Source organism: Anarhichas minor, unplaced genomic scaffold (genome assembly GCF_050575085.1).
Source record: "Anarhichas minor isolate MPS153535 unplaced genomic scaffold, ASM5057508v1 ptg000021l, whole genome shotgun sequence".
NCBI classification, from domain to species: Eukaryota; Metazoa; Chordata; class Actinopteri; order Perciformes; family Anarhichadidae; genus Anarhichas; species Anarhichas minor.
Window position 1 is genome coordinate 7,433,095 of NW_027466467.1, and position 52,617 is coordinate 7,485,711.

Below are 52,617 nucleotides of genomic sequence, written 5' to 3' on the forward strand. Positions count from 1 at the left end.
TATATCCAGCGGGTCATAAGAAGGGTTCCTCAAAAGCAGAGGAACCAAGATGCCTGTTCTCATTAACCTTCATCGCGGCTCCGAATCGATGACCAAGTCCTGTTTTAATGCGCAAAGCCTGCCCATGTCCAAAATGGAGCACTTGAGTGGAAGAGAAGACGTTCAGAAACGCATCGGATCACCAAACCCACCTTTCGATTTCAAGTGTAGCTTAACGCGTGAAGAAAACAAGTCTTCAGTGCAAAATCATCTCCTCTGTGTGTGTGTGTGTGTGTGTGTGTGTGTGTGTGTGTGTGTGTGTGTGTGTGGTCACCGTGCGCACAGTATAACCTTGCTTCATTGGCCGCCAGGGCGCAGCGTATACGTGCGCTGGTGAAATTACTTGGCGGTGTCGCACAGGCAGACTTCTCTATGAACGGGCCCCACATGCGCTGCCTCAGGCCGCTGGAAGTTTACCTCCCACAGTTCCACAACAGCCTTGTCTCGGGTGGCCTCGTTTAGTCGTGTCGTGGGTAATCGTGTGCTGTCCTCCATAAATGTTGAGTTGCTTTATCTCTGTCGCCCTTAAAATGTAGACCCTGTGCAGAGAAGAAGCGGCCTGTCGACGCGTCAGGACAGGAGAGCTGATTGCGAGAAAGGGCCGAGGTTTAATCACTGAGGTGGAAGCTGTGAGTAAAGTCATTATCACGTCTGAGCCGCGATTCACACTTTAGAATTAGGAGTTGTGCGAGTTTGCTTTTCGCGTGAGATATCTCACTAGCTTGGCGACTGTTTATTGCCCTATTTTAGTCTGAGCCGCATCTGCAGTTACATTCTGAACTTTCTGTTCCGTCCACACCAGCTTTGTTGTTTTTTATTTATTTCATTCTTAAAGATCATGGATCTTCGCTTTGTATAACGTGACCATGAGCATAATTTAATTGATCTCAAAAGACAAACATTTCTCACCGCTGAACTCGGACAAATCAATCACAACCCGATCATTTTACCGCGGCCACCTTTCCAGGCGTCCCCTCGCACCAGGAAAACAGCGTCTCTCAGAGGGATGAATGCAGGAACATCGATTGAGGAGGAAGAAATATGCCTCAAGTTGTGAGCAGATATTTCCTTAATGTTTTTTTTTTCTCCCCTGTGGCGATGGTTATTGGGGGAACAATCCCAGAGGATATCCTATAACCCCGCTCCTCTGATACGTGACACGCCAAGAAGACTTCAGTTTATACTTTGACCCTTTCCACCACCTGTAAGGATGAAGATGCAACCTTTAACTTCTCATTCCGGCTTCAGAATGAAACGCTGAAACGGATACATGCTGAGAAACATGTTAAGTGAACAGATGGCTCTGTAACACTTACAAATGTGACGGGAATAAGGGAAGTAAATTAGATTTCACCCCGCTCAATCTTGCACTTTCAAGTCCGTGTTTACGTCACATGGTGTGGTTTCCTCTGAGACCACCTGGCCCCTCAGAGGATGGATAGATGAGATAAGTGCTGTGAGCTGTTGTATCCATTAGCGGCCTCACTTTAAGATAAAAGGCCTCAGATCCCCATTGTGACACACAGGTTTAGACACAACTTGCCGGTGCAAACTTGATATGTTGTGTTTTATCAAGTTTCTGGTGTTTTTTTTTTCTTTCCCTTTTAATACGCACACTCGACACAGTTCATCTACTTTTGTTTATTTTGTCTGCAAAGCGGATTAGCCACTTGACAGCAAAGTAAGCTAAAAGAAAAGCACAGTGACAGGACAGTCTGGAGCTGTCCAGCGTCCTGAATTTATATGCAGCGCGTCTGGCCCTGTCCATGGTGCTAAAACTAGGATCTTTACTTCAGTTTAATGTTTGTTTTTTATTCTGCATCCTGCAACTAAAGGGCTGCTTGTAGCTCAGTCCTGGCAAACATATACGTCAGTGACTAATGGTCTCAGTTCAAAGTCATGCACAGGTAGCAAAATGGTCATAAGGGAAGGACAGTGCCAGACAAGATTGGTGTTAGATAAATGCCAGCGCTCCATGTTTCAGTCTTGAAATTCGTTACATTTCATGTTTTTTGCTACTGTAAATTAAAAGTCACGTATCTTTAAACAACTCCCAACAAAAAGATACTTCCACTGACACAGGGCTCGCCGTACGGCCCAGCAATGCTCGCAACAAAAAAACAAGGAAGACATCAGAACGTATCGGATACTCCTCACCTTGGGTCGTTAGCAGACATCGACCTCCTCTAAGTCTTAACGACTGCAAATACAGCGCAAAGCAATCAATCGCCGTCAACACACTAGAATATTCTAGGGATGGAATAATTGATAGGCTGTCTCCTGGTGCGTAACGGAGAGGCGGCGGTGATTAAATTCTGTTTAACATCGCAGTGGGAGGGGGGGTTAGATTTACACCATCCGCGCGTATTAGCCGAGTACAGACCCAAGTATTGATATCCAGACACCATCTGTAACATGATCGAAGTGTGGAGACGAGGTGGACTATTATGTGATGAGCAGGGGTCATCGACTCGCGCACATCGCGCAGCTGTCAGTCACCAGACCCCTCCTCAACTCAACACACATAAGTTATACACAAGTAATGGAGTGGTGACGTGTTAACACTTTCACAATGGGACAAACTCTTACCAATTTGATCAAAAATCAATGATACTCTTCAATTAGGAAGACAATATCCCATGTAAAATGTATGACAATGTTAAACGGTGCATGACCAGGTGTGCACCCAAAATACTCCCTCTGCATTTCCCCCCCCCCCGATCTGTTGTACCTGGTACGTTTTAAGATGAATTGATACAAACCATAAAGCATAATAACAAAACAATAAAAAATGGACAAGTCAAGTATTCCACAATGTCGATACATGACTTGTTAAGGTGACCCCCCCACCCCCCGACAGTCCATGCTACTTGTAAACTACATGACATCAGTGAGGAAGAGGGGGTGTACTTGGGAGCTGGTGAACTGGGCGGGCGCTGCTGCACGTGTTCTGAATGAGGAAGACGGGCTCGCATCGCATTTCTCATGTCCAATCGATCCCAGCTCGGGAGGAGCGACGGGAGCGCAACTATCACTCTTGCATCGCTATAGCATTGCTCTCATCAGTAGCTCTCTGGCGACTTTAACGCCTCCCTGTGACATTCGCGCGCAGGGGGATTGAACTTGTGTGGAGTGGTCGCAAGAGACATCAGCCCGGTTTCTCCTTGGGGGAATTACGCACTTTTGATGACTTCCTCCTCAGTGTGCTTTTAAGATGGGACGCGGCACGATCATGGCACATTGGAGCACATCGCTATTGCGCGAGCTCTATTTTCTCACCCGGCTCCGGAGGGCTGGTACTCTGGCGTTGCAGTAGCCCTCCTCACCCCTGCTTCAGTGTGTTTGTGCGCGGGCTCCGGGAGCTGGGCAGGAGGCTCAAAAGGATTGCCCCGTTTAGTGGAAAACAAAACCAGTGGAGTTGAAGCAGAAAGTGGCAAACCGCTCTACTGTCTCACTTGGATCCTTTACAATTCTCTGTGATCATGCCATCGAGTTTATAGATTTGGGTAAGGTGGTGTTTTTTATTCAAATTCAATAAGTATATATTCACATTTTAATTCCATGTGCCTTTTCATGGCGCACGGTCAGTAGGCTAATGCAACGAGGATGGGGTCAGAGGGGGACTTTGGCTGTAGAGATGTGGAACATTTTTTTCCATGGGCAGCAGAGAGAGAAGGGGTGCTGATTGTCTGACTTGCGAGCTGGAAGCAACTTTGATGTTATTTGCTCAGAGCGCAGCAAACATTTTTGCTGAGGAACGATTTCTGAAAAAAAGCATCAGGATTTTCCCAACAAAAACCTTCCGCGATCTCCAATTGACTCCGCTCCCACGGCGCGTGATTGCCATGCGTAAAAATGGACCACATGATGAGCCGATTCCAACGTCCGTCAATTCCCGCTGACCGTGTCTAGTGCGTTCTGTCGGTTAGGGCAAGTGGTGTGAGATTGATGCGGTGTTTTTACCGCTATAAGGTTAAATAATCGATCGGTCGAAGCTCCGCGCTGCTTCTATTGAGTGATCTGCGAGGCTGATCCGCTGACCGGGCTCTTTTCACGCGCCTTTATAATCGCTTTGCATGGATCGTGATCGGCTGGGAATAGAGAGGAGAGCGCGCGGAGCTCAGACATATGGGAGAGAAATGAGGTGCCGCCGGGCTCTCCGGGCAGATTGCGCACGGAGGCAGAGAGGTGTGTTGCAGAACCTAATGGAAACACTATTGGGCGCACACACTGGCACACACTCACTCTCTCTCTCTCTCTCTCTCTCTCTCTTTCTCTCACTCTCTCTCATGCGCACACACACAAACTGATGGGGGAAAATGACTTGGTGCATGTTAATAGGCGCAGTAATGAGACCCAACCCCTATCGTGTTGTAATTGTTAGTCATCCTTGTCTCATCCCCTCCCTCTCCCATCCCCTCATCCCCTCCCTCTCCCCGTTGCTTATATCTCTCGTTGCAATTTGTACTGTACTGAAAGAGTGTAATTATTTCCCCATTGTTTTTAGCGTGCAGCGTTGGCACTCCACAGAAAGTGGTGTCATTAGTGTGACAGGGCGGACAGGACAGGGGAGAGAGAGGGGGAGAGGAGAGCAGGGTGGAGAGGATCGGTCCAGGGACTTAATTCTCATTGACAGTCACATTAACACAGGAGCAGCACTCTTAATCCTGGGGAGATTACTCTCTCCAACCTGACCCTGTCACCCAGCCTTACACACACACACACACACACACACACACACACACACACACACACACACACACACACACACACACACACACACACCCGTATGAGAGTGGCACCCTGATGTCTGGCTTTGCCGCTTTTCCTGTCCGCAGTGGATGACTATACTTCTCTGTCTTTGTCACCCTTTTCCATCTCCTCACACCCAACCACCATCCCACTCCCCCCCCCCCCCCCCCCCCCCCCACACACACACACACAGAAATTCACACACTTGGCAATTACTCCTCTCTCCAGACTCACTCTCATCTGAACCCTTCCTCCACCCTCCCACCCCCCTCTTCCTATAGCTCCCAGCAGTGGGACAGCCGGTATCCTCAGAGGGCCGTTTCGGCTCTACATGTCTCAACAGCCTCCTATCTACTTACCCCACAGAGGGCTGTTCAGGATGACTGGCTGGGGATGAGGGGGAATGGATTGTGTGCATTTGTGATTGTGCATGAGGACACGGCCAAGCAGAGAGGCGATGGACGGCAGCGAGGAGACGGGAGAGCAAGGGAGGCGAGAGAAATGAGCTGGAGAGACAGAAAAAATATTTGTGAGAGATGAGGCGGAGGAAGGAGATAGCGTGTGTGTGTGTGTAACTTGGAGGAACTCTGCACAAAGGCGTCTTGTGAATCTGTGTGTGCTTGTTCATGTGTGAGGGAGAGAAAACACTGTGAGATGATGATGATGATGTGTGTGTGTGTGTGAGTGAGTGTGAAAGCCGTTCTGGATGATATGCCAGATGAATAAACCGGGATCAGGCATGTAGCACTGGTGAGGTGACAGCAGAGCGACAGATTGGAGATCACCTCCACACACACACTGGCATTAACAGATTGACTGTGATGAATGGATACTTCCCGACTGAGAGGAGGAAAGAGGGGAGGCCTTCTTTCATGTCATGGGCAGAAAGATGGAGAAAGGCCTCCCATGTGTAAATGACAGTGTCCTGGACAGCTTTTCATCTCGGGCAGCCTCTGGGTGTATAGAGTCAGAGAACATGAATAGGCTTCATGCAGAGGCAGTGGACAATAACGTCTTCCCTCATCCTCATGATATCAGGTTCAGAGAAAATACACCCAGGGTGCAATGTCTTTTCTCAAAAAGGAGATCCATGACTCTATAGGAGGAACGAGTGATATTAGATTAATTGATTGTGAGTGTGGCGTGTCTCTGTTTCTTATCTCAACCACAAAAACCACAGTTGGATAGAGGTCACGACCCATGGTAAAAGGTTAAAGGTCAGATGTTGCTGACAGGCCAGAGTGGTAACATGAGAGACCTTGTAACAGCGTGTGGTGATACACCAAGTTTAGGCCTCCACGAATAAAGGAAATCACTTTCCACCTCTTCAGCTACGTTGGTATTGTTGCATGTCAGCCAATAATTGACAACCTGCAGTGAGTGCAGAAACAGCCTTACCATTACCATTGTGTACAAGGTGAAGGTGTTTTCAGCTGTAAAATGTTCCACTAAATATATTCACAGTTCTTTAAAGAGACAAATCTAAGCGATCAAAAACAAATAATTTAACACCTATCTATCGATATTTTACATAGAATTGCCGTCATCCTTTTTTCTTTATCACCACTACTGCAGCACAGACCGGCATCATGCACCAAAAAATATGAGCGCAATTGAGTAACTATAAGGTCACAGTTTACCCACATCACTGCACATATCAATACACATTCACTAACAGTTGATCCAATCCTAAAAGCGTTCTATGGTGTCCTTTCAGCAAAGGTGTGATGATGACTTTGGCCTTTACTTTCACTCAGCAATCATTTTGTAAGAGCACCGGAGGTCTCATGTTGGAGCTCCACAGCTGTGTGTGTTCCTTGTCTTCCATTCTCCCCTCTGTCAGTCTGTCAATCAGTGACAGCAAGGCCTCGGTCTCCTGTGTGGCGCCATCTCACCGTCCAGACCCTCTCTAATTCCATCTAATAGGTCCCGCTTTGACTGACAGCCTGCAGTGCCACATGGCTTCCCCCTGTCCAGCCCAGAGGCGACAGTGAAAGGCACAGCCAACCACATTTAAATGTTCTGCTCTTCTGCTTGAAAGCAGGTGGCAGTTTTTACGGGTTCGTGGATTACTGTTCTGTAGGTGCCAAGTACTTTTAAGGAGTCAGTCATTTTCAACCGGGAGAGAGTCTTGAGGACCTCGTGGCCCTTTCATGAAAAACAAAAATAACAGCACTTTACTGGGCTCAAGGTGATTCCTCCACAGCTCCAACTCACTTTAACCATGACAAATCTCCCAAAGTGGTAGTAATGATTGTAATTGAACGGGCACAGTTCCTTCCCACAGTGCTCTATCTATCACCTTGGATGCAATCTGCTCCTTCCACTCGTGTGTGTGTGTGTGTGTGTGTGTACGTATTCATGTGTGTCAGTCTGTGTGCGTCTCTGCGAGATAGCGCGTCCCTGTTCGCGCCCCTCTGGCAGCTGGCAGATGCGCTGGTAACCGTGAGCGACAGCGTTAGTGTGTTTGTGGGATTATGAAGAGCTCCCAGCATGCTCTGCAGCGTGGGTCCACTGTGAAGTTGTGGAGAGGAAGCGGTGCTGTGGTGGCGGAGCCTGGGGCGGTCATCACAGCAGCCCTCAAACAACACTGCGCCTCATGGGGGGGGGGGGGAGGGTTCAACCCTGTGGGCCATGAAAGGAGGGGGAGGGGGGGGGGGGGAGATAGAAAGCAACAGAGAGGGAAATACAGGAAGTCAGGAAGTCAGGGCCCAATGTGGGTGTTAGCTGAGTTGGATTGAATGGGTAGTCAGGACTGAGAGGGAATCTGTCAGAGGAGTGAGTGAGTGTGTGTCATTGTGTATGGCAGTGCACACAGTTTATGTGTCTGTGTGTGTGTGTGTGTGTGTGTGTCTCTGTGTGTGTGTGTGTGCTAGAGGTGATGGCTCTGTAATGAAAACAGCTGGCAGCCAGTGGTCGAGGGTCCCTCTTGGTGGCTGACTGATGTCAGTCACCAGCGGACAATTGCCTCCCTTGGGGATGGCTGCTCGGATGAGGATGAATTACTATTTTGTGTGTGTGTGTGTGTGTGTGTGGATGTGCGTGTGTGTGTGTGTGTGTGTGTGTGTGTGTTTGTATTGCTATCAAGTAATATATTTCAATTGGATTTTAATTCATGTAGTTGAAGGTGAATAGATGCCTAAATTCATATATGTTCTAGTATTAATCACAGTGCGGGGATAAAAATCTCTTCATATAGTCACGTTACGGAGAGACTCACCTCCACTTTGGAAACAAAAACGCTGGTCCCCACAAGGAAAATCCACACGTTTGGGTTCAGACTTTTTATTCTTTCGGGTTATCTTAGGTTTAGGCATGCCGTGGTTATGAATAAGGGCCGGCAAGTCTCCAGGAAATGAATGTAAGCCACTGCAATATTCTTCCAAATGATAAAAAAAGGTTGTGCGTGGGGTGAAAATATGCATCTACAAGCATGGGAACATTTGTATGAGAATGGTTTTGTGTCAGCTGTTCCTGATATCCATATATGATCCTTGTATGGAATTGTTCTGTGTGTGTGTGTGTGTGTGTGTGTGTGTGTGTGTGTGTGTGTGTGTGTGTGTGTGTGTGTGTGTGTGTGTGTGTGTGTGTGCGTGTGTGTGGGTGACAGAGGCCCTGCTTGTCTCAGGGGAGCAGAGTGATATGGTGTCATGCTCCGGAGACCCACAGACAAATTAATTCACTTATTGACACTGCTGACACGTCTCAGTGACTTTGTAAAATGAACAATTGATCAGGCTTCCTCTCTCTCCCCGCTGTCTATCTTTACCTCTCTCTCGCACTCTCCGCACTCTATTCTCCCGACCTCTCTCTCCCTCCTTTCCTCCCTCCTTCTCTGCCGTTTGCCACTCTGACCACTCTCCAACTCCTTTCGTCTGTAGCTTTGTTCCTTTCCCTTCTTTTTACTTTCTACTCGTATCAAGCTCTCCCTTTTCTTTGGCTGGCCGATTGACAGCCGTGGCACGTACAGTAATTAATATAATTACGCGCAAGCTGGTCATTAGCGGCAGAGGGGACTGATATCATCAAGATGTTGGTTTGTGTGCATACATGAGTTTCTGAGCGTGTGTGCAGAGATGATGCGCGAGAGAGTTTGTGTGAGAGGAGGGGAGGTTGTGAAAGTAGCTTCTTTGTCTGTGTGTCCAATAATTTCAAGCTGTTGTGTGAAAGCACCGTGAGGCCGAGAGTTGAGTGTTTGTCCAGTGCTGTTCTCTTGGCCAGAGGAGTAGCTACAACTACAGCGCTGCCGGGGCTCATAGAAAATCAAAGCAGGCTTCACATCAAGGTTGTTTATTTTCCATTAATCATAATTTGGGCACAAAGCACAATGAATGGCTGCTGCTCTCGGGACACTCACTATCAGGGCCTCGGACGGCTTTTGTTTGGCTCCGAGCCGCCCTCCGATACCAGCAGCCACAGAGGAAGTGTCCAGTCGGGGTTGGGAATACACTGCCACAGAGACACACACACTTATCTTTTTCTTATTCTTTGTACAAACAGGAGCAAGGAGCATTGGCTGGGTGTGTTGAAACCATGTTTTATTACTTGGCTAAGTTGTGCTTTGTGCCTCCTGCCCTTCTGGGGTTCACAACTTCTCTCCTCTATACCGCTCCTCCTTTTGATTCCTGTACAGGTTGCGAAGGGAAGAAAAACTTGGGGACAGTGTGAGAACTATTGAAAAGAACAGAGTCTCGTAGTGAAAGAATGACAAGAGGGAAAATAAAGAGAGAACGGAAAGAAGCACAAAAGAGTTTCCCATGACTGGAAAATTGTCCTTCCTGTTACAAACATTTAGATTATGCAAATGCTTAATTTTGCATTATTTGTTCCAGTAAATAATTACAATCACAGTCCCAAGAATGTCTGATATTGCTTCTTTGCTAAAGGTAAAATAAATAAATAGGTAAGCCAGGATGTGAGAGGCAACTTCACATTTGCATTTGTGCATGATAGCGTGTATAAAATGTGGACTGGTATGAAATCACTGTAGAGGGAAACGTTGCAGTAGACCTTGCAGGGAGGAAGGCAGATCAGTGGTGTAAACAGAGAGCTTACTGAGTGAACAGAGAAGTACATAGAGATTGCACTTCACTTTTCTCAATCACAGTGTTTACTTTTCTTCTTCTTCTTTTTTTTTCTTTTTTTTTTTTTTTTATCGCAAAAGCGAGCTGCAGCCAGCACGGATAAAAGAGGAGTAACAACAGGAGAAAGGCATCAATATTGCAGATACCTAGTTTGTCTGAGCGGAGAAGGGAAGAAAACCTGCCAAAGTGTGTGTGGGTGTGTTCAGCCGTCTGAAAGTGTCTCCTTTACGTTCCACCTTCCAGTGCTGAGGGACACTGACTTTTAATGGCCTTTTATTGCTTTATTAGAGTGCGCCGGATTTACAGTGCAGGGCCTTCCTCTGTCTGTCAGCGGCTCTGATGAGGGTTGCTCTGATCTATGCCACCCAATGCTGGCTGTCTGGGTTTTTAAACGACTGACTTGTAAAGAGGAAACCAGGGACTGGGCCATGGCCGCAGACTTGTTGTATTAGCGAGCTAATGTTTATAAGCCTGTTAGCGTCTGTGCTTTTCTCCCCTTCCATAAAACAACTAACAGCCTACATCTGCCTCTCCCCCTCGTCTGCTTTAGTGGAAGAGGATGTTAAAAGACTTTAATAAGACTTGCTAGCAAATATGTGAATGCGACGGGTACATTCAGCGAAACTATGAAACAAATACTCCAGGGGAAGGGGGGAGAGAGTGAATGAATAAGAGAGAGAGAGAGAGAGGAAGTGAGTTCTGAGAAAAATATGAAATTAAGTTGGGAGAGAGAGAGAGAGAAAGGGGGGCAAAGAGCAACCTCTGAAAAACAACAACATCTTCTGAGCACTTTTGCAAACACGCACACAAACACGCATATATTCCGTGGTCACCGGATCCTCATCGGACGGCTTGTGCAACAAGGTGGGATTTGGATTTAAGTGCAGGCCGATCAATTGAGCTGTAATGGTACCTTAGTGCCAAGGCCGTTCTCTGAACTCTGCAGTCAATACCAGACTCAGGTAATGGCCCTGAAGTCCGACTTTCACTCACAACTTTCTCTCCTCTCTGTCTCCCCACCTGACCATTTCACCAAACAGAGGATCCTCCACTTTATTGCTTGTTGGTTTATTGGAGGAAACAATACGGGGGGGGGGGGGGGGGGGGGGGGGGGGGGTCAGTACGGATGGATGGCAATAAACTGGTGCAATGTTATTATGTGTCCCTCCGATGACTTCTGACCTTTTCCTATCTAAAAAAAAATTACATATAATAAATATGGCGAACCTAAATATTTGTTCATGCTAGTTTTAAAGTGCATATGTGTGGCACGTATGTCAGAAACAAAAACTATGATAATGCAAAATATTGTCGTGTGTTAGACGTATTATTAATACATGAGTGGTGAGAAGTATTAGTATAATCTCTTTATGTACTATTTAAATATATACAGTGTGTATCAGAATACATGTTGTACATTTCCCAACTAATTTGTTCTACTTCCACGTTGATGTAACTGTGGTTAGTTGTGTCTTTCATGTGTCTGACTCACAACATGTCCAAGATTTCTACTTCACTTGTCACACACAAACATGCCTGGTGATGCGTGAAGAAGAAACAAATGTTGGATGATTAGAAATTACAGTTGGGGGTTATTGACCTGGTGTCCTCCAGAAAACCGTGTGCAAGGAAAAAGCAGACACTCTCATCTGCACACTGATAGAAGGGAGAAATAGAGAGAGAGAGAGAGAGACAGAGACACACCCGCATGTACGGAGGCATGGATGCCAGAGCCATAGCGAGAGACATAAGGAGAACAAGTACCAGGAAAATAGCAGGTTGTGGTGGTTAAACGTAAGGGTATACAGAGAAATGGGGCTCTGGCTTCTGAAAACATATACTGGTGTGTTAATTCAAGTTTTTCTGTGCCTCTGTATGTGAGAGTGTTTTGCGTGTGGGCACACACCCGTTCTATCTGCCCAGCGACTCAGAGGGAAAGGCGAGGTGAAGCATGCTGTACTGGTTGAAAGTCGGAGGCAGACAATTATATAGCAGCAGAACATTACACGTCCCTAACTGAATGTTAATACTCAGCATATCGGCAGAAATCTGAAACGCTTCACGTAAGATTCCATGGGGCTTTGTGCTTTCGCCCGTTTCATTTTCAATATCACTCTGCCTTAGGGAGATGCACTTTGTTTTACACTGATATGCTTTTTGCCTGTCCGGGCATAGAAAAATCCGCAGACTGAGATACTGATGTGATGCTTGTGTGATCTCCAATCTCAATGCCTTTCTATTTTTCACACATGCAAACTGGAGCTCAACCAAAGCCCATGTGACACAAAAAGAAAAAGAAATGATTTTCCTTGTTTCTGATTTTAGGATCCATACATTTATTTAGCTTTATTTCATTTTGTATTTAATGCAAATAGTTATGTAATATTTAGCACTTAAAACTAATCTTGTCTGTGTACAAAAATGCCTCCAAATCAGCATTTACAGCGTCATGGCACATCAAACGTTGCGCAAAACACAGACTAACTGATTTTGTCAGAGTTAACTGCTGTTATCTATCTTGTGGTAGTAGAATACATTCCAGGTAATGTAAAGTATTACTGAACTGAATTGCTAAAAATACATTCAATTTACAAAGGAAATTAAATTGCCGGTTTTCAGACGTTTTTCTTGGAAGTCTCCCTCAGAACATGACCCAGCAGGCCCCCATTGGTTCATTGAATAAACCAGCCAATATATCAGTACTTGAAAGCTCATTCACAAAATGAGAGTGTGAGAGAGACTAAATAAATAACCAAGACTAAAGCACTACGGTGTCGATTACATCCCACAGTGACAGACAGTATAATAATGAGGCACAAGAGGAAGAGGACAACAGAGTCATTAGAAATGTAAAACAGTCACCAAAACGTTTTTTGTCGGGTACAGTATCACCCAAAGTTTCATACATTTTCAGGCAGTAGTCTTCCTTTTTTTTCTTTTCAACCTCGAGTAGACAAAATATCAAAGGTCACCAAAGTCCTCGTTGACCCTAAGACATATGTTGATTTGGCGAGTAGTTGTTGAGAAACCTTGTTCTGGCCCAAAGTGTTAAATGGATCGACCCAATGACCAACATCATCATCCTGAGGTGGCTAGTGAGGCTAAATCAATCGTAGATTGATGACGAGACCATCTGAAACATAATACATTTATCATTCCTGTTATTTATTTCAATAACAAAGTCTGATAAACAGCACTTAAGGAAATGCAATTATTCCAATTAGAGATAAGGTATCGATTTAAGAAAGATAAACCAGGGATATTAACAAAAGCCCGAAGACGGACGCTGCTACACGCTAAACAGGTGGCACAGAGGTTATCAAGTAATATTGCTGTTTCTATTCTTCGCAGAAGCTCAGTCCTATTGAACTGAACTTCCTGTACCGTCCTGACAAATGATGTACTCTGACAAACAGCAGAGTCGTAACGTCCCCCGTCATGCAGAAAGTGTCTCACCGTTTTATTTTTGATGCAGAGCATACACATGTTTCCCGATGTGACGGATAAGGTCACAGAGCTTTTATGAACAAGTATCATTTTGCGAATTCACGTTTTGTGCGCGCATGTTTGTGACCGTGCATGTGCACTCGGAGAGTGCTGGCAGATGATGCTGTTTGGATGCAGGGCACACGGATATATTTGTGGCCGAGGTGGGATTGTCTCATTGCATGTCAATGAGCGCCCGTGTCACTCCTGTGTGATTACTCCAAGGAATGACACAAATCAGCCCTTCAGCCCACAGAGAGAGAGAGAGAGAGAGAGAGAGAGAGAGAGAGAGAGAGAGAGAGAGGGAGAGAGAGAGAGAGAGAGAGAGAGAGAGAGGGAGAGAGGGAGAGAGAGAGAGAGATGAGGTGGCGACTGGGTTATATAGCAGGAGGGATCATTTTAGAAAGAGCGGGACTTGATGTTCTCAGATAATCTTGAGCATGTCTGTGATCTGTTTGTTAATGTTTGTGCGTGTGTGTGTGCGCCTGTCCCTACTGCTGCCAAATCCAACGACTCCTCACAGCAGTGATGACCAGCTGAGCCCCCCCCACACACACACACACCTCTGCTTCCTTCAACAGAATGCTCCCAGGGACACTTCTTGGTAACATGAATGTTTTGTGTGAGATTGTGTTTGATATTCATGTGCATCGGCATGATTGTTTTGTTGTTGTTTGTCTTTTTAAACCTATTTATCACTATGTTTGTATGTGTGAGACCCAGTAGAGGTGACAGCGCCGCTGTGACTGATGAGACGTTTTGTCCCTCAAGTCCCGACAAGACTGAGCTGCATCTGGAGACCGCACATACACACACGCAGACACACACACACATGCACTATTGTGCTCTTTTAATGAGTGCATCACAGAACAAAGCTGATAAAAATGCGTGCCATGGTCCATCCTTTAAAAAGAGAATAAGAAATTCGCTACAGTGATGCCATGCAGCATGCCTAATCATACTGCACACACAGCACATGCACCTTGCATACTTTCACATACTGTACTGGAACACACACACACACACACACACACACACACACACACACACACACACGCACGGGTATACATTATGCATATGCATTCTATATGCACAAATTATACAAATATTATTCCTTCCTCTGCAGGATTCCATAACACAAGAATACACTCAGAATACACAAACAAACACATCCCTTTACTTTTTGCTGTGTGTCTGTGCAACACAACATAATATATGATGCATATGTTTAAACAGTTATTTTTTAATTTCCCCACTGCTCCTAAAATTCTTGCTTATTTATTTTCCAGTCTTTCCTTTCGTCCACTCTTTATTTTCTGCCCTCTCATTATCTCACCTTCTCAAGATCCTATTTCTTTGTCTCTGACCTGTGTCACTCCTTGATGTAGTTTTTAAAAGGTTACTTATCTTTCTTAATAGACACAAACAATACTCATTAACTTAATCTCACCTACATTGCCCTGCTAGGTTCTCACTTATGTAGAAAGGTTTGCTTGTTCCTGATGTTTCTCATCTCGATCTTTGACTCTTTCGTGGCAGTTGCTGTTAGTTTTTTGCCCACCAGGGGGCAGTGGCACTACACTGATGGCTCAGCGGAGGTATCAGGCTTGGATGAAGCTGACACATTCCCAGGACGTTTCTGAGCATTGCAGCGGACTGAGCTACATATCAATGAGTCATGATGAATAATGAAGGTTCCAAGAGAACATTTTGTTATTAATGTGAATCTGTTGTCTTTCATTTAGTTTGCGGAGTTAGTCCTTTTGTAAAGAGAGGTTGACATACTCGGCGGTGGCATGGTAATTTACTCTGTATGTGTGTGTGTGTGTGTGTGTGTGTGTGTGCATGAAAGAGAGTGAGAAGAAGTGCACACGCATCAGAAGCTGTCACTCAGCTGTAATTAGGGAGAGTCTCTCCTGCTGTCCTCCGACACTGTTTTAATTTACCTGGCAAACACTGTGCAAATGTACTCACTCTGTGTGTGTGTGTGTGTGTGTGTGTGTGTGTGTGTGTGTGTGTGTGTGTGTGTGTGTGTGTGTGTGTGTGCGTGTGTGTGTGTGTGTAGAACATCCACTTGTGTATACGGCTTGTTTAATCATCTGATTTGCTGCCAGTTAAGGTTTCAACTATGAAGCTTTTCTGCAAGTTTTTCCCTCATGTACACCCATTTTGGAATCAATTTAAGTTTTATTGTGTTATAAACATTGTTTTAGTGTGTCCATCCGTGTGTGTGTGCTCATGACAGAGAACGAGGGAGTGTGTGTATGAGTGCGAGTGATCTAGAGTGGGGATCACATTCAGCCTGAGGGTAGGTGAAGCTATTGTAAACAATGGATCTAACAGAATCTAGGCCTTCACATCTCTACCCTGTGTGTGTGTGCGTGTGTGTGTGTGTGTGTGTGTGTGTGTGTGTGTGTGTGTGTGTGTGTGTGTGTGTATAGACCTTCATACAAGGCCATTGGAGGCCACTGAGGAACCCCAGGGCAGACTGGCCTCTCTGACCGAGTGTCTTTGTACCTCCTCTCTCCAGGGGCTTCTTCTGTTTGAGGTGAAGAAGAGGAGAAGCAGGAGGAAGAGGAGGAGGGGGGCTAAGGTGCGAGTGAATGCAGCCATGGCCTGTGCACCCTGTCCATAGAGGATCTACTGAGTGGAAGACAGATCAGAGAAGACAGAGACAACCAACAGGTGAGACGGCATCCTGCGCAGATGCACACAAGAACAAACATCTACTGCTGCAACTTGTTATTTTAAGTCTTTCTTTTTCTGAAACTGTTCATTGTTTCGTTTATGAAATGTCAGAAAATTATTTAAAAAAAATGCTCGCCTCAAGTTCCCAAAAGTCAAGTTGACATCTTCAAATTGCTTGTTTTGTCCAACCAACAGTTTAAAAACCTAAATATAGAGAATCTGTATGGATATAAATAAATATAAATATTCACATTTTAGGACCCAGAACCAGCAATTCTGCTTGAAAAATAACTTAAATGATTGATTACAACTTCCAAAACGCAATAGAGCTGAAACAATTAGTTGATCAACAGAAAATGTATTAGCAGCTATTTGATAATTGATCGTTTCAGTTATATGTAACTGTTCACTCGTTCCAGCTGATATCATAAAAGGTAACAGAGTATCATTTAGTTTTTGAAGGTAGGTCGAACAAAGCAATTTACGGACGACTTTGGGGAAAGTCATGTGATTTTCACAATTTTTTGACATTTTATATGCAAACGAATTAAGAAAATACTTAACAGAATGATCAATGATGAAAATATTGATTAGTCGCAGCCCTAACCCACAAATGATCGTTTCTGAGCTGAGCCTCATGTTTCTTTGTGACCCGTCATGACTCATAAAGTCGACTTCTTTGTAATTGTCTGCTGCCAGAGGGAAATTGGAGGAGTTAATCCTAATGTGATACTAATAGGCATAAAAGGATGCTGGTAGCATACTGCCGTGGTGCCGCGGGTGAGTTAGCTCTACCCACATAATGTGTGTCTGTGCTGGCTGGAAAAATACTCAAGTCAATTCTGTTCTCCAGGTTGTCATTTTTTCCTTTGACCTTTGCCTGCTCGACTTTTACATTGTTTCTGGTTGTTTGAAAAGCAATATGTTTTGTTTGCTGTGCTCTTCTGCATCCTGTCTTTTTTTTTTTTTTTAGGTGTGTGTGTGTGTGTGGGGGGGGGGGGGGGGGGGGATCTGACCTCTTCTCATGCCCTCTTCCTCCTCCTCTCCCCCCCTTGGCTTCCTCTTTGGCCCTCTCTCTCCTCTTTCCCTCTCTCAGGATGAAACTGTTGGGGAGGTCAGCTTGGCCTGTGCAGGTGGCCTTCCTCGTTGCCTTGGTGATGCTCTGCGTTGACCCGGTGTCCGCTGGCAGCCGTAACCATCGGGGACCGACAGGTACACCAGGTCTTACTCTGAACCCCCCTTCCAACACCACAATAGGTTAATTACACTGTCACTGCAAAGGTACAACACATGTTCCCCGAGCCCGATGCTGACTGAGTCATCCCGATCCTGGAGGAGGGGGCTGAGCGGGGAACAATCTGCTCCGTCCCTCAGTGTGACATAATGTAATCTAGACGAGACCTCGTTTTGGGCTTGGATGCAAACACACCCCTGTTTGAATGATCGAGCCCTTCCAGATACAAATGGCACTTAAGCTGTCAGGAGCTGTCAACACAAATAGATCAGAGTGAGTGTGATCTGATCTCTGCAGAGCGGTTGCAGACGACCAGCAGTTCAGGGCTGATGGTATTGTTCTCAAGCGGCTTAATTCTTAGTGATTTAGGGTTGCTATAAAATAGGGTGTGTGTCTCGTGTAGGAGAGGCCATGTAGGCCCGTGACTTCTAATCCTCAGGCTCCAAATTGCCAGTGCCGACATTAATATGCATAGCTCTGCAGGGCCACCGTTAACCAAAGCACGACTTTACTTATTCCCTGAGAAATCCATGAAAAAAAAAGATAGAAACCACAGTTGATTTAATTTAATCCCACAAGCTAAATCTATTCTCTGTCCTTAATTTCCATAAATCATAGAGACACACCGCCACCCAACCAAAAAATGACCAACACGGTCTTATTAATATTTTATCGGGGCTGGCTGCAGGGACAGTTGTGCTGAGTCACAGCATCTTGCGCTTCGACTTCGACTCCCAAGTCACCTCCTCCCATTCGCATTTAATTATGACAATTTCCTTAATTATCTCTTGGTCTCTACAGTCTCACTGCTGGTGCTCTGAAAGGTGACCTTTATGTGCCACAGAAATGCTACCAGCATCCAGTCTGTGCAGTGAGTGATGGTATTAGTTTCCTTTTGACGGAGAGGAGGCAGCCTGCTTACGGCAGGGACACTACTAATTGCTGGCCCTGTGTATCGTGAAGGTCAGCATGGGCTCTGCCCCTTTCTTATTTCACTCTCGCTGTGAAACAAAATGACTCGCTCCCAAATCGTCTGGTGCTTTTTATTCGAGGGTTTTACTCTAATTGGTGGAAGTTAAGGACTTGTGAATACCAACATAGCACACACACACACACACACACACACACACACACACACACACACACACACACACACACACACACACACACGGTTTGAGGCGGAGAAATAATTGGCAGTTCATTATGACTGCTAGATATGTTTTCTGTGTTTGTATTTGTACTGCTGGTGTGTTGGCAGGTCAGTGAGGCATTTGTTTCTGGAGATGTACCATTTACTGCCACATGGTGGCTCTAGAGGTCAAACAATCCTCCTCTGTAAATATGTATTTTTTTCCTTAATCTCAGTCTCATTGGTCCAATGTCATTCTCAGAGCTCTGTCATTTTACAGAAACTCACCTGAAAAACAAATCTATAATGGGACCAGATGGAATGAATGGCAACTAACGAAGCAGACATGATATGACTGACAGCTGTCACTTTAAATAGACGTGGAAAGAATAGCATCTGCTTTCTTTTTTTATGTTCTGGCAGCACTCTCATGGGAATAAAATATACAAAATGAGCCAAGTATCAGATCCATCTTAAAAACATATATAAATAAAAACAATCTCACAGGATATAGCTTATCTTACTTATTATAGCACTGAAACATTCAGCACATCAAAATCATCAACTCATTTTCACACTTGTACCTCTCACAAATAGTGCAAGGCTGTGTAGAATAATATGAAACATACTGCCAAACATGCAGTACCAAATACTTTAGCACACAATGAGATCTCTATTGCTATTCATATATTATTTTATTGTATTTCATAACTGTTACACATCAGCAGGTCACACAGTAAATTGCCTTCCAGGAGCTGTGAATGTAGCGCAACACAAACAATTATGTACTCCAACCCTGTGTGCCGTTTCTTGAATAAACATCAGACTTAAATGGATTTATTTTACTCTTACAGCTCTGCGCAATATTCTCCTGTATTTTGACAATGAAATGTTCTCATATGCCCTTTTTGTTTTCTTGTTTGAATGCCTGAAATTTGATAATCTGAGACCAGCCGTTCAGTCACTAGCTTGCAGAACTAGTGCGTAGCGAACCAAACAATTTTTCAGCTTCTAGAATCAATTGCTCATCCTTGTTTCAACGTACCGTTGATCACAAATGATATCGTAAATTCCCATAAAGACACATTTCTTCAAGTGTTATTGGGCCCTCCTTGGCTCATGTGAGGAACAACATGCCTGTCTCTTTCTGCATGAAAAGGCATACTGTCACACTCATGTGCTTTTTGAATATCAGCAAGCTTTAATGTGCGTCCATGCAGGTGGATTTTTGAGCATTCTGTACACCAGTCTGTCTGTCATATAAGATGTCTCCTTAGTGAGCAGGTTTTATTGGGGATAGATTTGTTGCGCAGGAGTACTCAGCCGTACCAGCGACCTGTTGTGATAATTAGCATGAAGCCCGTGGGCCTGTTAAACACTGATAATGTCAGGAGGATTGATGGGCTGCGTATAGGACCAGGGTGAGGAGGAGATGGAGCAAGTTAGGAAAGTGGAGGTCAAAGAGGGCAAATGGAGAAAGAAAGTAAGAAAGGTTGGAATTTCAAACAAAAAAAAAAGGAGTTTCAGCAAGTACGGTTTCCAACTCTGTTCCACACAGCTGATCTCTGTAATCTTGCTCTCTTGAGACCCACCTGTAAGTTCCTACAGAGACGTACAGTATGTCCCCTTCACATTGACTTTGCCGCCTCCGACAGATTTTCTAGGTATCTGGCCTTTCACAGCCGTGGACATTCTTGTCGGGTATTGAACGGGGAAAGACACAGCTTTTTGATAAATTGCACGATGCTCCTGCTTGCCTGTGTCTGTCAGAATACATCAATCGCCTGGCTAACCCATCAGTTCAAGGTAGCTTGGTTTGTTGGCTGCCCGGCTTCTGTTGCCACCCCCCGCCACCTTGCCCCCCCCCCCCCCCCCCCCCCCTTTGCCTGCTGCGGGAATAAAAGCATTTAGCCATGCTTGAGAAGTCTTTTCATCTCAGTGTGTGCTGGGCTCCATTACGTTGAGATGGCCATAACAGAATGGTTTAAAGGCAACATTGAGACATTAGATACACTGTTATTGTGTGCATATAGCTGGAGGCTGACTGTTCAACACATGAATCTTAAGCAGATGAGTTGTGAGAGGCTGCAGCGTTCTCTGAACAGAGTGCAGACTGAGAGTGCTCACAGTAAAGCTGCAGTATTTCAGTCTGCACTCTAGACCACTTTTCTGATGTTTGGGACTTGTCCTGGTTTTGTACGACTATTTCAAATCTTGGTCCAACTTTATGCTGTTCACTCCTGGAGCATCTTCTGAAAAATCACTTCTCAGAGACATTTCTTTTTTGTTGTATGATTTTGCTTTTTTACAGGTTAGGATGGCTGCACTGAAACATGGACAGTTTGTTCTAAGTAAAACATGAAAATCTAATTTGTACATTCATTTTGAAAACAATTTTGACAACTTCCATTTTTGGCCACGGTAGCAGTGTGAGGAATAGCAACACCGATCTTTCTGTCTGTCTGTCTGTTGACCCACCACTTTGGTCCAGCTCAACATCAGCATGTTAGCATTGTCAGCGTTGGCATGCTGTGCCTACGCACAGACCTGCTGCCGTGGCTTTAGGCTCCTATAGTCTTTGTTGAATTGAATATGAAATGCTCCAGCCACATCTGTGCATAATAATACACCACAAACAATACATGGAAATATGTTTATTGTGCACTAAAATCTAGTCAATTGCACATGTTATTTACCAGTTACTGCCAGGGTTTATTATGGCCAATACCTTGGGGGAAAAGCAATCGATGTAGTACTATGAATTGGATGAGACCATGTCTTATGCAAAAAGGGGTGGTATGTCAACTTTTTAAACTTCAGACTCTCATCCGAGTGTATAATTCAAGTCCTCCTCCCATGCCAGTTTGACAGAATGAGGGGGAGTTGACGTCCTGTATTGTTTTATAGATTTTTGACACACTCCCTTTCCCATTTCTAGAACAGCATTTTTAGGTGGTAAATAAGGAAATGGTAAGTATTTTTAGAAAAACTACATACCTGTAAGTATCCTTAAAAATGTATCTTCGGAACATTGTGAGAATGTGCCTTCAGGAATGAGTGGTCTTGAGTTCATTTCTCCCACATTGCATAGATTTTGGCTGCAAACTCTGTACGGCTCTAACCTCTATGGATCGGTTGCATATCGTGGATGCTCAAGTGTGTAATTTATAGCAATGTTGCTCCTTCAAAGATTTACATTTCTGCTTCGAAACAAGCCCACACTCATAACATTTAGACTACTGAGGTTAATTCCTTCACTAGATTGTCTGACTAATGTATTCATCGTCCATCATGTGTGAAGTGATGGGATGACGTTTCAGAAATATTTGGTCAAATGCAAAAAGCCACATCCGTGTCATATTTTACTCATGATTTTATTTCAATTAATGGTATTTCTTTAAAGCAACGGATCATCAAAGAATGTGTGCCTGCATGCAGTGTTGTGTTGCTCCCTGATTAAGGCCACATGGGCCACATCTGAAACACACTGAAGTAGTTTTGAGTGTCCTTTTAAAATGGCCATGAAAGAAAGGCTTTTTGAACATTTGCTTGAAAAGCACCTTCAGCTCTCTATTTTTCATTAATCTGCGACTGTAAACCACAGGAAAAACCCAACGGAGGCCCTCCAACCTGGTCACCTCTTATACGTTACACCTGGTTGAATTTAAACCATAAATTAGTAAGTTTTTAGTAAGTTAAATTAGCATATGAAGCTGGCCAGACACAAAATAGGAACATAAATGAAGTTCAGATGGGTTTATCTTCCACTGCTCACACACATCTTCACAGCTTTACAGTTTTAAAATACAAACAGGCCCGGCCCAGGTTTGATGTAAGCAATAAAGAGAGGAGACCTGCGAACCCTCTGACCTCATTATGCTGTCGGAGGCGAGCCGCTCTTTCTTCTCTCTGCTGCCTGCGACACTACCTCTCCTCCTCCTCTTCCTTTCTCTCCTTCTTTCTCACTAACAAGCTGCCTATTTGTGAGATGGGGGCAGACAAAGGGCCAGTCTTACCCAGTCACCGCTCTGCACTAACAGTGATTTTCAATACAGATAAATAATAATGAGGGCACGAGTCGGAGTGTTTAAATTTGACGTTCTTTTTAAAAAATTGTTATTGTTACTCTGTGCTCTAATTGTGATCATTACGGTTATAATTACCACAACGCTGATAGTTCTTGTCCCATTGAGTTTGGTTCAATTTTATTAAAGTCTAGGTTTTGATCAGCAGGCTATATATTTGTGTGTGCGCGGTGGTAATCCGGCAGCTGCTCCAGCCTCAGGAGAGCCTGAGACAGAGGAGTGAGGGAAATGAAAGTGGAGGGATGATAGCGGAGGGGCGCCCTCAGAGAGCCTGGGATCATTGATGGGGCTCTCTGGAGAAGAGAACAAACAAACTTTAAATCAGAAAGGATGAGAGGGGCCATGGCCTGCAGAAATGGAACCCTCGACAGAGTGTGTGCGTGCGCTGCGTGTGCGCTGTGTTGGTCTGCCTGCAAAGCTCATTCAGCTGAGCATGAAAAGTTTGGGAGTCTGGGTAAAGTCACGTACATAAATGAAATCTGGGCTTATGGTACAGTATAACCAAGGTTTTTCCAGAGCTGTAAAGAGGCTTATAGGTAGTAATGTCGCCAGCAGGGTTTGCTGTGCTCGGGAAACGGTACCAGAGACTCTCAGGAGTGCACAACAAGCGTTGAGAGGGAAGATAAGGCAGCTGGAATCTGTTCAGAAGCCATAAGCAAAGATTAGATTTAGTAAATATTTCCCCCAACATTTGTGGTCGGCACGTTTTCCTTCAGGAGGCCACAAAGCCCTCTTCCTATGAGATTTATGTGTTTAATGTGCTTAGGGAAATGTAACATTAGCATAAACCTTATGAAGTGGACACTTCTAAACATGAACATAAGCCTATTCACACATTATGCTCCTAGCATCCTTAACATGTTGTACTGAATGTCAACAGACATACATGTGGCAGATGTATCGATGATAAAACATAAACTGCTACACACACGACTGTCCCTGTAAGAAAGCATATCATTTCAGGAACATTACAAATGTTACAATGTTACAAATTACACATTAGTTTTCTTTCTGGACAGACAGCTTTGGGTAAAAATTTACTTTAAGTTAAGCGTGCACTTCTGTCCCATTACTGTCAAGAGAATATTATAACGAACCAGACCAGGGTCCCCAGGGAAGTGTGGAGATAATCATGGGAGATTAGACGCTGTTTGTGTGTTGGCGGTGTCAGGTGAAAAGCAATTATCCTCATATAAATGATGGCTTCGAGGATCACACACACAGACACACAAATGCAGAAAATAAAACTCACACACACACGTACAGAAACATAACATATAGAGATGTGTGAAGCAGATGCACACGTGCAATACACACACACACACACACACACACACACACACACACACACACACACACACACACACACACACAGACAGACATACTGTATATGTACATACAAGCCCATACATAAACATACGCAGTGATGGCTAAATGCCAAAAAGCTACCACATAGCTCATAATATGTGCATGTCTGTTCTTTGCTGAGATCAAGTGGTTTATCATGTCTGAAAGGAGTCAAAAGAAACTATTATTTTCTTAACGTTTCTTTCCCCCTGCACAAAAGGACAACATCTGTGTATGAGTTAATGAGGGCACTGTGCTGAGAATAAAAGCAAATCATCACTAAAGAGTATTTACTTATGAATCAAAGAGTATGAGACTGGAATACATTGAGGAGTTTATACAAAAGTAAATAATTCATCACATTTGTTTAATCCTCAGATAAACTGCTGTGGTGTATATTTGATTGTTATTTGCAGCACACATTTATTTGAATTTAATGCCAATTCTTTTGCTGCAACAAACCGTCAAAACACCAATAAGCCATCTTTAAAGTCTATGAATTTCTAGCAAATAATCCCCCTCACCACATCTTTTTCTATCTCTCTCTTTCTCTCTCTCTTTCTCTCTCTCAGTCTCATACCAGGTGAAGCAGGGGACATGTGAGGTGGTGGCCATCCATCGCTGCTGTAATAAGAATAAGATTGAGGAGCGCTCTCAAACCGTCAAGTGTTCCTGTTTCCCTGGGCAGGTCGCTGGCACCACCAGAACCAGACCCTCCTGTGTGGAAGGTAAAAAAAAAATAAAAATTCATACTGTATATATTCCAGTGATGCACTGTAATAGCAGCCCCACAATCCAGACATCTCCCAAAGGTGCAAATGTATCCACACAATAAGACATCAACAGTATCGGGTGCCAACATGCGCGTTCCTCATATCAATTTGTTTATATGTGTGTGTGAGTGAGAAAAATAATTCTCAGAAGTTGTCAACATATTTTGAAAGTATTATGAAAACCAGCACTATGGTATTTTGAAGGAGAACCTTTCCCTTCGACAAATCACCTACAATGACTCTATCAGCCAACAGTCTACTGTAAGTCTGGTTGGTCAGCTGCAGATGCACCAAATACAAAAACTGCAGCGCTTGAACCCTTAGTTATTCATTAAATGTACCCTTAAGTAGCAATATTAAAGCTCCACACTGTATGAAAACATACCGTGTATTCTGTTCCAACCCTTCATTAAAGCAATACAGTCAGCACATATTCAAACCCAAACACTGTGTTTTTCTAGATTAAATGCATTAAATCAAAGAGAAATGATCGAGATGTCTAGTGCATCATTCTATGCACATTTCCCCCACAATTCTCTAGCTGGATAATTCCGCTGGAAATGTTTGGTATCCAATTGATCATGACTAGAATTCTGAATTAGGTTTTTGTATGTTTGGACATTGCTGCACCACATCTTTTTGTAATGATCGACGCACTGCCGAATCTCACCGGGTCAAAAAGGCTAATTTTTGTTTTTCATCATCTTGCATCATTAAATTTGCTACATGAATCATCTCACCTGAAACAAATCATTACCCGATTCAGTACGACATAAATAAGTGAGTCCACTGCAGGAAAGATTAATAGGCTGCACTTTATTTTGAATTGCTGCCAGGTTAGATTCCTGTGTGGAAATTGATTTTCTTATGGCACAAAACAGGACACTGCTCTTCTTCTTGCACAAACAGAGCTAAACCTTTTAAAGGTGGTCGAAAACATGAAACGCTGATGGAAAAATTACACCTTTCTGTCCTTCTTAGCAAAGCCACACAGTAAAGAAGCCCACACGGGGTGAGACAGGGAGAAGATGAACAAATATCAGAAGGAAGAAACAACAAAATATTGTCTAAACACTGAGGGCGAAGAAAATCAGCGGTTTGAAATTGAGACAATGAATACATATCCACCATTCTGATACAAATATGCACTTTTTAAAAGGAGTTAAATAGGCATGTTTTACAGTGGATGATGTAAAATTGTATATCACTTCCCTCCTGGTCCAACAGTTAGTGGTTTATCATGTCCCAAGGAGATCATGTAACATCAAAGGTTAAAGTCACTAATGCAGGTAATTCTGCACAGCCACCAGTGTCTCCTTGCCTCCTTATTCCCCCATGCTGTATGAAAGGAGAAGCAAATATACGACAGCTGTCGACCAAGGCTGCCTCGGCCTCATGACTGGAAATTTAAACTGCAGTTTAAAAGCTCTGATTTTATTTGGGACAGCGTTCCATTTCATATCTAGACGGGCCACTTGAGTACACGACAGATGGGGAGACAGTATTTTCTTCTGATCTCTTTTATACGTCAAGACATAACAAGACATTGAGCACAGGAAGACCAGATGCCTGCTTTGTGGAGACTAATGGGATCCAAATAAAGAATAATATAATGATAACCCAAGCCTGGGCGGGAGCAATGTTATATGGGTCAAATGAAAAGAAAAAGTATGTTGTTTACGATGTTGAGTCAATAATTAAAAAGCACATGTCTTTTTTGAGGAAATACATCATCCAAGGAATTCTGCTCACACATACACAATAAGCATATGTATTAGTGTGTTTGTGTCAGTTATGTGTGTGTGTGTGTGTTTGTAGTGATGATAGACAGAGGGAAGCTGCGGGTCGTTTTCATAGACCTTTGTTCCACCCATCTGTCCGCTCCGCGAGCTCCTGCCCAGCAAGAAACAAGCAGTGTCAGTGACCCCTATCATCCGCAGACGCTCCGCTGAGATCACGAACACACACACAGTGTCGGCCAACCCGATCCTATCACGCTGTATTAGCCCCCTACCAGAGCAAAATACATAGTTGTCTCATACGTGAGGAGAGCCAGTGCATCTCCGAAGCACCGGGGTTATTCAAACTGTTAAGGTCAGCCGGGGGGTGGACACTGAATCCACACTCGCACAGAGCTGAATGACTGACAAACCAATACAAATAGAGACTTGGATGAGTTGTGTGGACAGAGATGAAGTGATGCTTGTTCTCGGACTTGATCAGAATTGCAGTTTTTGGTTAGTTTATTTTTGATTAAAATACAGTTTCAGCACAATATCATGCTAATGCTGTAGATGAATGATATGGTAATTATCAAGACGGAACAACAAAACTAAACAAAAAAACTCATTCACCCTGCCCCAGCTTCAGTTTGTTCACTTCTATTGGCAGATTCAATATAGCACGGTAATGAGAAGAAACTACATTTATATAGCTTGATAAATAATCACAAAAGGGTTATTTTATTTGAGAAATTGTTTGGGTAATGATTTACCTGTTTTGTTTTGTTGAAAGCGGTGTTCCATCATTGTTTGCGGTCCCACAGACCCTCCTGCTGTAAAATAATAATTACTGCGAGATTGTTTTGCATTAATTCTTTGTTTTTTTTCTTCTGGCCTCATTAAACCCAATATGTTGAGAAGTATTTAGTGGTAACATTTCTCTTAACCACAACCTGGGCCTACATGTTTATTAAAGGTGACAAAACAGCCATAACGTATTGTAATTACACATTTAAATTATGATATCTACATTTGAGGTTTAACTCCCTGTTAGACCTCTTATGCACTAACTGTTATAAAACTCTAATAGAAATCCAAATAGACTTATTTGGGATTTGGGAGAAGTAGTGCTGAATAAAAAGTACTGTCAACGCCGATCGCAGATATAGATAATGTAAAAAACTATTTTCTTACAGCTCGGGTCCCCAAACAAGGGTAATCTATCATGTCATTAATTATAAATCATGTTTATAAGAAATTCTCATAAATTAAGTTAAAGTCAGGAAGTATCAAGCTGATAAAACAATATTAAATATGTTTTTCTGTTGTTAACAAGGGCCTGGGTCTCCGGGACCCAAAGCACAACAATTGGGCTGATTCATTTTCATTCATTCTTGTTTTTCATTTTCATTCTAAATGGCCACTTTTGCTTCTTAGTTGTACTAGTGAGTCATTTAATTCCTTTCAAATGAAACTAGCACGTGTTTAAATTTCAGTGTGAATCACTTCTGACGTCCTGTGATGCAGGCATGTCCTCTAAGTGTCCAAGCAACTTCCATATTTACTCACAACTATCCACATAGCCGCCCCCATCCAGTGTGTTGCCATTCTTGCCTGTGGCCAGTAGACGGTGCTTTTCCCATTCAAATGACTCGGTCACAAACCTAAGTCTATAGCTGCTAGATCATTTCAGCACTATTCTCACCCGATAAAGAAGTAGATTTGTTGTTTAACCTCGTTGATGAGTTCCTAGATGAGAACAATTGCTTGATAATGATAAAATCGGGCAACCATAGCAAAGATGATTGGCTCTGTAATGAAACTTGGGATAAATAAGGAATCATGTGAAGCTTTGCTAACCTCTCAGAAAAGGCTTTGCCTTGGTGCTTTGCTTTTGTTTGCTTAAAGACTTGATATAGTTTGCTAAGAGGATGGAAGGACACTGATGAGAAGCTAGTACACTTATTACTACGTTATTGCTGTGTTAATGAAAGTCGTTCAACGATAGACTATTTCTTATGGTCTCAGTCACGTTTCCTTCTTTCACCCCTCACATTATCTCACAAGCAAAACAGCTTCGTTCTTCCATCACACTAGTCGTGAGGTTTTTCTAATTTCCTATTTGGATCTCCCCTCCGAGTCACACCGCCTCTCACTTCCAAAATCCAGTGCTCAGCAGCACTTATCTCATGAGTCATGCTTGACCTCTGAGTTCACAGTTACACAAATTCTCACCTCATCCAACACTGTGCACACACACACACACACACACACACACACACACACACACACACACACACACACACACGTCCACGCATGCTACTCTCACCTTGTAGGCTTGAGCGCTGTTGGAATGAGACAAACCTCTCTGAGTAGTCACCTTTGTAGAAACGCTACCGTGTAAATGGAGTTACATTATTGATGCCGGCTGAAAGAGGAGTAAATGGCAGCAGGTCCCATTACTGGCTGCCTCACGGTGGGGCCCATTACTGTGAGACTAACTTTTTCAAGCGAACTTTATTCCTCACAATATTCTTTTCTCATGATTTTTAATCATGCCCATAAACAACATTTTAAATTTTCTATTAGAATCAGTGGAAGGCGGGAAAAGTTAGTGTTGTCAATCGTGAGGTGATTTGGAAAAGTCTTAATCGGAGTGTAATGAGTTTTTAGAGGAAGAATTGATAATAGATAAATGTGAAGAGGTTGATCTATTTTAGGACTATTCTACAAGAGAAAGGCATTGTGTCCGCTTGTGTGTCTAAGTCTCATAGATTTCCCATTAGGAGAAACAGCTTGTCCGAGTGCAGACAAAATGTGTGTCCACTGTTTGTCTTTGTTTTTTGCTGCAGTAGCATTCAGGATAAAGAAAATGTTTTTGTCTCAATTGGGTTTCTGCCAAATTGAGTTAAGCTCACACTGCTGGTTAGGACTGTGTTGGTTGGGGCTTGTGTGCACATCTAGGGAATGAATGTAAGTCTGTGCCAAGTCCAAAAAGAAAACTATCCTCATATAAAGTATGCAGGTTGTTACCCCTTGCTCAGTTGCTGCACAATATTGTGCACTGGCTGAGAAAGAAATACTCATATTCTGTACTAAATGTCATTAATAACAGTACAACAATGTATAAAATGATCTATAAGGAGACCTACATTCAAATGTAATGCTACTCATGTAACGCTACTTATTATTATCAACGCATTTACGTGTAAGTGTTGTAGCTGATACATGCGGGGCTAAATGGAAGCCCTTTATATACTGCTTGGTACTTTAACCTTTAACAATGCGTCACATTAAATGAACAGCTATACTTTTGTCTGCAAAGTAGTAACTGCAATAATATGCTCCGAATGTTGAGTAAAAGAGGAAAGTTGCACTTAATTGATATACTCAAGTCAACTACCGTACAGTCCTTGACTAAGAACAACATGCATTTATGTGTGTCTGAGAGTTTTCTGAGCATCAGTTGAAAGAGGACTTTAAATCATTTAAATGTGTTGGTGGAGAAAGATGGAGCACAGCGACCTGATAAAAACAATGGATGAGTGGATTTACTCATGTGCTGAGCTCTGCGACAGACAAACTAGGTTTCAATAACTGGCAAAGAAATCTAGTTTAGTGCTTTAGCACACATCAACCTGCTGTTGTTCACTGTAATATCTGCTCTATAATATCACGCTTTGTCATTTTGCCAGTCTGTTCGGGCGGTCTGTAACTGTTCCCTGTGCATCCTTTTCTGACAGTTTTCCCACACCATTTTTTTCCGCTTGTGTTTTCTCGTCATGCATACCTGGGTGTGCTGGCATGGCTGTGTGAGCAACAGAGATACAGTGTGTTAGTAAATCATTTTAGAAAGAGATGGATGCCTCTCTCCAACTGCTTTTTCACTCCAGGATCACTGAGTGGAACAGTTACAATGCCTGAGGGTATCCATACCTCCGGGTCCATCCCCAACTTCTTGTGTGTGTGTGTGTGTACATCATATTCCCTTTAAATAGTAATGACCTGGGAGCAAGGGCACGGGGCTGCTTGTGATTGTGCTTTTACGCCTGCCACTTACTGCCCAGTGGGGACTACATACATGTACACACACAAAACACACAAAGGCGTTCCATATGTGCACAACAGGCACGTGCGCACATGCAAAGTAAAAGTAAACTCCCTGTTGCAGCTTGTGTTGCTCCATAGAGTGAGTTCAGGCTTCGGTGCCTTCGTGAAGTATTAATGGGCACTCTAAAAGACACAAGCCTGAGTGCAGTTATTGTATTAGTATGGCCTGCCTTACATCAAACAATGGGATATGTAGCCAGTGAATTCGTATTCTTCTTAGGCTAATCTATTCTTCTTCATCATCTGACTTTACATGAAGGGGTTCCAGGTGAAGAAGGTCTCTTTGAACATGAACTCATAGTTGGTGGAGTAATCAATTACATCACATGAGATGGCAGAGTAAGTGAGCTGATCTAATGCCACAGTTCTTGCCTTAGTGTGTTGACTATGCATATTCACGGATGAAATGTTACAAGTGTTAGATATAACGGATTGATTTGTTTTGCACCTTTTTTTTTCCACCCAAAGAGACGTTATTTATCATGTTTAACGTTTTTGTCATGGGGGGGGGGGACACCTCAGGCATTCTCAAGGTGTTGATTGGTAAGTAACAAGGCATTGCATACACACAAGTGTCACAATAGTTTAGCAGGCAGGCTTATCTTTGGTCACAGTGGTCTTAACATTACGCCATTTATGTGTTTTATATTTGACAAAGTCGAAGACTAAACATGTGGCTGCGGAGACCTGCAATTTCAACTTTGTCCACTTGATGTCACAAACATTACAATGACAATTCAGGCGGCATGCAGGGAGACATGAACAACAGAGGCTGTGTTTGGATGAATGCTCATCCCGGCCAACGAAAATGAAAAGCTGTAACCACGACGGTCAGAAGGTATGAGTGACGTTCATCGGATGTTGCGGGAGATTGACGTGATCAGCAGGAGGAGAGGCAGAGCCCTCGGCATCCTCGTAGCATGAAACCTTATTTAGAGAACCCCAGAGACTAGGCGGGAACCTGGGGAATAGATTAGCCTCAGTCCCTGGTGTTGCCTAATCACCTGCACCTTAAGCAAAGCTCCGTCTAGAGGTTTGCTCTCAGATGATCCCGCTCTGAAAGTTTGAGAGAGAACTTAAAAGAGAGCCGTTTTGAGAGCAGATTCCGTTGTAATGAGCCGATAGCAACTGTGATGAAATGTATGCCTGAGCTGTAAACCTGTTTAATTAGCATATGCACCTTTTGTGAATTTAAATGTAGATTCTTAATGAGAATGAGGCAATTAGAGCAGATAGGCTGTGAGGTAGTTACACACATTTCTATCTGGAGAATATGCGTCCTCTTTCGAGAACTTAAAGCAACGATTCATTTTCACACATACTTGCTGAGTATTTTAGTGTAAAGCCATCAATGACAATCATTTTAAAGCAATTGAGTTAATAATGCTTTTCAAGTATTTATCTGCTCTTCAAGAGTCGGCCAGTGTGACTGTGGATAATTAACAACTTGTGCGTATGAGTCGTGACAGTGTTGGTGAGACGAAGCAGTAAATTGATGAATTAATATTCTTGAGAGTTGGATTAGAAGAAGATCTAAGAACAGTCATGACTGTAAAATAAATATAAAGCAAGCGTAGATTAGCATAAAGAGTGGAAGCACTGGGAAACTGCTTTGTTCAAATGTAACAAAACTCCCCTAACTGCACCTCTAAGCCGCACCATTTAACACATTATGTCTAGTTTCTTCATTTGCACAAAGACTGAAGTGTGACAACGAGACGTTGTGGTTTCATACATAACTACCCCCCCCCCCCCCGTAAACCACGTTATATCAATTTTACACTTCGTTTTTGTGTGAATTATTCAAACTAGATGTAACGTCTTGATTGGTGAGCTTTAGAGGTGCTGGTGGGTGGACTTTGTTATCCTTTGTCAACCGGCTGCTGGTGGTAGCTTTATATTTACCGTACAGAGTGGAATTGATCTTCTCATCTTAACGTTGGCAAGGAAGCAAATAAGCGTATTTTTTCCAAAATGTTGAACTTTTCCTTTAAAGTAGAATTCAAGATACCAAATGCTTTGCTCTCAGAAACAATCGTGCAAAAAAAAGAGACTTTTGCAGTCCATCTGTACAGTAGCTAACCTTGAAGGCACCACAGGGGTGAATCCAACTAGCCCCCACCACCAGTCTCTGCACAGCTACTCAGAGAAAAACATGATCCTCAGAATTAACCACAGCACACTCTAAGCACCTCTGTAATCTTTTTATCATTGACCTGTTGAGAACCTGTCTGTGAGTGCTGCCCAAACATCTGAACTATCCATGACATCACAGGCCTTGAACCGGCACATGTTCATTTTCTGACTTGACAGGCAGGTGCTTATGTGTCGTGCTCGCCCAGCACCCCCACCCCCCCCCCCCCCCAGTGTAGCATGAGATAAGCTGCAGGGAACGCTAACTCCATAATAGCACTCACAGGCCATGCCCATTAACGCTCTTGCAGTGCAAAGCACCGTCGTCAACACCATAATGGCCACATTAACGAGCATTACACAGCCATTGGTTTTTAGAACCGTTTACTGCCACTGAGCTCATGCATCATAAGAGTGTGTTCAACATTACGCCCCGTGATAGCTGTGAGTTCTTTTGTGTTGACTTCCTGCTTCTCCCTACATGTCTTCCTGTCTCTGCTGTTGCATTTGTGCCGCCTATTTTCCACTCTGCTTCAGTTCGTTACTCTCCTTCCCTCTGTTCTGTTTGTTTAATCGGCCCCTTTCTCTGTTGAACTCGGTGATGGTCGTCCTCAAACAGCCTTTTTCCCCTCCACCCTTCACTCTCCGCCTCTCGCAGTTCCTCGCGCTGCTCATCTCCACAAGACAAAGATGTGTTTTCTTGGTGAACACCTATTCTTTAGCCTTGTCTTCCTCCCTCTCTTTCTCACAGTCACAGTGTTTTTCTTCTTACCTGAGGCTTGAGAGGATTTGTCCATGTTCTTTGGCGTTATGCAATTGAAAGCCCATTTTCCTGCCAATATCACCTCAAATTCTCCCTTTGTCGGAAACAATAGTTACTAGAGATCACAATATCAATCCACCAGTTTAATGAAGTTGGGGAAACGTGTGCACTCTTTTATCCCACCCTGCATTCACATTTGAGACAGGAGGATGGATGGATGATGAGTTAGGAGAGAGGGACTTATTCTCAGCTGTCGGGCTGTCTTCTGTCTAGACAGTGGGTCAGATGATCTGGAAGATATGAGTGTCAGCTGTGAAGACATGAGAAAACTTTGGGTTTTACCACTGGATTAACTGTAGATCTCGCTCTGAAGCTGTGTTGTATTATGTACACCAAATCATCACTTCATTTTAGAAAATAGATAGAAATAGGGAAATTTGTTTTAAATCAATAAAAAGAAAGAATCAAACTCTAGAAGGTCCTTTCCATATTTTTTTTGTATTTTGCAAGAGAGATGAGTTTCCGAGAGGGCTTTTATGCCTGCAAAAATGATACAATAGATCTCAAACATTAGTCTCTTTTGCTTCAAACACTCAAGAGAAGGCTGTTTTATAATTGGTAGCATTGCTTCATCATAATCCTGTTCTTGCTCTCTGCATTACACAATTGGAATATTGGCTCATTGTCTAAATGTGCCTTGTGTTTAGCTGATTATGCTAGAAACAAAAGGGAAGTTCGGCAATAAGCAGTCATTTCATTTAAATTATAGATTATACATCTGCACAAATGACAAAATACAGAGAAATTCACCTTTGAATCGTATTGAAAGACCTCTGAATGCTCTGTTAAAACATCAGCAGCACAACAGACTGGCCACATCTGATTGGATTTCTCCAGGATAGTTTAAGGACTTGTATTAGTCATTGCAGCCTAGTATGACATATGTATCATATTTCCCCTCTTCTACCTTCTTTCATTTTTGTCTCCTGCGGGTGCCAGACTCACCCATTCCGCACAGGCTTTAAGATCCCATGTTGAGGGATTACATTAATCTGATTAAAATGAAAAAAAAGGTAACTGCTATACAGTTTAGCTCCTCACACTAATCATATTACAGATGATAAAGCGCACGACTGCTCAGAGATACTGGTGGTTTGAACACAACCACAGTGTTTTGTCACAAGTGCTATCCATGGTGCTGATCCTGCTGCAGTCCCAGCAGTAGGATCAGCACCACGGACAGCGCTCGTGGCATTTACATTGTAAAAATATGCTGTATGCTCTACCCTTATTATGGACAATAACAGTACATGTTGGCTGTAGATACCAACTAAATCATTACTGTACAGTATTACTGAGTTATTGTGTAGGTAATGGCTTGTGTGTTTGTGTTGTAAATACCACCTTATTCTTGCTTTTGTTTGCCATTAACGCAGTGCTCTTCATCATATCATATGATCTATTCAGTAACCTGCTGTCTTTCTTTGCATCTGAACCTCCATTTACTGCTCCAGCCTCCATCGTAGTCCAGAAGTGGTGGTGCCAGATGCATCCGTGCATGGACGGAGAGGAGTGTAAGGTCCTGCCTGACCTGACTGGCTGGTCCTGCAGCACTGGCAACAAAGTCAAAACCACCAAGGTGAGAAGAATGACTGTGTGGGTTTGTATAGTTGTGTAATTTCTGACACTGATCCATTATATGTGCATTTGATGCACATGTCATCTCACACATGCTGCTCCTTTCCTTTCATTTTTGCCCGTTCTGTTTTATGTGCTAGCGCAGTGTCACCTACATGTTTATCTAGCCGACTCTAATCGCTTCAGAGTCTTTGACAACTTCTAATTTGTAAGCAACAATAAAGCATATAACCTGTGTTCACATCAAGCGTTCACATCAAAAAGCTTCTTGAGAAACATAATGATGTTCAGAAAGAATTAATAAATATATGACTGAGCATCTTCCATCTTGACTAATATTTCATGTAGCAAGAATTGACCCTTGATCTTCAATCAAATAGATTTTTTTACCTGTGAAACATCTCGCATCAATTAGTGTTTGGTGAACAAACCTTAGACTAGATGACTCTTATTGGTGTTTTTAATTCTGTATCTAACTGTATAGGAAAAGAAAGAACTCAGAAGTGCTTACCAAGCAAATTAGAGATCATCTTCAAGATGCCCACAAATGAGTGTAATCCAATTTAAGCACTAATTTCACACATCAATAAAAAATGACGAAAAAACAGATACTGAGCTAATCAACAAGCAAGCCCCCCAGTGAGCCTTATTTGCTAATCTGCTGTAACTGTATCTCCTCTGGCGAGGGTGACAATAAACTGATGGAGAAAACACAGGACCTGTTTACACTCTGTACCCCAGACAACCACTGTGTGATGCCATGTAAACTGACGCTATTCAGATGAGATAAATTGATTTAAATGAGAGTCCTTCATGGCCCTTTGTAAGCTGTTGAAGTGTGAAAGTTAATTTGCGGGACTGACTGCTGGGGTGTGTGCATGTACGTGCCAGAGTGCTTGTCGTGGGATGGAGCAGGTGCAGTTTATTTACAGGTGAAATATTAAAAAAAAGAAACATTTGTGAGGGAAGGGGCGCAGGCGCCATAAGAGTAATTGCTCGGGAGGTGGCATAACAGCACAACATCTGTCGCATTCATTAGAATGCATTATGGCTGGTGCCTTCCACAGAGGCTTTACAATTAAGAGTCATAATTAAATTGGTGAGTGGGATAGACTGAGGAACAGAGGCACTGCTGGGCTCAGTCGCAGGCAGTGGAATTAATGACCCTGGGCCTAACACCAACTCTGGGACTGGTAGGTGCAATTATCCTCATTCTGTTGCATGGTGCCATCTCTCTTCTTCTTCTTCTTCTTCTTCTTCTTCTTCTTCTTCTTCTTCTTCTCTCCCTTGTTTTGTCTCCCACCCTTTCTGACTAGCCGCTCAGCTGAGAGAGGAATGAGGAGCCAATGGCTGACTGCATCAGTGGACATTAATTGTGCATTTGCAAGGTGCTTTGGGACCGGGGAGCAGTTACTTGGAGACTTGGCGGCAGATGTCACTGAAGATGGTTGCAATGAGACAATGATTCCCTGGCAACTACACGCACGGCCCTGCTCTCCTGCCCCCTCTGAGTCTCTCTTCTTTATCCTGCATCTCTCTTTCTACCCATGACCTCCTTTCACCTTCTCAGCATCCCATTCACCATGATGATCTCTATCTGTCCTTCTCTTTAACTCCCACGCAGCGTAGGTGTGCTGTAGAAAGATGCCTGACAGAGGAACCAGAACACTGTAAAACAAGGAACAGCAAAGATATCCGAAACATACTGTATCCTCACAAGTCCCATTTCATATCTGTGGCTTTGTGGTTTAAGGGGTTCTCAGGACTAAAACAGGATTTTTGCAATATATGAGCACATCTCCTTTTTATAAATGCACATTGGACAGGGTTTGTTGAGGGAAAACAACCTCTGTACAGCACATCTCCAATTATATGCCTTTCCACACTAAAACCATTACAGCTCCGAGACATGTGAAATCCAGCTTTAGCAGTCGAGACACTGTTGGTCCCTGCAAACAGTCAGCCGGCCAGACTGCAAACAAACATTTTCAACCGAATAGAGAGGAAATGGTTTGATTTGGAATATTCTCCCCTGACCTCTGATTGACTCTTTCAAATGGGAACATTCATTCAGCGACAGTGAAGCGGGAAAACTCTGTGTAATTACATGTCTCTGTGACACTGATCCTCTTGTCTTATCTGTGATATTGTTTCTTTTTTAGGTCACACGATAGCAAGAGAGACAGTGAGCCACGAGGAAACCTGAAACTCTCCATGTGGAAAGGATGGATGACTCACACATATTTACTGTACGATGGGGGGAATTATCAAAGAAAGGACCACTGTCAGGCCATCCATCACAAACCAATGGGACAAAATGTACTCATCACAAACTACGTACACTTGGCTACATGGAGCCCCACATACAGCATACACAGTATGCTGGTTGTTGAGACCAATGGACTACAATCATGGAAACCCAGGGTAAATCTGGACACGAATGGACTCTTGTTTTCCGATAATGGACAAAATGCGGACTGATGAAAAGTAATGGTTGATTTCAAAGAGGGATTACGCATTTCAAAGTATATATTTCAACAAAGCATTCGTGGATGAGTGTGAGATGTGAACTAAAAGCTGTGCTTTGAATGCTTCTAGTTGTCCATATGTAGAGCTTGGAGACAGTGGAGATGATTTGGGAGAAATGAAAGCGATAGCAGCTCATAACTAGCAAATAGCAAATTAGCATCAAATTGCTCTTGTGGGTCAAGTCACTATCATCAAGACTGTTTTGCGGGGGTCATTTTGCAGTTCTAATTAGGAATTTCAGTGTAGGATCATAACAACATATTAAAAATTCATGTAAGATATTTGCACTAGTTGAAACCGTTTGGGAATGTTTTTGTTTTTCTAGATATCTCCCATCTTTTGCCGTGGATGTCACATGAAATTGGAGGTGAGCATTTTGTAAAATGTCAAACACTTGAAGTAGATGAATATATATAAATATATATCACGCCCCATTATTCCTGAGTAGTAATTAATTAAAAATGGCTCTGACTATTGAGCCTCACTTACGTACAGCTTGGCACAATATGAACTAGCAAAGTGTGATTCATTTGTCTCATTTTTGCCCAGAAACATTTTCAAGCTCAGCCTTCAAAGTTATATATCTTTGATCTATTATATTCAATCTCTTATGTTAACTGTTAAAAGGAGGCCCATAAAATGTTCAAACAAGGACTAGTTGTCTTTATGTTGTTATTTCGTTTTATTGGGAATACTCTCCGCTTTCTCTCTCTTCATTTTCAGATTTGTAATTTTCAAAGGCACTGTAAACACAAAACAATTCTATGAATAGGCTTCGCACATTGCCCATTGATTGCCTCCAGAACCTCCCCTCCACCTCAATGCTTCAGTGAGATATACTGAAATAATTGCCTTCGATAATGACAGTTCAACCTTCCCTTTGCAAACATGTTTTTTTCCCCACAGGGCTCGATCATTACTGCGCTGAGTACAATAGCGTAGCGCCCCAAACAACCACCTTAAATCTCTCAATTATCTCTGTCCGTTCTCCCTCTCACACTCGCCTCTTCTTTGAACCTTTCTGTCCCTCTCTTGTGCCCATCTCTCTGTTTTCTGCCACATCGCATACAATACAATAGATGGCACAATTAAAGTAGTTTTCACACACCACATTATCTTTATCCCTCAGCCGTTTGTACCAATGTGCTGCCTTTTTGCTCTCATGCTATCCAAATCCATTTTTTTCCTCTTGTAGACACAGATCGAAGTGCAAGTCTTTCTCGAACTGCATCTGTCTGCCTCTCTGATATGTGAATGTGTTGGGTCAGTGTGCCCAGGGGTTAGCCCGCCGGGGGCTGCTCCTCTGCGAATGAGAGCCTCTGCTTTCAGACATGCTGCTTTGTGAGCTATGATAAATCTGTGGGAGCTGAGCTGCTGCCTCTCCAGCACCAGTGCTGAGCTCTGAGCCAGAGGCAGCTGGGGGACAGCAGGGCTACCAGTGGCAGGCAGCTCCACTCTCTCGTTACTGAGAGGCCTGGATAGCACTGGGCTTCTCTCGGGACCACTGACATGGAATATTTTTAGGCCTACGGTGCAGCACTGCAGTTAGGCCAGTCACACCACAATGCCCTCTTTCCTTCAGCAGCATCTCAGCAACAATGGTCCATTTAGAGCAGGGATACGATGACGTTCTGCAGACGCATGCGCGCACAAGCAAATACACCTACATTCAAACACAAACATTGCAAGCCTCCCACCCACAAACATACTAATGTGGGACAACAGGAATCAGCAGAGAATGTGAATGTAAGGGCTTTGTTTGCTTTCCTGCCCCTCTCTCCTCCCCTCTTTTTCCATCTCTCTCTGTCTCTCCCCTAGAGGTTTCGTGTTCTGTAGATGAGCCTGGCGCCTTGCTCCCTCCGTCCTACATTGCTCTCTGCAGCAGAATCAATATTTGAGGACAATTTGCACTGCGATGCTCCCTGGTGGCTGGGGTTTGACGCTGCAGCTCCACCCTCAGTTCCAACAAGGCTTAGACAGACAGACAATTCCTGCCAGGGACAGATTCACAGCTCGTCTCAGGTCACCGCTATTTAACAAGAGAATCTGCAAAGTGCACCATCGTACGTGTATTTGCGAGTGCTGTGCGGGCTGGCCAGCCCTGCAGCAAAGCAGACACACACTCCTCCGCCTTTGCCAATTTATTATGAGAAGATGGCTGAACTTGCTGAGAGGCCTCAAGGTATCTTGGAGGGATTTCGTATTACCATATTCACCTTTAATGAGATGTTACATAGCATGCAGATTTAGCAAGCATCAGTGCATATCCACAGGTCTACACATTGTCTGTTCTTTGTGTAAAAACACTTCTAACATCCTTGTTACCAGCTGCCTTCAAATATAATAGAATACACTGTGTGACTTGTGCTTAGAGACACATTCTCTGGTGTTAAAAAAATAAATCTTGATATGGGATGTGTCTGTAATGTGTCACTGGGAGTCTAACCTCCCAAACGTCCCATGGAGACTGGTTGCATTCATCTCCACGGATTAACAACTGGTGGAACCCAGAGGGCAAGACCTACAGAGACAAACACACAGCATGGAGGACATGCCTGCAGAAGAAAATGCTAATGAGAGACGATAGGCAGTTTGAGAGAGAATGGAAAACAGAGGAACGATGAGCTGCCTTAAAAGAAAAAAACAGAGATAGAGAGATATAGCTGTGGTGTTTGAGAGAGGGGGGGTGCGTGTGAAGAGTATTTTATGTACGTCTTTGTTTATGCGCTAAGCCTGGGTGGCTCCCGAGAGGCCACTTGCATCGTCAAACCAAACGCCTCCAATAGTCCATCATCACACTTGTCGGCAATTCACACAATCGGTATCTAGAGAGGGAGAAATAAAGGGATGAAACACCGTTGTCTTGGCTTATGCATCATCTTTTGTCAAGTCCAATTTGTATTAGCCTCCAGCCATATCCAGGAAATATGGGTTCAGAATTCATGTTGAGTGAGAATGGTAATCTTCAGATAAAGTGAGTCAGTCAGAGGTACAGAGATGTGTGACAACTTGAGTCAGCTCTAGGAAAAGAGAGCTTTTTGCCATTGTAGGGGAAACGGGCACCACCTCCTGCTGTCTGAAACTGACATTGATTTAATATAAGTCAGAGGCAGATTAGCTGATGAGGAAGATCAGTGTAATCAGTGCCGGATGGCATGTCACTGGTCTTGTCACTGTCACTTCAGAGGGAACAAATCAACTCAAGCCAAAATGTTTCCTTCAATTGATCAAATCTTTTTAGCGCGGTACCCGTGACATGTAATTACTCAAATGTGTGCACAAAAGCTCTAAAAGCTAAAAAACAAATACATTATTAAACCTCCATCTAAGCATTAAGACATGTTATCATGCAGTCAGTCCCGTTCACTCAGTATTCTGGTGCAGCGCGTTAGATTAGTGCAACACGGTCACGTGTATTTATTGGCTACCATAGCTGGTTAGCCGTCAGGTGATGGTGTGGGGATTAATTGCATTAGCTCCACTCTCTTACCCAGCATAGCATATGTGACAAAAACACCACAACACAGCCCATTTAAATTCAATGAAATCAAGCAAACAAACAAAAAAAACAGCAGACAATCAAAACTGTGTTTAATATTCAGTTTGCGGCAGGCCTGCGACGGGCCGATATTGACGGTGGAGTGAACGGGGGGGGATTCATTAACATCTCCTCCTCCCTCACTTTTTCCTCTCGCTCAGCCGTTCCTTGCTGCGTCGTCAAACTCACTTATCTCTCTGAAGCAATTAGCCACTGGAGGCTCCGTTGACCTGAGCCTTTGTTAGACTAACAGGCTGCATTACCATGGCCGTAGCCTGGCAGTCTTGGCAATGCATGTGTCTCTGCCAATGTGAGCAGCCCTGATAACAGAGGAGCCCGGCGGTGTGCACGTGCATGTGTGTTTGGAACAGTGCAGGCGCTACATACATGAATATTGACTGTCAGCGACCATTGTGTCGTTTGTATTGAGCACTTGCAGTATATATACTCTTTATGTATTTGTGTATGATACAGTATGTATGTGTGTGTGTGTGTGTGTTTGCTGTAGTAATGTTCGCACAAGAGGGTGTGAAGAACTAAATGGCCGATGTCAGCAATTCATATCTGGGAAATTTTGTCGACCTTTATGCTACAACATGCAAAAAAAAAAATCAAGAACTGAATGTACAGTAACACTGATAATGCAGACGGCAGACACCAGCCACATACATTTCAATACACAATCCCTCCATTGTATTATAAGGTATGTGCTGCACACGCCGACATAAGTGACAGATGTAATTTTGGCCACTGAAGCTATAAGATTACAGACACATATACACATGACAACATGATGAGTTTCTGGGGAATGCATTGCATGCTGCCACTGATAGGACTATAGACACCATAGTGTGGTGCGTGGCCTGTGGTACTGGTGAATATTGTATGATAACAGTGCTATTTGAAGCCTGTTTCTAATTTGAAGATATTTGCTTTACTTTACTGCCACACTGTATTACTGTCAAACATGTAGCGAGCTCCCTGACATGTGAGAACACACGCAACAGAGAGAATTCACATGAAGATGAGACGTAATATGAATTTTACTGTCAGACAAACAAGGGTTTGCGTCAATGACAACAACAGCTAAGTGTGCATGCATTATTCATAGTTAATTATTATGTGCTGCTCCTTCCTTATTTACCAAATGAATGGTTTGTTTTCCTGAGAGATGTCTCCTGTCTGGTGCGTTGGGTGAAGACACAACAGCCTGATACATGTTCCTGTTAGGTGAGGTATGGAGAGAGTGAAGAGACACAACAAGGGAGGATCTAACACACAGAAGACATTAGTTCCATTGTCTCCATTGGGCCGGCTGCTTCAGATTTAAAATCATTACAAGTTTTAAAATATGGTTGTAGTATTGAGAGCCATACTCCTGTCCCCTCGACGAGCTAGCTTCTGTTCCCAATAGCATTTTTTTCTTTCATTCATGTTTCTGCAAAGCTGAAATATGTTCCTGTGGTTCTCCATCCACATTCTCAGCTAAATGGACATCTGCTGCTGTCGTGAAACTTGAGTGACTTGTCATTTTTAAATCAGAAACATGTTGTGATTGTCATGCTGCGGTGGTTATGTTAATGCTTTTCCCCGTCTTGTAGTTAGCTTTCAACAACTACAGCTCCAACAGAGAGCCAAAGTCAAACCTGTCTTTGTGTCGAAGTCGGCTTCCCTGTCGCCCTTAATTTACACTTCATCCCGAACCCCAATTGTTTATCTTTGCTTTTCCTGACCATAAATTAGCCTAAGCTAAGGTTTCTGCAGTGTGCCACCAGTTTATTGGAATACGTTGCAAACAAAAGAATAGGCAAACTTTGGATTAAAATGGCTGCTCGAAGTTAACTATTCCGTAGATACTCATTTAGAAGACCTGAGGAACATGTTTAAACTTTTCTGAAAGACTGATGAGAAAATGTCTCCTTACATATCGAAGGCATGCATTGAGAAATTACACTTGTAGTTTCTGTCCGCCAGCTACCCCGCTGGTGCTATCGAGCAGGCTGACATTCAGACACATATTTTCAGAGCGTGGCTGCACACCTGCCGGGACTGGCAGCCAGATGCCGTGCCCTTAGCCAGACCTCAGCCCAGACGACAAGCTACGCAGGCGGTGACTGGCGTCTCGCATCCCGCTCTACCCTGTTCGCCCTCAGAGCTGAGGGCTATCCGCCTCTACGGCTGCCTCTGTGCCAGCCTGACAGATGCCCCGTCATAGCAGATGTGAGGGCTTTTGGGGGTGGCAGAATAGAGCTAAATCACTGTGTAATCAACGTGTGTGGTTAGGGAGGTGATGGGGGCTCAGTGGGCACGCAAACATTTACAATTGGCCAGGCAGTCCTTGTAAACAGGAGTGGTTGTACAAAAGAGGCAGGTTGAATAATTGATAGGATGTAAGAGGATCTGGCTTTGGGGGATTTTGGAGCATTGATTCTGGCTGAGGCGGAGTGAGCGGAGGGGGAGAGAGAAAGGCTTTCCTGGTGCTAACCTTTATAAATGCTTCTCTCTTTTTCTTGAGCCCTCACCTCGCCCAGCCGTGGTGATTCTATGCGTGCCAGGTATAGTTTTTCCTATCTGCTTCCGTTCCTTTTCAGCCTCTCTCTATGCTCCCGCTTTGTCATGTTTTTCTGTGTGAAATAGTGGGTAAGCCATCATGCCAGCATGACAACAACATAGCCAGAGAGGAACAAAAGAGCAGATGGCCGCAAAGAGCAAGAGAGAGAAATAAAAGTGACAAAAATGATATAAAGGGAGAGAGGAAGGAGAAACCACGCAAGAAGAAGAAGAGGGAAACAAACAGGGAAGGGGATAGTGAGAGATAGTGTGCCGGTGAAAGGGTAGAGAGAGGAACACTGTCACAGCAAAACATTTCATTCTGTCTGCCCCTGGCACAGAATGTCAGAAAACAACTAATTTAAGTGTGTGAGATTTCCCCAATTTACCTAGATTAAAGTCATTAATAATCCGCCCTCACACACACACAAACACATACACACACGTTGCCTACGCTGTGGTAACCCTTTCATCTCACCAGCTGCAGGGCTCATAAAACGAGCTGATATAAATAAATTCACCAGCCTGGTTTCAAGCCTTAGTCTGCCAACAAACATGTGTGCTTGTGTGCAGATACACACATGCACACAAGCACGCACTGTTTCGCAGGCTCTTTTGACTTTGCCCACTTTGCATTCGCGTCATGTCCGCAAACTGAGAAACAAGATTATCTAGTGGTTGTTTCAATTGAGTTGCACTTTGCAGAATCAGGAGAAAATGTCTTGAAGTCTTTATTCTGGTCTCATCAAACAGAAGAGGTATACAAGATGTGACACTTCTCGACACTGGTCACTGCAAATGCTGCTGCCGTGTTAGTGCTGTGTAAGTGATGGGCGCTCGCTCCATTCAGATGCAAATGTCTCTTTGAACAAAGTCGTACAGCTACACCGTGAGGTGCTGAGACTGTATATTGCCTGTTTTTTTTTTGTTTTTATCAGAATAAATCAATAAATAAACATTCCAATTGCATATTGTACAGTACGACATCAGAATAATTTCTACTTCAAAGTCATGCACATTCACATATTTCTACATACCCAACTAAGTGCAGTTGCAGAAGTAATTTGAAGTCCTAGTTTTGCCTTACCGTGAGACTTATTATCTATGATGGCTATGCTAATGCTTTCCCTCCTCTTGGCAACTCTCTTTGGTTTCCTACAGAGCTCGGGTGTCTGGGGAAAATGAATGGAGATGAGGCCCTTTTTCTGGACTTTGTCTTGCTCCGGGATTTGCTTTATCTTTAGTTCAAATGAAGCCCGTTTTTTGCATGAAGTAACTGAGCACAGTGGGTAGCTTCTCCCAGACAAGAGACATGTGTTTGTTTGGCACTGGGTGGGTGGGTTACATCATCTAGCTGTCCGCCTCATGGCCATACGCTCCTCTGTGCCGACACAAAGACAACGCGCTAAGACCATCATCAGAGGAAATTAGCTCAGTAGCGTTGAAAGCGCTCGCTTCTCACAATAGCCAGCGGCCATGCTAAATCATTAGCCTGTCACTTCGTTGGGGTTGAGTCCAATTATTCTCTCAATCCGCCTCCGAACCAAATTGCATTATTGCAATTATATCCATTGCATGACATATTGTCGTGGCAAGGGTGTATGAGGCGGGAAAAGCGGGAGAGGGACTGGAGATAAAAAAACAAGGGAGATGGAGGGGGAAAATAATTTTGGTGGCATTATCAAGCACCAGGGAATGTCTCACTGTTTGCAAGCTGGCGCTATAAAGGGCATATTGATTATGTGTTCTGCTGTAATGGACGTTTGTGTTTGCCACGTTACATCTCTCCCAATCACCCTTTGTCGAACTTTTTCTCATTGATTAAGATGTTTCCATGTCAGACTTTGTTATGGGAGCTATTCTTGTTACAAACTTTATCCTCTCCTTTCTCTTCACTCTCTCTCTCTGTGGCTACCTAACTCACCCTCTGTCTCTCTTTCACAGAGTCTCTCACCACAGCTTTTGCCTCCACAGCACTCTTGTCATCAGGCTGTCAGTGCTAATCACGGAGCCGCTGATCCTGATCGGCGTGCATCAGATCATTATCCAGACCTTCCGCTCTGATGAAGTCCGAGGTGTAATACAGCGTGGTGTCCTGTCGAACCATGCCCCCGGTTCTGTCGGTGTCACCTGTTATAGCTGTAAATCGTAGTTCCTGCCAAGGGGGTCTGCTGCTGGGATCTGAGAGCATCACACTGAGGTGCTCCGCAGTTACACTGACTGACTTCCTACTTCCTACCAATTTACTCCAAACACCTTGATACACATGTTGACTCCCGTCTGCAACAGTTGACTTCAAATAATATTTCTACTTGCACTATACGGTTGTGATCAGCACTCATAGGGGAAGAAAAGTTCATATTTGTAGCAATAATTTAGCTTCATCTGCAGTTTGCAATTCTCCAACAGCCAGTTTAAAAGTGTACCCTTTTGTCCATTGTCTTAGTGTAGTCAAGGTTTCTTTCACTGGACAACTGTGTGTATGTGTTTGTTAGAGTGCCCTTGTGTGAGTGCCTGTGTCTGTCTGCAGTGAGACCTTGAACCCAAATGTAATTAGACTTGGTAATGATGTTGCCTGTTTATAGCTTAAGCCCTCTGCTATGATAAATGCACTTGACACATGTAGTCCAGACTACACTTCAAAAAGAGAGTGTGGGACAAACTCCATGTCAGTTAGTCAGCCAGCGGTAATCTATCATTGATTTACATCCGGGACCCCGTGCACAGAGACCCGTGTCCTCAGAGATGTTTTGGACTGACCACAGTTTGGACAGCTGACTAATCACTATGGAATTATGCAAACTGCAGAAAACCTAAAACTTAGTGAGGGATCTGTTCTAAATGATCCAGCTATAATGAGTGTTTCACAGCTGTTGCATTTTTTGTTATGTTTGTTACAGATACAATGTTTTTACTCTGTGAACAGTACTTGTCCAGTGTGGAAGCAAAAGCTTGTTGGTTTAAATTGTAATAAATAATATTTTTCCCTTGGTCCCACATAAATGTCCCCGAGACAAGCGTACTTATGGACCGCATTTCATATTGGTAGAAAGCCATGGGCTTGACATTAGCAAAGAGGGAAATATATGTATGAGAGAGTAGTAGACACAGAGAAAGAGAGAGGGAGAGAGAAAGAGAGAGAAAGAGAAAGAGAGAGAGAGAGAGAAAGAGAGAGAAAGAGAGAGAGAGAGAGCGATGCCATGCTATAATGCTATCCAGACCTCTGACCACCTGCTCTACCTCCTTGCCCTCCATCCTGTCTGGGGGTCATTGTGGACACCCTCAGCAGACCTCCACTTAAACTCCTCAGAATCTGACTGAAAAGCATGTTCCCCCTCATTAATCCTCTCAGGATGTGTGTGTGGCAATGTGTGCACTTACGTACATGTGCCACCGTGTAGCCAGCAGTGCATGTATGGTCCTGTGTGTGTGTGTGAGAGTGTGTGTGTGTGCGTGTGTGTGTGTGTGTGTGTGGGTGTGTGAGAGGAAGCTGGTCCGGCCCCCCAGGGGGGTGAGAGTGAGATGGTGGGGTGGTCGGGGCTAGGTGTGATGTGACAGCACAGAGGCAGAGCAGGGCCAGTTGGTGCAGTTCCATCTGTGGCCCTTCTGTTCCTTCAGTACCTGACCTTTGACTGTCTTTAGGTGTTACATGACAAGGATATCTGAGCCACGGCCCTTTAGGGCCGCTAGAGCTGCTGGCTCAGTACACACAGAGGTTAGCTTGGTAGTAGGAATGTGCATTAAGTAGCTGCAGAATAAATCACACCTCCTGCCAAAGGTCAAATGACTTTTGGATTAAGGAGACCATGTGTAAGGATGGGTGTATCTGGGTAAAACTGAGAGGGGATTTTGTAGAGGCTTTGATTCACACTTGACACTGTGCTAATGAGAGAAAAAAAACTGTCACTTCACAGCGCTAATTTGGGTGTAATATCCCAAAGTCAGCCAATCCACCGAGGAGAGGAGAAAGAGAAAATTAAGCATCTGCTTCATTTCCCTAACTGGCCATAGCCAGACTCATTAACAAGAACTGTGCTCATACAGAGAGGCTCCATCGAAGCTATCGTCCTCATAGAAACATGCACACTGCCAGTTAAGTAAAGCACGTAGCAGACTATAAAGTCTGCATCACAGCTCACCTCCATTTGCAGAGTCACAGAATCAGAATGAGAATCTCATAGAGAAATCACACTACGGCAGCAGATTAGTGACAACCAATGACGTTAATTTTAAGGGAGCCTTCGTGACATCAAAGCGACCGACGATCCAGACGTTGCTGCTGACGTGTGCTTCCAATGAGTGCTAACATCCTTCATTAACATCTGTGGTGATGGTGGTGCAAGGCCAGCTTAAACAAAGCTGCCTATCAGGCTGCTGAGCTGCCTGGAAATATTTCTGGGTCACTGAAAGTGAGAGCTGAGCTCATAGCAAAATGGAGGCTGTTGTCACTGTGGAGCCGCAGAACGGATGGGGAGGGGAGACTGTTTACGGCCACAGCAATGGCAACGTTTTTGTTTCCAGTTAAAGAGGTTGGTGAGAGTCAGAGGAATCAATTAGCTTTTGACGGGGCGAGGTTCTTAAAATTAATTAGTGACAGCCTAATTATAGAGGAACAATGGGCTGATAATTACATCTGCAATAATTAATACACTGATTGTAACAAAAGGAGTGTGGAGAACACACTCATCAGCTAATAGCTTATTACTGAGTTGAATAGCTTATTACTGAGTTGATACAATCAGCAATTTTGTAATGAGAGACAACAGAGCTAGAAAACGTGAGCAAAGTGTAGGGAAGGATAGGGGCTGTTGTTACAGATGTCTAACATCAAGAGTCTTGCTTCCTAGAGGGCTTTTGTTGGTCCTGACATTTTCAGAATTGGGGTCAGAGGTCAAGTACACGGTCAAGTAAGACAGGTGAGAAGACTTTTAGTGTTTTTCTTGTCCAGGCTTTTACACAATGGCTTTTATGATAAAACAATTGTTTCCATTAAAATAATTAAGGTTGTTTTCTTAGCTAGCCTATACAACATGTACCTGTTAGCTTAGTTGCTAGCAAGAAAACACAATCGGGGATGCTTGTCACATTCTCTGCGGGTTTAGTCGTATAAGTGAGTGACTGACGTAAGGATAAGTTAAGTATTATCATGTAAGGATAAAAAAATGCCCCCATAGGAATTATTTTTCCTGTTAATGTTCTTTTGGTGCAGGAGATGTGTTCCCATGAAATTAAACTTTTTAAATAATTTTAAAAAGTTCTATACCTTCACAATTCTGCCCTCTGATTATAGACAAGGACATGATGGGGACAGTGGGGCTGGTAAATTCTGGAATCGAGAGCATCAACGATTGTACACACCCATCGGAGAACCTTGTCAGGCAGGTCCCAGCTGAACAGAGGGAAGCGCTTATCAGTTCAACACTCTGGAGGCGCCACAGCGCCGGAAAAGTGGATGTCATGCAGGACTTGGGCAGGAGACAAGGTCACTGCAGGTAAGTCATCTTAGCTGTTGTGTTGCTTTTTCATCTGAAAAAGATGTTGATCCCATCTGTAGGTGCACAGATGTTTACACAGCTGGTACTGGGTGGAGCTGTGGTGGGTTTGTCCTGATTGGCCAAACTTGTACATGCACATATCAGTGGACTGCAGCACAGTAAAGAGAGAGAGCTTGTGGAGAACAAAAGAGGATGGAAACAATGGCAAATACAACGAGTATTGTGTGGAGTGAGTAGGCTGCACTCTGTTATTTTGAATTGGTGGTTGATGAGGTTATGTTTACATTGGTTTACAGGTTGTGCCTTAAAAGTATTTATTGTAATATGTGTATGCATTGAAATAAGATGAAATAAATAAACACCAAAAGATTCTGAGATCATTACTTAGAATAATGATTGTACCTTGATACTGGGGTATTATGTAACTTATCTTTTCAGACTGAATCGGCCCATCAGTTCATTTTTGTATTCATTGTATAAATGTAAGAGCTATGAAGCGTGCGATCTGAATAGCATAGAAAATGATCAGAGTCCCGCTGTTCAGCTTAATTGGCAAGTAAAGTAACAGTCCATCAGGTGAGGAGACCAAATGCCAGTGCAGCAAACAGTTTCAGTTCCGCCTACTTTAGTTCAAAGTTAAGTGGTTTTATTATATAAAAAACAGTAATGTTTTTGAAATAAAAGTTCATCTGTGGATTTAATGCCAAGTCCATGTGCATTCGTTCAGGAATCACAATCTTTAACCAGCTATCCCAGAGAAGATTTTAAAGCCAACATAACAGCATGACCAAAAGCCCTCTTGATGTCTCTATTTGAAGCGGCGAAGATAAATGGTACAATAGACACCACAAATTATCATTGTCATTTTTGCCATTTTTTTATGAATCCTACCATTCCACTCTGCAGTATCCGTCTCGCTGGTAATTTAAACCCATGAGAGAAGGGTCCTTTTTAATTGATTGTTGTATACCTGGCAGGTATTGCACAAGAAACCCTGGGCCATGATCAAGGGAACAATAACATGCTCATTAGATATCGTAATAGCAATATGTCCGCGGGGAAAGCCATAAACCATCTCCTCATCATTACCTCGACACACCTTTGCTCATGTGAAACGGTGTAGTCGGTAGCAGCCCTAAATGCGAGAAAAGCCCACGAGATCAGACTGTCTGCCCTGTTCTCGGCCGCCTTGACAGATGTCACCATGTGAACGATTGTCCTTGGGTAAACCTCCAGCGGGCTGGGGGATATGTGGCAACCTATGATGTAAGCTGTAGGAAAGGAGGCGTCCTTGAGAGAGTTTGAGGCTTTATTCGAGAAACTTGACATGTTTGCTTGTGTGATCGCCAATGGTGGTGTAGTTTCACATTTAACATTCAAGAGGAAAACACATCAATGTCTAAAACAAACCAGCACATATAACAAGAATGGGAAAAAAAACATTAACATTCCCAACAACAAGGGTCACAGCAGAGTTATAGAGGTTAAGTCAATAATATAGGGACTATATTTCAAAGATTTCAATTTTCAATTTGCACATATATGCTGCAGTATGTGGTATTAACTGTATAAACATCACAAATAGACCATTTCTATCCCAGCTTGAGATGTTGTTAGTCGCATAGACCTGACTGGTTGTTTACGATATGTTAGACTAAATATATAACTAATCCTTTTTATTAGACACAAATGTCAAACTAAATTTATTACCCATTGCTTTCAAGAAATGCCAAACACGTTGCTGTTCACATATTTTCAAACGATTTTTTCCACAGCTGTCGCAACAACACATAAGGAATGAAGAATGCAACATTACTGTGAATAATGATTTTACGCAAAGACAGTTCAAGATGCTTAGAGGCTTCACTCAAAACCTGACAGTCAGAAAAACAACGTTGTGGTAATAAAAAGACAAATTATGTAAATTTATTGAACATGGATTTACTGAGCTGAATGCAGGTCATCATATAAATTCTTAAGACATATACAGTTTCTGTGTAGGAGGGCCTTTCTCCTTCGGTCCTGGCTGTGCACACAGCTGGATTCAGTGTTTCAATCACTTTTCAAGTTTGTTTCCATCACAGTTACTGTCTCAAAGGATTTTACAGGCAGGCATTCGACATGGAAACAATATCTCAACCTCTTCACGAGGGCAAGAAAAACATCCAAAATAACCTGAAGACCCCTCGGGCATGAAAACGAAATAAGGGAAACCGTTCTACATTAAAAATAAAGAGTGAAGAATATAACAAAATAGCAAAAGAATGATACGAAATGACAGTGCAGCAGGTCAGAAAATGGAGAAGAACAAAAATAAATAGTCAGAGTCTCTGACGAGGTCACAGCACAACATTCTCCTGAACAACAACACCAGTGTAATGATGCACAGGCTGGCAGGAGAAAGAACTTTTGTAAGCGTCAGTAAGGGCAACACCTGCAACCGCTGCCAGGAAGATCACTGTGCTGGTGAAGGGCTTCAGCTGGCGGCAGTGACCAAAGAGTCAATGGCAGCATCTGCATCCACTGCCAAGCGGCAGCCCTGGCGTCCGACATCTGGAAGAGGGGGGGGGGGATAGACAGCACAGGCAGAGGCATTCAGCCCTGTACACACTCACAGACTACAGATAGTCAGTGAATGTAGAAATACAGCAGCGGCTTACTGTCAGAGGGGCTCAAACCGGTGCTGTCTTTTTGAATTATGGCCCCCTGTAATCACGAGGCCTCTCTGCTGCAGAGGGAGTCTGAGGTGAAGCGTACTGAGCCTTAAGTTGAGTTCATTTTCTCTTCCTTACATCCTTATTTAAAGCACCGGTGCTCTTCACTGCACTGAAATGAGTGGAAGTCATTACTTATATTGACCTTTTAGTTTCTCACAGCACATGTTGTGCATCACAGCAGGAAGCCGTTGGAGGCAGCGGACTGAGTCAGTGATAGATCCGGCTGTGTGTGAGCCACTCCGTCTGTCTATCAGACGGGTATATTGACTTTCATTCGTAGGACATGTCTCTCCGTTTGCACAGGATAAATGTTACAGCTATGACTATGCTTTCTATCTCCCTCAAAACTAAAGCAAATATTCCCCCCATCAGCAACCCTGGCCAGGTACTGTCAGCGGGACATTCACATCTCTATTACAACTGGCAGGGCACGACACATCTCAGCCAGATAGCCTGACTGCTATATATCTACACCCACTCACTTCCTGCATGCTGTATTTTCTGACAGCTAGACCTGTTCCACCTCCAGTTTCATCCATTTCTTGGAGAAAATATGTGTACAGACTTACAGTATGTATCATCAGGCCTGGTCTATACAGTTAATTGTGTCCATCATTGTCTCAGAGCGTCACCCTTATTTTCCACAGTTCCTGCCAGTCTTTCTGGCCTTGTCAAAGCCAGCCCACACTTCTGCCTCTGTCACTGAGGTCTGCCAAGGCTCAAGACAGATATAATTTGAAATGGGTTGTATAACACATTGAATGATACTTTCCGCTTTTACACACGCATCTGCATGAACCATTCCT

The 52,617-nt window shown here is 43.5% G+C and overlaps 1 protein-coding gene across 1 annotated transcript; it reads left to right on the top strand.

Annotated features, from left to right (window-relative positions):
- Positions 1 to 16,656: 16,656 nt before the first annotated feature.
- tafa4b (TAFA chemokine like family member 4b) lies at positions 16,657 to 35,159 on the top strand. The gene is given in 4 exon segments (XM_076096047.1): positions 16,657 to 17,261; positions 24,417 to 24,572; positions 34,859 to 35,101; positions 35,104 to 35,159. Coding segments are annotated over 4 exon segments (570 nt in total). The 5' UTR covers positions 16,657 to 17,146.
- The last annotated feature ends 17,458 nt before the right edge of the window (positions 35,160 to 52,617 follow it).